Here is a 71,835-nt window from a genome sequence, read left to right on the forward strand (position 1 = left end):
TGGCTCAAAGTTTGATTTAGCATCCTCTGAATGTTCTCTGCAGAGACTTTATCATGGACATGGGAGTGTATTAAAAACTGATAACAGCCTCTATTTTTTATTTTTAAAACCCATAGAGTAATCTTTTTTTATTTATTTTATGGATTTATTATATTTATTTATCAGCTGACAGCTCTCTGCTCTCTGCATAAGTGATGTATATGAAAGCTTGACAGAAGAGGAGTGAAATGTTAGAAACACTATTGTTTCATATCTAATTTAACTATTAATATTTAAATATTTCTCTGTAAACCTCTGTTTTTCTGTCTGAAAATGATTTACGCTCATATGATCTAATAATGACATGAAACTTGCAAACACAAACTCAGACCTGGCGTGGGATTTGAGCGTACCCTACACTCACTTTCAGATTGATAAATGAGGGCCACTGTGTGTCATGGACTAGAGAAACCAGTTGTCCTCTGCCTGCTGAAGGGACAGCTCTCACTGAAAGATGGATGAAGGTTTTTTTTTTTCTTATTTTATTTATTTTAACTTTTTTTTTTTTTGGATTTATGTTGCAATAAAATAAAAGTACAATATAAAAACAACACAAATCTCAAACAAATGAAAAGGAGCAAAAAAGAGAAAAAGTCCCCTTCATTCATTCAATGCTAAACACATGATCAGATAAAAACAAAAATACTGTCTTCCAGCATGCCTTTCAGCTTTGCCTTCATTCTTTTTTGCAGAAAGAAGACAGGCAAAGCAATTCACAACTTAAATGCAAATTTACATCAAACAAAAGGAAAACCCAACAAAAAAAATCGTATCATGGTTGTCAGTAAATATTTTGGTGGTTTTATTCCTATTTATTGACTTATTTATTTATTTATTTCAAGTTGAAGGTTTAAGAATATCTTTCATCCCTGTATTTGTTTATGCATGTATTGTGAAGATACTGAATGATTTGGTTTCCTTAGAGTCCCTGTCCTGGTTGTTCCATAAAGAGAAACCTTTAACTGTAATACTGTGCTCCTTTAGAGTGGTTCTGGATCTTGATTTTTTAAATATTTCTAATCCTTTTAACTTGTAATGCTTTCTCCCTTTATAAATGTGTACTGAATGTTTGATGGTCAGAGCTTTTTATTAGCTTTTTGCATAAATTGTAGCATGTTAAAATCTATTATTAAGCTTCAGCAACTGTAACTTAATGAATACTGGGGTTTAAGGGAGCTCTGTATGGACTTCTGTTAATATTCCTTATTGCTCTTTTTTGTAAAATGAAGTTTGGCAGGATGGAAGTTTAACTTGCACTTCCTCATATATCAACACAGTAGGTCAAGTAAGGAACAATCAACCAGTTATATAGAAGTTGCAAAGCTCTGTTATCAAAATGTGGCGAGTGGAGGAGGTGAAAGAAACCAGCCTAAACAAGCACACACACACTCTCTCTAGAGTGGACGGGGTCTGAGTTTCCCTTAATTTACTTTTGATAATAGAGCCAGGCAACGCCACCCTTGGACTTGCACCCAGGGAAAGGGTTCACTTTCACTGATGATAGGCACACAGGTCAGTCCATAAAGAGGAACCAGAGACGTGGTTCACATTAGAAAGTCCACAGATACTTTCTTTTTCAAACAAGAACAGATTAAAAGGTTTAATTCATAAAAAGCACCCAAACACTCCAAAAGACAAGAAAACAATGGAAAAAGGGGACCTGGCAGGACTGGGCTCACCAGTGGGCTGGATTGGGATGTGACGGGGAAGGGAACACCCAGTAACTTGTGAAAAACACACACTGAACTGTGCAAAAACTCAAGAAGAACCACATCACACACGAGGAGGGGGAACACCACCACCAGGAACCCAGGACCACCACCACCAGACTCCAGTCCTATAAGGAGAGGGAGAGAAAATTAATTCAATTAACACAAACCAAAAACCCAACTAACCCACAAATAAATCAAAAATACATTTAAGGCCACCAAAGGTAACTGCTAAAGTAGCCTGAACACAACTACTACACTGGATAATAAAGAAATAACAGAAAACAGATAACTGAACCAAAATTACTTTACCACAAATAAACAGTCAATACCACATTACCCTTGGGGTACCCAAACCAACCCTCAGAAATAACTGTTATTCACAAAAGAAACAAACCAAAAGAAATAACTGTGTCCAAAATTCTAATATGACAACAAAAGAATTAAGGCACAAGGAAATGAGTGAATAAACCAAAAGGGGAAAAAGGAAATATCAAACCAGGAAGAAAAGGAGACCGAAACAAAATGACTCAAATCAGTGCTGAACCAAAATCCAAAAAAAGAAATCCAAATCAAATTAATTAACTCACTTTCACACACTTAAAACAAATAGGCCCAGTTATTCTGAGCCAAGTAAAGTTCGGCTGAGAGAGCACAAGTAAGGCTCAGACTCAGCAGGCTCAACGACAATTAAGTTTGGTTCTGGGCAGGATACACATATGACTCAGGCAGCCAAACCCAGGTGTACCATGGCCCAGCCGAGTCAAGGCAGAACATATAAAGCAAAGCAAAGTCCAGTAATACCAGGCGGCGTAAGGCGAAGCCACGTTAGGCAAAACAGCAGTGCTTCTTGGTGATCACTATAATGATCTGATCAGCTGATAATCACATGAAGTGAAGCTCACAAAGTGAGCTCCTGCTCAGCCCAAAGCAGAGTTGAGTGAGAGAGCAGGGCAACCCCACAAACTGCTTCAAGAGTGTCTAGCCAACACAGTCTCACTCCCAGCGTGTCAAAAACCGACGCTTGGTCAGGGCCCTTTGCCGTCAGAAGCTGACGCGAAAGTTCTCCCTCTGCGTCCTCATGAGACGCTGCGGGTCTTCAGTTTACTCCAATGTAAACCGACTGCGGCGTTTTAAGACGCTGTGAGCTTACATCCAATTGGTTAACGGGGGAACGAACATCCGGAAGAACTCTCCTGTCTGACAGTTTTCACGTTCGTCGCTATTTTACTATGTTATACGCGATATTTCTCTACAAAAAAAAACACATATTTGTCGTTGTTAATTGCTCAATAAGATGTGTCAATGTTTAAGTCCATCAGTTGTCTTTATGTTCCTTTCGATTTTGAGAAATAATGAATTCGATCTCACTTTTGGATGGCCGAAGATACTACACTACCCACAATCCCGTGGGTTGTTTCCATAGTGACGACGCCCAAAAGCTTTGCTTCACCAAATCTTTTTTAAACCAATCAAAAATGGAAGCATTTCAAAGATTTTGTCAGATATATTTGAAGTGAAGTGATTAAACGCGACTAATTATTGAAACGCTGTTAAAAAAATATCTGCACTTAGCTTCAGTCCGCCAAAAGTTTGGTGAGTCAGTCTCAAGCTTGGTGATTGGATGCGTAAGACGCAATGCCCTTTGGGAGTCGTAGTGTTCAAGGATCCTGCCAGTTAATGCTGCGTTATTCATGTCAAGAATTGTTTATTGATCACACAAAAGCCAGGTAAGTTGTAAACTCTCCCGATCATTTTAATGTCGATAACAAAACAGACATAACAAAAAAAATAATATGTCTTGTTGGACCATTTTCTGGAAGAGAGAGAGAAATTTAAAGAGAACTTTCTCTGCAACATTTCTTTTTTCGTTGCTAACTCATCTGTATAAACAACGTAGTAGCAGCTCAAATTAGCTTAACGTGGGGTGAAGGTAGCGCTATCAAAGTCAACTCAAATCGCACTGGTTTAATTTATTTCAGCTGCGTAATGATAAGTTCACATCCTGCAAAATAGATATTTCATACTGCACTGAACTTAACTACTATTGTTACATATACCGTTGCATACAAACCAGATTTTTGTAGAAAACACACCCTCACTGCTTGCTCTATGAGCTGTCCTTGACATGTAAATCATGTTTTTAACATAAGCGTTTACCTGTGACAGCACACATTGGCCCTTATTCACAGAATGATGTCAACTTTGACTGTACAAACCTTCAGTCTTTATTGGTGTTTGAATGTGTATTGAACCTGAATGTAGTCATCAGTTTTAAAGCACTGGAGGTTGATACACTTTTTAATGATTGTACATTTTTTCAAGTATTGACAATTTGTTATCTAAAATCATATTGCAATAGAAATATTGTGTTTGCATAAAATGTTGCTCTGTGCTATATTTGTCTGTTTGCAAATTGCATATCCAAATTGATACATATATCATGTGACAGCATACATAGTATCATAAATAATCCAATGTTCACTTTCTTTTTCAGAATGACGAAGCCAAAAATCAAGTGTTGCCCCTCCTGCCAGGCCCCAAATGCACTGCAGTGCAGAAGCTGCACTCAGTGCCTTTGTCCTCTGCCAGAAAATTAAAAATTAAAAAAAAAACAAAACAGGCTGAGCTCAAAGACTCCACCTGGTCGTCTTCTGTAAAGAAAAATCGAAACGCATGCAGGACAGTAAAGTCGGCCCAGATATCTGTAAGTTGTAGTCACTTTGATTTCACAAGGGGATTAGTTTCTCATACATTATATAATTATCTAATTTGTCTATCAGTCTTGTGTGGTGCATGTAATTTTAATCATTGATCTATATGCTGCATACATATTCACGTAATGACATAATGTAAGAATGATCAAAATATTTAGAAAAGAATAGAATTGAACTTTATTGTCATTGTAACAAGTACAACGAAATTGAAGTCACAGCAGCAATCAAGAAAACAAAAATAATAAAGTGTATAGAAAGTGCAAAAAGGTCCATAAGAAAATAGATGATGACAGCTTGTCCATCATTGTCCAGTCAGCCAGCCTCCACCTCCACAGGGTCCAGGACTGAGCCTCCCCAGCAGTCTGTTCAGTCTCTGTCTCCTAGATCCTGTCTGCTCACAGCAGGTAAGGCTTCTCCAATGTGGCGGTGGCGTCCGGTGTTTGCTCTGTCAGCCACGTCCGTGAACAGCACGATGCCACTCTGCCCTCTGGCAGCCCCTCTGCCGCTGGGCCAGCATGGCTAGCTCGTCCATCCCACGTTAGATCCCAGATAAATCCCACATTCCCAACAACAATGGATGGAAGGACAGGTCCACGTTGTCACCTCCGAGCTCACACCGGAGAACCAGCATGTTGTCCTCACCTCCTCCTCCTCACCTTGAGGGAAATCATCAAGCTTTACACCAGTTAGCATTGACATGCTACGGGCTGCTAACAGCTGATTTCACATGTAAACAATGCAGCCATGGTTACATGTAGGATCTCCAGACAAACACAGGAGAAAAAGTAGTAAAAATATCACTGAAGCCACAAAAAGTTTGGTGTCCATGACCAACAATGAACCAGATAAAGTAAAGAGCCACTCCAAATACAAAGATGACGAAAAAGAGACAAAACAATTACAAGAATCGGACAAAGAAGAGAGAGCTGCTTCAAAAGGCAGCCATAGCCAACAGGTGCCTAGCAACAATTTCATATTCACATTTTTAGTTTCATATTTATATTTTCAATTTTATTTTCATATTTTCAAAAAGCTTGGCTGTTATGAGGTGATCATGTAGTTATTCATTTAACTGGAACTAGCGTGTTTCACGTTAACTGCTAATGCTAATCATAATCCTCATTCTAATCCCTTTTGATGAAACAATTTGGAGCTAAAATACTGTATGTGGTTAATACCATCTATTACGCCTCAGACAGGATCCAGCCACTGCCCTTGAGGGCAGAAGAAATGTTTTCTCAGTTGACTACTTAATTGACTCCATTACAGTTCTTTAGTATGTTCATGGTAACAACACTTTCACTTTTTGGTGGTGGTTTGTAAAAGGAGGTGGAACGCTCCATAATGCGCACAAATGGCAAGCTAGAGCTTAACAGTCCCACATCACTGTGCTGGGGTCTAAGTTTCTGTATTAGATAAAATTAGTGCTGTCAGGCGATTAAAAAAATTAATCTAATTAATTACAGGATTTGTAATTAATTAATCTAATTAATCGCATTTTAATCTCATATCTGCTTAAGGTCCCAAAATAAAGAATTTGAATTCCAGGACATTAAAATTACATTAAAAGACATTTAAAAATAAGTTGGGAATATATACAACACATTTTTAGGTACACTGAGGCATAAGGAACAAATGAAAAAAGTATTATGGTTCTATCTTTACAAAATCTACACAGTCCTGCACCTAAGATAAGCTGATTTGATTTTTAGGACGTTTTTTGCTACTGTTCACATTTTTACTCGATGTGGACTCCATTTTCACTGCAATATGAACTTCTATACTTCTATGAGGTCAAGAGAACCAGGGCTAAAGGCTAAAAACTGTGAGGAACTATGTACAAAACACTTTATTCAAGTCTTGGATCAAAGAAAAGTGAAGTATTTTCAGTTTCACATGCTCTGAACACACAAACTGTTACTGATTGGTGCAGAGCAGCCCCAAGCTGAAACATGACACCAGGAAGATGGAAGCAAATTTTCAAAGAATTCTTTAGATTTAAATACAAGACCTTTTTCGATAATTCAGGACTTGTTTGATGCAGTAGAGAGTGTAAAATTACCTGTTTTTTACAGAATTGAGCTAGAGCAAACGGTTGATTTTCTGTAAATTTGTCCTACATGAAAAAAGTGGTGTTCTCGTCAGATTTTCAAATTTCCGACGGTCCGTGAATGTATCACATCTAGCAACATGCTTTGAACCGGGGGGAAGAGAGAGCGCCGTCAAAGGATAAGTTCAGTTCATACAGCTTTTACATTGTTTATAGAATGAAGTAGAACAAAATACTCACCAAGAAGGCTTTCCTGATCCAAGCAGTGTTTCGGGAGATATTTAGATCCAAAATCGTGCAGCGGACGTCCGTATAATGGGATCCATCTGGGCATAGACAGCGCCGCTCCTTAAAACTGCATTAATCGTCCAAAAACTCGTGTTTTTCACCAATATTCCATCATGGTCGGCTCCCAGATGTCCTCTGCTGCAGTCTGTGTCACTCCAGACAGCGCTGTGCGGCTGTAATGACCTCTGAACTGCAGTTTTAGGAGCGGTGCTGTCTATACCCTGATGAATCCCATTATACGGACGTCTGCTGCACGATTTTGGATCTAAATATCTCCCGAAGCACTCCTTGGATCAGATAAGCCTTCTGGGTGAGTATTTTGTTCTACTTCATTCTATAAACAATGTAAAAGCTGTATGAACCGAACTTATCCTTTAACAGCGCTCTCTTCCCTCGGCTCAAAGCATGTTGCTAGATGTGATACATTCAGGGACCGTCAGAAATTTGAAAATCTGACGAGAACACAACTTTTTTCATGTAGGACAAACGGTTTGTAAATGCTAGACATTTGAAAATGAGTGCGTCTTTGAACGCCTCGCGGGTTTGGGATCCAGATTAATTACGTTAATTTTTATGACGCGTTAATTTGCGGTGTAATTAATTAATCTAATTAACGCGTTAAAATGACAGCCCTAGATAAGATATAAAATATTATACTCCAGTAAACTGGAGGATAGTATAATCTAGAAAAAGATGAACACGTGCCTTTACTTCTGTTTTGTTGGTTTCTCGAGTTGAGGTATAATAACAGACTTAAATTTTTCTTCCCTTCAAAATCTGTCTTTCAGGTTTTGAAGCTGAATGCCTTGGACAAATATCCAGTCCTGTTTATGGCCCATCAAGGCAGGAACGGAGTATTTTATGGGGACATGGTCCATCACATTGGACCGACTGATGGGATCATTCAAGAATTTCTTCTGAAAATGAAGAAACTGCATGAGCACCTATTGAAAAGTAAGACTATGATTATTTATAATAAAACTATCTTATGATATGTTATACTTTGTTGTCCTATAGCGTAGTTGTTGGTGGACTCTGTGTCACGTTAGTGCCCATTAACAATGTGCTTGTCTAGTTTCTCATGCCCTGGTAATGGTCACTGCAGCTTTCTTGAGTATAGCTCAACCAGATTACCTTGTAAAAATCAAAGGGAGATATCGTGAAAACTTTAAGAAGCTTGTCACATGCAATCAGAGCTTATTTTTCAGTTCAATTTTAGCTATTTCATAAGTTGTGTTAAATGAATGCTGGTGATACTACATGTGTCATTAAATACTAAGTCACTTGAATGTTCTCCATACCTGAAACTTCACTATGTCATCCTCTGAATTATGACAGATTATTGCTGCACTGCAACCTATAGTGAATTCAGAAGTCAGTCACTAACACATTTTTTTAAATAATGAAAATGTTTACACATCTCATATTATTTTACTCAAACTGTCTGAAAATTGAAAGTTCTTAAGGTTCTAAGCAAGAAATCAGCCAAGTTTGGTGTTGATTGGAGGAGTGGTTCTCAAGATGAATAAATCAGTGTCAAAAAGTGAGAAAGACAGACCCCTGGCTTTACATCTAGCTCATTGCTACATTGCAACCTCTTTACTTCTAAGCCATTTTAGAGAGAACAACTTTTGCTGTTGCCTGAAACAAAAGATGTCAGGCAAGCATGTTATCTGAGTGGACACCGTGATAATGATACGCCCATACCTGAGTGATGCCAATGCTGTTAATAATCTCAGATCATTTACCATGTGTTCAGACTTACTCCCAGTCAAAATTCAGATGATTAGTATCACAAAAATGTGCAATGGTTCATCTCAGTGTGGTTGCATGATTTTTCATCTCTCTGTCTTATAAACTAAGGATGTAGTATGAGCACACACTGGGATGGATTATCTGTCTCAACAAGTTTAATGTGACTGCAGCTAATAGTTCATGATGCAGAATGCAGGTACAATTAGTTTTTATCCTTAACATAGGAATGAAAATGGTGTGACAGGAGAATATTTACATTTTTTTCTCCATTTTTGCAGGATTGTCTTCCCCAAGTGTCACCAGCCCACCGGCAGCAGTTCCTTGGCCCCCTGAGGACAGCAGCTGTCCAGCAGCTCAGCCTGTGACACTACAGTCAGGAGGAGATGAGGAAGAAATCATCCTGCACCTCATCCCAAATACCTCACCTTCTTCTCTTTCTAACTGTCACCCTACATCCTCTGTCCCCTCTGAACCTTCAACATCCTGCCTGCCAACTGAACTTCCATCCCCCCTCTCCTCTTACCCTCCTCCGTTCCCCCTCTCCTCTCATCATCCACCACTCTCCACCACTTCTGATGATTCCCCAGCCTCCACCTCTTCTCATCCTCTGTTCCCCCTCTCTTCTGATCCTCCCCCAGCCTCCACCTATTCTCTTCCTCCGTTTCCTCTCTCTACTCATTCTCCACAAACCTCCACCTCTTTTCCCCCTTCATTTCCCCTCTCTTCTTATCCTCCACCAGCCTCCACCTCTTCTCATCCTCAGTTTCCCCTCTCTACTCATCCTCCACCAGCCTCCACCTCTTCTCATCCTCCGTTTCCCCTCTCTACTAATCCTTCACCAACCTCCACCTCTTCTCATCCTCCATGCCCCCTTCCCTCTCTTCCTCCTCTGGCCTCCACATTGTCTCACCTTCCTTCATCCTCTCCCATGTCTCAGTCCCCCCCATATCCTGTGTCATCTTTGTGCCCTGTCCTCCCACCAAAACAAAGAAAAGCAAAGAAAAAGAAAGGTTAGATATCCCTTTATATTATTATGTAGGCATATAGTTCTTCTCAAATTGCTAGGCTAGCCCCATAAGATTCTTTTTTCTCTATTTTTAGAATGCCTAAGACGTAGGAAGCAGAGGGTGTTTAAGTATGAGGATGTTGTCCAATCGAAGCCTGGTAAATGTAAGTATGTTCTCCTTTGTTATGTTTGGCTTCATTGTGAAATACAATGTAAAAGCAAGGTTCTGGGTTGTATTTATTGGCCACTCTGTAACAATGTGTTGCAAAAGGAAATTAATTTGATATTCAGTTTATGGTTTCTAATACCAAACCATTGTGAAGTTTGAGGAGTATTACAGTCTGAGCAAAGAACATATTTTATAGTCTGGTGCTACAGCAGTGGATGCTTCTATATTTTATACTACATGGCAGCAGGGTGAACAGTCTATGGCTGGGTGTCTGCTTTCTTGTAGTATTCAGTTTCTGCACAGACATCTTTACTATCATCATTGATACTCTGTAGCTGGTACCAAAAATGGTCTGTGAAATATCAGTCACCCTCTGCATAAGCCTCCAGTCCTGGGCTTACATATAGTATGTCATGTTTACTGAGGGCTAAATTTATATTGAAGTCATATTTTTAAAAAGATTCTACTTTATGCTGTGATGTCTATGTTCTTGAGAAATTATTTGAATAGATAAAGAATTTCTACATAATACTTAGCTACTTAAAAGTGCACATATGTGTTATGGCTCTGTCTATGAAAGAAAACACCTTTCTCTTAACAAATTGCACCCTTTTTCTTATTGCTTGCCTTCCAGGGCAGAGAAGAAGTGAAAGTGAGGTGGGCACCATGCTCACAATGGTAAGTGCTCCGTAAGCGACCATGAACCGGTATGTTGAACTATCGACAAAAGATTTATGCTGTGATCCAGTGGTTGCTATCTCATTTGAAATTCACTACTAGAGCTTAATTATTAATGTGAAAGACAGGTTTACTAAGGAAATTATAGACATGAAATTTCTTGATATGTCAGAAGAAATTTTAGCCTCTGATCTTTATTTCCTGTGTTTATGTCTCTGTCTTTCCTATCCTGGCAGCGGCAAGACATGGGATGACACATGGGAACCGGCCGATCAGTTTAAGTTGTAAAAAAGTTCCACATTTAATGTTTTGTTCAGTTCAATTTGTATACTTTGTTCACTAATATGTTCACTTCATGAGGTAAATCTTAGTTTCAGCTATGGTAATTTATCCAGTTATTAGCAGCCTATTACACTTTATGCACAGCAATTTAACACAACAATGTTTTCACAGTGTGTGGCCCTGTTATGAGTTGTTGGATTATTAAATGTTGTTTTGGTGTCATAATGTTTTGTTGTTTTGTTTGCAAACAGTAAATATTTTGAAGGTGTCCAAGTTTGGGGCTCTGGGGGTTGTAACACTCAATAGTCATCTGACTGCCAAAAGTCAAGCTTTGGGGTGACCTGAGGAGCCGATGACTGCCTTCAATCATCTTGAACTCATGACAAGAGAAAGAACACAACATTAAGTGGCTATCATGGTCTTAGTGCACTTTATTAATCATGATCATTCCCTGAGCCTGGCTTGTAAATCAGCATGTACCTTCACACCCTGAAGTATCTTAACAATTATCCAACATTTACTGCATTAAATGTTTAGCCTTTTACTTGTTTGGCAGTTTGGCACTGAAATCCACAAAAACGAAGGAGAACATGGTGAACTTCAGGGGGACCAGTGCTAAGCCACCCCCTACATCAACGGCAAGTGTATGGAGAGGGTTCACACAGTCAGGTTCATGTGAATCCAGATCTGGAAAGACCTCTCCTGGACAGACAACATCTCATCATTCATTAAGACTCATAGGCTACATTTCCTGAGTCTACAGGAAGAACAATCTGGACAGGAGGCTGCTGGCCTCCTACCGCTCGTGCACAGAGAGCCTGCTGACATACTGCATCATCACCTGGTACAGGAGCTGCACTCAGGCAGACAGAGCGAGGCCTCAGAAGACTGTGGAAACAGCCCTGAAGATCATCGGCCCCTCAAAGGACATATACACTTCCAACTTTGTTGTACACTAAGCACACTGAGAGTGACAATAAAGAGCATTCTATTCTATTCCAGCTGGATAGTCTCAACTATGTGAAAGTGTAGGCAGCTTAAGTTAAGAAAAGTATCTCTTAATGAACATAAATACAATATATAGCAAAATAGCATCATAGTTCTGTCATCAGATCACATCACAGATTTTTTTTTTTTGATTGGGAAGAAATAAATAGATAAATATATAAAAAGTTCAAGTTCAGTACAAACTGGACGGCATGGTGGTGCAGCAGGTAGTGCATGTGCCTCACAGCAAGAGGGTTGCTGATTCAATCCCTGGGTCAGGCAGGACTCTTTTATGTAAAGTTTGCATGCTCTTCCTGTTCATGCATGGGTTCTCTCTGAGTACTCAGACTTTCTCCCACAGACCAATACATGCTCATTTGGTTAATTAGTGACTCCAAATTGCCCTTAGGTGAGTCTGATAGAAAATGGTTGTATGTCTCCCTATGTTGCCCAGCAATTGGCTGGCAACTGGTTCAGGGTGTACCCTAGTCTCACCCGATGACAGCTCAGATAGGCTCCAGCCCCCTGCGACCCCAAAAAAGGATAAGCAGTCTAGAACATGAATGAATAAAAATGAACTTTAATGTTATTCTACAGGTGCTTGGCCATCGATCTCTGACTGATCCGTCAGCAAATAATCAAAAAGAAGAGACCACAGCTCTGTAAAACACCTCTGATTGCCTCTCAATACAACACTAATTCTGAATGAAGGAGAACCCTGACCATCTCTGCATATCACTGACATTTGAAAGTAAATCTTTTATCGAGTTAATCAGAAATCAGAAGACACTTGGTCCATAACAGTAGCTTGTCACATGGATTAAGCTGTGAGTGTGTAAGTGTTAAATGTCTAGATGGCAGGCCGACCACAAAAAGCCTGGGTCCCTTTAAAATTCAACCTGCAAGAAAGATATTACTTAGTTCTTGAGAGATTATACCTCAAAACCTTTTAATCAGTTTACATTGCCAGAGGTACTGATAGTAGCTACCAACCTCCAGACACTTTTCACAAAGATCTGGGGTGTGATCTTTTTTGGTATGTAAGGAGTGTAAAAAAGACAATGAAGTGTTTTAAACACTGTCTATCTCAATCTAAGGCTGTCTCATTTTGGTCAGTACATAATTACAAAATAAATGCAAAAAAAAAAGTAAAAAAAAAAAAAAAAAAAAAAAAAAAGAGCTTAAAGTCTAATTTTATCAGTTGACTGTCAAGTCCCTTTCCGAACCCACTCATCTGCCGGCCTGCAGCCCTGAAATCTGAAAATTCAAAAATTGTCTGATATCTAAACCACATACATCGTTGGAAAGGTCTTGAAGTGGAGAGTAACATATGTCAGTATGAAGGCTCTACATGCTTCCTGCTTTGAAATACAAGCCCCTGACTGCTGACTTCTGAGGATATTCAAATGGTTATAACTCATCAACAGAAAGGGGTACAGACATGGTACAACGTGTTATGGAAACCTCTTGAGCCCTGCTATCACATGGATATAATCAACAGATAAGGGCACAATAAAAAAGGGTTAAATTAAAGTTCTCCTATTAAGAAATTTGATATGTGAAATCTGATTATATACATTGGTTTATCATCATCATATATGTCCGAGTGTACTACTTTTTCCAGTTTTAACAACTGCCACTTTTTGATAATCAAACACTAATATTTCATAAAGAAAAAAAACTACAACTCCCGCCAACCGCGCCATATTGCTTCATGCAAATCAATCCAAAGGTTGTAGTTCTAAATTTGAAGGGAGCATAGGGCCACCTTTAAAGTTCTTTCTTGATAATGTATTTAAAAAACTTCTTAGCCTAATTACTTACAGAAAAACCACTTGTGTGTTTTTATTTAAAAAAATTTTAATATGCTGTTCTATTGTTGATAATTTTTTTAATTTTCTAAAAATGTGAAACGGTCCTTTTACCACTTCCGGTTTCCGAAGTATGAAATGCACTTTCTGTTCTATAAATGTAGATACAGGGATTTATAAATTTAGGCCCATTGTCCACATTTTTTTGGATCGATGTGTAATTTCATTGCTTCCAATATTGAAAAAGATCTTAGGTTGCTCTGGAGGGATGTATTGTTTTGTTTCAATGATTTCAATAGGACCAAGGCTTAACACAGTGAAGCATTTATTTTTAATATTATCATTCTTTTAGCACAATTTTACATTTTTGTTAGAACACCAAAGCCTGCTAAGCAATGACATTTTCAAGGATTATCCAAGTTTTTATGAATTCACAAAGCCAAGTTTGCAAAAATAGTCTTTATTATCAAGAAGAAGCAAAACAAAATAAATGATGCAAATTGGTAAGTCACATCACAGCTGAAGACAACAAGACAACCAGACTGATGAAGTACTCAGAATCACAGCAAAAAATATGTCCTAAAGATTTTCAATAAAATCATACATAAAAATTGCATGAGGTTGAAATTTTGAATAATAAAATGCAAAACATTCAAACCTGCTAAAAAACATTCAGTGAAAATGAAAAATCCACAAACCAGCATCAGGTTGTGTTAGCTCCAAGTGCTCAGCTATATTCCACCGTGCTGCCGCAGCACCAAATTCCATCCAACTGAATTCCTGTATATTGTTGCTTTGATTGTAATGTCCATATGAAATGATACATGGATCTTTTAAGCATCTGATTTAGGTGAATAAGTTAAAAGCACTGAAGGCCCTTTGATTAGGCTTCCACAGTGCATCATCTGAACCTTCAGAATCACTATCAGAGTAATCAGCCTGATCATCTTGCAGGAAGTCGATGTCCTCTGCTCCAGACAAAACTTGCAGGTAGCAGCGTCTTGCATGAGTCATCATCTCTCTGATCTTCTGCTGCTTTTTTCCAATGACACTGTGCAGACCCTGTAACTCATCTTCATTTAGGTTCCATGGTGAATCTTAAATTAACATTAAGAGTTAAAAACAGTTTTAGTAATGTTATCAGCAGACTTTGATTTGCACATTCATGCAATGTGAAATTCAAATACATACTTTGAATCACTGCTCCAGAAACCAAGCAGGACTGTCCCTTTAGAGATTTACCACGAGCTGAAAGAGATTTCCAATGGTGGTTCATCTCCATGACAAGAATTTTTTTCTCCTCCTGAAGTCTCCTTACTGCCATGACAATGTCAAAGGCTTTTCTCTTGGTCCTGAGATCAACATAGGCTGTAAACATTAAGGGTAAAAGGGTATGGAAGTATAACTGTGCCATCAGGATTTGAACATGAATTTCTCACACTGAATTTTTTCAGCATCGAAATTGGACTTTGAATATTAAAAAACATCGAATTTCAAGCGCTGATTGGTTATTCTCCTCCTTTTATATTTGTCCATGTTGAAATAAATTCAGTGTAAAAAAATTCAACATCTCAAAAAATCCAGTCGAAAAAAAATCAGTGTTAAAAAGAATTCAACATCAAAAAAATATCTATGTCTCGAGAAATTCGGTGCCAGAAAATTCAGTGTCAGGAAATTCAGTGTCAAGAATAATCCAGTCTCAACATCCGGGTAACCAAGGAGAAGCAATCGATCCCTTGGTCAAGTCGTACAACGCTCAGCCAATCAGGTTACGCTCCACTGGTCATTTGACACCATGACAGGTCACCAAGGGTCAATTCGTTTTGCAAAGCAGAAGAGGTACCGTGAGAAGAGGAGCAGCGAACAGAAGGAGAAAAATACGGAGGAAGAGAACAAAAGAAGTTAAAAAAAAAACATACAAACAAACGAGACAAGAAGAAACCGGCTACTCAGCCATGTCGAGCAACGGAAGAGATATCGCTTCGGTGAGTATTACTGACATTAAAAGGCAACTCCGGTTTTTTGACACCTGGACCTTATTTAGCATGTCCACGACTCAATGCGAACTGGTGGTGCGCTTGTGGACAGTGTTCGCCTATGGCAACAGAAGAGGAGCGTGTTTGTGATAACGATGGATAGCGATGGATGACAAAATATAGCCGAAATGAGCGATTTTGCAGAGATTATGTGCCGCGCCGAAGCTCCCTTGCCATGGCCTCCGCGAAGTGCGGCTAAAATCGGTTGGATCTAAATAACTTCTGAAGGACTCCGAGCTGCACGATGTTTGTCTGAATGAGTATAGAGCATGCAAACACCTATAAATAAGGTCCAGGTGTCAAAAAACCCGAGTTGCTCTTTAAACACCGACATTTAAACTGTGATACACGGTTGCAGTATAACGTAATTTACATTAGTCAGTTTTCTTTTGGCCGCCGCCCTTGGGTGCATGGGGGTGGGGGAACAGCGGGCATATCTCCACGGACCTACCTGCTTTACGCAGCAGTCTGGTTGTGCACCGCTGTGAAGTTAGTTTTGCGTTGGGTCTTCGACGGTTAAGCAGTTGTTTGGATATAAGGACCAACAGGTGCCTGGGAAGATCCAACCTGAAACGAACTTCACCGAGGTGGGACATGACAGCCGTAAATGATTAATAATGTCCTGCAGAGGCCCAGATTCGCCTTTCATCCGGTGAATTTTAGATTGATTTTGTGATACAATAGTTTAGCATTCATTTTATATACCACTTTAGGGTTGCGCATGAGAAAGGACTCTTTCACGCAGATACCTGCTAGTTATAAATGTAGAGAGTGAGGATCAGAAGGTCACTGTCGAGTTGTTGTGTAATAATTGTCAATAGCCATCTAATTTTAAACTGTTCAAGTATCTGAAGCAATTACTATTACAAGTTGCACTCTCTAAATAGTAGAACTTATCATGGGTCTGCTTTTCTATGGGTAATTTTTTTAATTTAATTTTTTCTCTCCTAGGAGCAACTGCTTAATCATCTTTTGGAAAGGCTTCGCTCTCGATTGGAGAATATTCTGGGACGTATGCCTCTGGACCTAGACTTCTTGGAGTTTACTTGCACACAAGAACTTGTGTTTTTGAATGCTTTGTCAGGTCAATTGACTGTTTGTCCAGCTATTTTAAACGAACTGACACAGCTTCACAGTCTCATCAATTTAGAAAAGGAGGAAAGAGAGCAACATACTGACATACAAACATTTATATCCGGGAAGAGTGTTCATAACCAACGGTATGTTCAGTAATAGTGATACCAGATGCTAGGTTGCCACCTCTTTCATACTGTGCTGTGGTAGTATGTTGGCAGACAACTACTTACTGGGGAACTTTCATGTACAATTTTTTTTCACATATGCATAGGCTGTATTGACATGCAGTATGTATGAAACAAGTTCTAAATCTTAAGTGGGTTGTGCAAAAATACAAAATAAAGAAATTCATTGTTTGAAATATATTTGATATTTTAACATTTATTTTTTGTGCATCCATTGGGGATAAAAATATTTTAAACAAATTAAACAGATAATTAGAAACACTTTTTTGATTATTTTTTAAAAATGTATTTACATTTTCCAGAATTGAGCGGCTGTGGAGAGACCTGTGGACAGCTGTAACCTGCATCTACTATGATGTTCTCCACTACCTTGAAGAAGAGGGCTTCCTCAGCATCGCCAATGAAATGCACCTCTTCTGCTGCCACTTTGTGTTCCTCCCACGCCTGCAGGATGACCTCGATACTTTCCACAGTGGCTGGGACAACCATTCACTAAGAACAGAGGGCCACATGACTCCTAACCAGCTGTGGGAACTTGGTCGCACACATAATCCAGTTCCGGGACCAGACAGCATAGAGGTTATGCATATGTGTAATTAGAACAAATCATTTAATTAAAGATATTGAATCAGATCTGCTAAAAGCACAAAATATTTTGAAGTGTGTCCACTTTTACTTTATACAATCTAAAATGCTTTCTATTTGTAGGGCATGGATATCCCCAACATTGACTGGGAAGAAAGTGGACTTCCTTGTGATGATCACTTGAGTGTCATTGTTCCACACACTGCATGCCCACTGACTGATGAACAACTGACATCTTTGAGAGATGCAATCAACCCAAGAGCTGCATCCCAGTCTTTGGGCTGTGATATCTACATATCTGCAGTTCAATTTTGTGAGCAATTTCAAGATACCTAAATAAAATGATCAGGAAGACTTGTTTTGTGTTGAACCTTTAATGTACTGTCAGATCAATCTGAACAAGCTTGAAAACATAGATATAGTTCTCTTTCCTTTATCTCAGACATGTAGATTTTTCACCTACCTTGACATGTTTCGGCGGAAACTTCCGCCTTCCTCAGAAATGTCACCAGATGATAGGTGTGACGTGTTAAATCTGCTGGTGTTACCCTCCTGTCAAATTTTCTGACAGGAGGGTCACGCGTCCCGCTGTCTGTTCTCCTGTGCAGGACGCTGCTCCAGGTGTGTGAGAGCATGTATGCCCCCACCTCCCTGTTCATCATCCCTGGGCCCTGTTTCCTGATCTCAATGGCTTCCCTATTCGTAATTCAGGAAACGGGACCCAGGGACGATGCACAGGGAGGTGGGGGCATACATGCTCTCACACACCTGGAGCAGCGTCCTGCTCAGGGGAATGGACAGCGTGACCCCGTCAGAAAAATTAACAGGAGAGTCACACCTCCATAACACCAGCTGATTTAACACGTCATATCTATCATCTGTTGACACTTCTGAGGAAGGCGGAAGTTTCCGCCGAAACATGTCAAGGTACGTGAAGGATCTACATGTCTGAGATAAAAGAAAGAGAACTATATCTGTACAACTTCAAGACATAATGAACACCTAAGCTTGAAAACAACATTTAACTTCAGCCACTATGTCTGATAAGCATAAACTGAGGCCCAGATGTAGCTCACACAAGACCAAATCCAGTATGACAAGTGCAAATACAGGCCAGGATGTCATTTTTGAAAGATGGGTAGTCCTTATAATGCCCTGGAATGCGCAAGGTCTCAAAACAGGTAGATGATGTGGGGTATCTGCCCCCAATGATTTCCACAGAGAGACTCTGTGGTACGACCTCCCATCCGGTCCAGAATTTCACCAAGTTGGTGAGTTCAGCTGGTGTTGCTACGAAGTAGATTCAAATGGGTGATGATTAGTCATTAGAATAAATAGCCAACTATTGCACAAACAGCTTAACTTAACAGAAGATTAGACAAACTCTTAAGACGAGTAAACTTACCATTGGTTATGAACTGTCGCAGATAGCCTGACATGCGGCACTTAGTTTCGATGGAACAGTCTTCATCATCACTGTCATCCTCACGAGGCCATGTGATTCGCTGAAGAAGTACCTATGTTGAAAAAAAGAAAATAGAATGACTAAGACAATAATTTTGATTCTTAAATCAATACTCATTACACTCTTTGGTCAAACATAACTGGTTGATACCAATGATGTCAATTGTAAGTAATGTATAGGAATACATCAGTAACAAGAACAAGACAAAAATGGACAGTAATGGATGCCTACAAGGTATAAAAAACATTTTCTACAGCACTAAAAGATAATATTAAAATAAATTCAACCTCCGCGCAGACATTTCCTGCCACATCTTTAGGAAAGAGTAGGGCCACTGTGTCAGGTCTTTTGGTCATCAGTGTCCACAATGGTGTCTCTTTAAGACCTCGTCTCAGCTGTTTTATTTGCCGTGTCACACGTCCTATTACCTGTTAAAAGTAAAAAGAGAGTAAGAACAGAAACCATCAGGAAAAAGTGCAGTATTTTTTATTTTTTTATTTTACCAAAAAGTAACTCAAAAGACTCAAAAACAAATGTACAGTCTGTTTGGATAGACATTTATCAAACTAAGTTTCACTCACAGCATGGATCAACAGCTTCTCAAAAAGCCACCTCCTGTTGTTCTCAGTTAGGGAAGGGAGGTCCCATGCAAAGGCCAAGTCCTGGATGCTTTGTTTATCTTTATCAGACAGTATGGATCCCCCTTCAAGCTTTAAGACAATAAGGGATGTAAAATATCTTGTCAAGGACAATGGATACCAGAGATGGCAGTTAGTGATGGCATGTTGTGGGCTGATACAAATACTCTGCTGATATTAACACACATTCCTAATGGATACACAATAAAAGGGATATACGGATTCATTTTGGTGTTGGGAGTATATATTTGTATACATATGTGTTTTTGTTTTTTATAGGGCAGTTACTTTAGTGCATTAATTAGATTAATTACACCACAAATTAGTGCGTCATAAAAATGTATCGCAATTAATCATAGCACACAAACATTTTAATATTGGCCAGCAGGAGGACTCGTACATGGCAGTGGCACGTCACTTCACACATGCGTCTCTAGTCAAACAAAACAAAGCCCAGGTGACAACAGGAATGGCATATTTAAGACTTAGTCTTGTTTTATTATTGAATTGGTTTATCTATATTTTTACTACATTCTTTAATAATGCATCAGGCCTAACTGGTTTGCTGGATGTCCTCAACCTTTTTCTTATTTTGAATTTGATTTATGAAACACACTGAAAGTGAAATTTGAGTTGCCTGATTGAGCTAAGAATTTTCTGGACAAGTTGCCCTGACTTTTGTTTTATTTAATCACCAATAAAAATGTGGATTTATAAATCTTCACTTCTTAGTGTATTCATTTGATTAGTCATGCACAAAAATTTTATAATATCCTAGAATTCAAATTCTTTATTAGGGTACTTTAAGCAGATATGAGATTAAAATGTGATTAATTAGATTTATTAATAATAAATCCGCTAATTAATTAGATTATTTTTTTTAATCGTCTGACAGCACTAGTTTTTATATATGTTTATATGTGTATCCACAAAATGAAGAGTTTTATGCTCTACTGTTAAGTGTCTTGGGATAACACTTGTTATGAATTGGCGCTATACAAATAAAGATTGATCAAATAAAAAGGTATCCACATTGTACAACGTATTACCGAAAGACAGAAAACTGTTTTTTAATTAAACATACAAGCCTAATTGTTTCCCTGATGTCCAGGTCTGGACAGTCCTCCAATGTAACGGTGGCAGTGTCAGGACTCCCACCAAGCAGAATATGTACAAAAGCAGGGCTGAGTCCCTGAAGACTTGGGGTGCGTCTCAATGCGTTAACTTCGTGCTTCCTCCGTCCTATCTCCTCCACGACACCGGAAGTACTTTCCCAGTCGCCATTTTGAAGACTGTCCCAAAGCGATAATTGCGCTCAGAGGAGAGAGGAGAGAGGAGACTGATCGGAGGAGCTATGATCGAGGAGACACGAGAGCCGGCTTTGCGGGAGTCTTTTCACTGACCGACACGCCCCCATATGGAATATCACTCTCTGATTGGACGCTGCAGCAGCTCAGACTTCACATGAAACTTCACAAACACAACGGAGTTTAATGAGAGAAAAGACGAGCTGAAGACGGGCACAGAGGATCGTTCAGAAACTGATCATAAATCTGGTATTAAAGGGTTTGCTGTGAGTTTAGATCACAAAACACTGAACACAACCATCATCAAATCAATATAATCAGAGGATTAATACAAAAAACTGACTGATCAATAATATCTTCCTGAGACACAATAAGGTGGGTCATATTGATAGTAATATAACCCACTTTATCTGATCGTGAACTCTGAAGCTTCAGAGTTCACGATCAGATGGGCTCAAGATAAAGGATAAATAATTCATAAATAATCTCACAATTACGCATTTTACCGGAAAAGTGATCCGTGAGCTTCTAAACAGCACACAGAATAAACAGAGAGCAAGTTTTCTTTATGGTTACGTGTGTGTTTAACTGGTTAAAAGAACAGACAAATCTCTGTTACTGTTTCTGTTTGATCAGAGTTATTACAGCGCACGTGCCCAGACGCACAAACAGCTGTTAGAGCTGACTGACAGATGATCCAGAGGTGATCAGCTGATGCCGTCATCACTGAAACTCGTCGCTTCATGTGACGCTCCGAAGGAGAGGATGTCCCATTGCTCTATAAAACGAATCTCCTCCGTTCCTCTCTCCTCTCTTTATTTCCTCGCGTCTCTCCCATGCATCTCTGGTGGGAGGGACTAAGACGCAAGAGAACGACGCAAGTGGAGGAAGGAAGGATGGAACTTTGGAGCTTTGAGACGCACCCATGGTCCTCCATGAAGAAAGGAGTGGCCTATCATTCTCCCCGCCATCATGAACATCTCACTCTCCACTAGAAAGTGAGAAGCTGAGGGGACTTAATGCCCAGGCTCCCCCTCAAAAAGACGTGTAAGCTTTTTACCTGCTGTTAAGACATAAAAAACATTAATCAAGAACAATAAGAAGAAATAGGCCTTGTAGTATATTGGATTACCAGAAGTGCTATACTAAGTTTGGTCCATAGGTGGCACTGTAGCTTTGTGGTGTTGTTACTTTGTTGATGTTGAGACCACAGAATAAATGTGGCGATACACTGAAATGAACATGGCTCTGTCCGCATTTGTGTTTCCCCTGGGTGTGTATGAGAGTGATTCCTCAGAAACTGCATTTTATTTTGGTGATAGTCTGGCCAACATTAAGAGGAGCTTTTAGAAATTTGACAATGCTGAAAATGCTAAAAAAAAAATACATACCAAAATTTATGCAAAACCCTGACTTCAGTTTTTCTATGCATGTTGAGAAGAAAAAATGGGTTACGCCCTCTCCAATAGCAGTATCTCCTGTAAAACAATGTCAATTTTGGTAGCAAAAGCACAAGGTAAATAAGTGAGTTAGATTTTGACAATTGTAGCTTTTAACTGAAGCTACCTTCAAGTTTGCAATTGAGGGGTCGTCCCCATTCCACATTAGGCCGCTTGTAGAAGGAGATCAGTGCCATGTCCTGTTCTTCAAGGCTTTTTCTGATGTCCATGCTGAGAAGTAAGGGACTCTCTGTATCATGATTACGCAGAGAACTGCCAGCACACTGAGAAATGGCCTTGCTGGGGTCAGTGATGGTTAACCAGTCTAATATGAAAACAAAGGAAATAAGGTTGTTTCATTACCAATATTTGTTGTTGAGACAGCAAAAAGAATTCAAAATTTCAGATGTAACATTATATCTTCCTTAACTTTCCTATGCTACTGCTAAGCCTGAACAGCACCTACCATCTGTAATAGCTGTAGAAGATCTGGATGGTCCAGGCATTGCTTCTTGGTCTTCCTCAAATGTAACGCTTTCATGTGTCACCTCTTTCCCTGCCCTTCTACCCTCACAAAATTATTTTTGTTACAACTGTAGAATAGGCAGGACAAAGACTGAAAAGACAATGAGAATAAAAAGTACATAGATACCTTTCCACACACGAGGAAGTATGTACCTCAATGATATCAGTAGGAATCATCTTCGTGCAGACAGGACATTCCTGCACACCTGCTGATTAGAGGTTGAGAAGAGTGTTATTTTCAAAAAAGGGGTTTCTGTTTTTTCAATACCAATACTCACAAAAGCTGAACATTAAGAGTTCTTACACTGTCTCTCTTCAAGCCGACTGGTTTCCCCATTGGCCAGGTTATCGTCGCTACAGAAATCCATGACGTCACAAGATTTGATGTGCTCTGTCAGGAGTGGAAGGGGAACTTCTAATCCACACTTCTGACATGTGGCTTTTGGCATGTTGCTGAATGCTACATCAGTTAGTGGCAGGGGGTTTGTGCTGAGTTCTTCTTGGATTGGGGCAATGTAAAGGTTTTTACACCCACGACTTAAAGATTTCAGCATCACGCCAGTATAGCCAGTATCACTGGGAGTCACAAGATTGAGTTGTCGGCTCCCCCATCCACCTACAGATAGCAGGAGTGGAAGATTACATTACAATCAAAAGTTATTAGATAATCCAAACATTTAGTCAAAGCACCTAAATATGTCATCAGAACAGACCAGGCTGAAGAAGTAACCTAAAACAAACCAGGTGTTTTTTTTTTGTTTTGTTTTGTTTTTTCCCACTTCTGCCAAGGAAGTTATGCAATAATCAGCATCTGTTTGTTTGTTTCTCTGTTCGTTACATATCTAAAAAAAAAAAATGGACGGATTTCAATGAAATTTTCAGGAAATGTCAGGATTGGGACAAGAAACAAATGATTACATTTTGGGAGTGATCCTGATCACCGTCTGGATCCAGCATGATGAAAAATGCAATTTTTTTGAATAACCACTGAACTAAATTAGATATGATTATGAATCCACTTGCTAATGGTATGTTTTCATAGTCAATGATTTTAAATAGTTAGATGAAATAAAGGTAGGACTAACATTAATGGTGAAAATTACAATCTGAGTGAGGACTGTGGTGCTGGTGGAGGTCTGCGCTCTCTGACCTCAGCTCAGATATGCTTGATATTAAACATGCAGAGTTCAAAGTATAGAGGTTACTGTGAAGAATACATTTTAAGTATTTTGTTTTATGAAAAAGTACCAGTATCACACAAACTAGTGTTGGCCTACCTGAAGGTTTGTAGAGCAGCCACCCACCAGTAACTGACCCCAATTTTGGGAATAAAACTTTGAGGGCATCACATAACTGTAAGCAAAAAATGTATACACATATAATCTTTCCCAAAAATAGTGTCAAAACTTGAAATCATGAAGAGCATCAATAACACTGCATGGAATTCTAAAAAATCCATATAACTTCAAAACCTACAATACTAAGTTAACAATTGCATGTTTTTACCTCCTCATGTGTTGTGCTTTCATCTAGATGAGCAGTCCTACAGCCCAGTCCTGCATGCATATGGACTATTTGCTCCTCCTCTTTTGGAGTTTTTTCACATCGCTTTGGCAACAAATAGAAAGCCACATCCAGTGGCCTAGGCCTCCTGGCAGGAACAGGACTTGCTGTGGGAAATCGCCTTTTTCCCCTGCCCCTGGTGAAAATACCTGGAAAGGACCTACAGAAAACAAACAAACAAAAAACACTAACTACAACCATATGTGACATTATTAGAAGATTATGTATTATCAAGTCCTGCTATAACTTCGCTCATTTCATAATTACTTTAATATTAGCCTTAAGTGAGAAGTTTATGTTTTAAACTTAAACAAACTTTTCTTCACCTGGTCATTTCCATTTGAACTGGTTCTGTTCGTCTCTGTTCTCTGCAGAATTGTATCCAAGAAAATCTATTAATAATCAATACATCTAAAATGTATGAGTAGTATAAGCCATATGTACACAAAGTAAATTTCAATACTAAACCTCATTTGTTGATTTGTGACTCCAACACTTGCTGAACCCTGCTGACCTGATGAGTTGAGTAGTTGTAAAAGGCGGTTGGCTGACTGTAAAATATTATCAGCATGACTGCCCTGCAACAATGCAGAAAAAGCAAGAGGAGCATTAAAAATTGGCAGAACGAGAACATGAATACATTTTACAAAGTTACTCGTTACTGCACTATAATTATGGTGACCCTACTGTGGTTTCCAAAGGGTGAACACTTAAGATATGCGTCCTACATTATACAACAATTTGAAACAAGCTATAAAACTATTATCTAGATGGCGCCGCGGATGGTCGCCTCGGTACTGCGCTCTCTCGTACTTTGTGCGTTTTTGTGTTTTTTTAGTGCACTCTGCTCTCCTTCTCTGGTCACTTTCACCAGGGAAGAGCTCATAAACATTGGCCTGACATCTGGTACAATTTTTCCACCGGTTTTCACTGAACCAGGGAACTTTACAGATGTTTTGGTCGGAGGAGCAGCAGCTCTGTATGGAGTTTACAGAAGACGCCGGCGCGGGAAGCGAGCAGGCGCGCTCGTGAAACTGAGGCAGCGGGGATTACGCACTGCGCTCCCGTCTATCCACCTGGCCAACGTCCGCTCTCTGTCAAACAAGATGGATGAACTGCTGCTCCTCAACAGGAAAAACTCAGACTTTGGCAGATCCGCCGCCCTGTGTTTCACTGAAACTTGGCTCAGTGAACACATCCCCGACAGCGCTCTACATCTGCCCGGCTTCCAGCTCCTGCGAGCGGACCGCGTAACGGAGCTCTCAGGGAAGACGAGGGGAGGCGGAACATGCTTTTATATTAACGAAGGTTGGTGTACAGATGTCACAGTGTTGAAGAGGACATGTAGCCCCCAGTTGGAATCCTTTTTCATAAACTGTCGCCCGTTTTATTCACCGCGGGAGTTCTCCTCGTTTGTGCTGGTCAGTGTTTACATTCCACCTCAGGCGTGCGTAACAGAGGCGCAGCAGCAGCTCGCCGACCAGATCACAGACGTGGAGAGGAAGCATCCAGACTCCCTGCTCATCATTTTAGGGGATTTTAACAGAGCAAACCTCAGCCATTAACTCTGAAAATACAGACAGCACGTCACGTGTCCCACCAGGGACGCGAACATTCTCGACCATTGCTACACCACAATAAAGGACTCATATCGCTCTGTTTCCCGTGCAGCTTTAGGACTCTCTGATCACTGTCTGATCCACCTTATTCCTACCTACAGGCAGAAATTAAAATCTGCAAAGCCTGTAGTGAAGTCAGTGAAGAAGTGGACGGATGAGTCAAGGCAGGAGCTCCAGGCCTGTTTTGACTGCACAGATTGGAGCGTCTTTGAAGCTGCAGCCACAGACATTCATGGACTTACATCAGTTTTTGTGAGGACCTGTGTGTGCAAACCAAGACCTTTCACACATACAGCAACAATAAAACTTGGTTTACTGGGAAACTGAGGCAGCTTCGCCAGGCCAAGGAGGAGGCCTACAGAAGTGGGGACAGGCTCCTGTACAAGCAGGCCAGGAACACACTGACAAAGGAGATCAGAGCAGCTAAGAGGAGCTACTCTGAGAAGCTGAGAAGACAATTCTCAGCTAACGATCCTGTGTCGGTGTGGAGGGGCCTTCAGGAGGCCGTCAACTACAAGAGACCATCCCCCCACCCTGTGGAGAACCCTCATCTGGCTGAGGAGCTGAATCTGTTTTACACCAGGTTTGAAACAGACTCCTTCACACCCCCCACTCATCCCATCAACAAAAGACTACCTGCCCCCCTGGACAGCTCCCCCCCCTCTGCAACCCCACCCGCACTGACGATCCGTGAAGAGGATGTGTGCCAGCAGTTCCAGAGACAAAAGATCAAGAAGGCTCCAGGACCTGATGGTGTCTCCCCCTCATGTCTGAGGGCCTGCGCGGACCAGCTGGCCCCCATCTTCACCCGGATCTTCAACAGATCTCTGGAGCTGTGTGAGGTGCCCTCCTGCTTCAAACGCTCCACCATCATCCCAGTCCCAAAGAAACCCTCCATAACAGGACTGAATGACTACAGGCCCGTCGCCCTGACTTCTGTAGTCATGAAGTCTTTTGAACGCCTGGTGCTGAGTTACCTGAAGGACATCACAGGACCCCTACTGGACCCCCTGCAGTTTGCCTACCGGGCAAACAGGTCAGCTGAGGATGCAGTCAACATGGGACTGCATTACATCCTACAGCACCTGGACTCTGCAGGGACGTACGTGAGGATCCTGTTTGTGGACTTCAGCTCGGCATTCAACACCATCATCCCTGACATCCTCCACCACAAGCTCTCCCACCTCTCTGTGCCACCCCCCACCTGTCAGTGGATCTCCAGCTTCCTGACTGGCAGGACCCAGCAGGTGAGGCTGGGGTCCATCACATCCAGCACACGGACAGTCAACACCGGCGCCCCCCAGGGGTGTGTGCTCTCCCCACTGCTCTTCTCCCTCTACACTAATGACTGCACCTCAAGGGACCCCTCTGTGAAACTCCTGAAGTTTGCGGACGACACCACCATCATTGGTCTCATCCAGGATGGTGACGAGGCCGCTTACAGACAGGAGGTGGAACAGCTGGTCCTCTGGTGTGGTCAGAACCACCTGGAGCTGAACCCGCTCAAGACTGTGGAGATGACAGTGGACTTTAGGAGAAACCCCCCTCCTCCGCCCCTCCTCACCATTCTGAACAACACTGTGTCTACTGTGGACTCCTTCCGGTTCCTGGGATCCACCATCTCCCGGGATCTGAAGTGGACCTCCCACATAGACTCCATCAGGAAGAAGGCACAGCAGAGGTTGTACTTCCTCAGACAGCTCAGGAAGTTCAACCTGCCCCAGGACCTGCTCATCATCTTCTACACCTCCATCATTCAGTCTGTCCTGTGCTCCTCCATCTCGGTTTGGTTTTCCTCAGCCTCCAAACACGACAGGCACAGACTGCAACGAACTGTCAGGGCTGCAGAAAAAATCATCGGAGTCAGCCTGCCCTCCATCCAGGACTTGTACAGGTCCAGGACCAGGAAGCGGGCTGGCAACATCTCTGCAGACCCTTCACACCCCGGACACAAACTGTTTAAACTGCTCCCCTCTGGTCGGCGTTACAGAGCTCTGTGCGTCAAGACGTCCAGACACAGGAACAGTTTCTTCCCCCAGGCCGTCACTCTGATGAACACTTAACCTGCTTTAAAAAAACTCATATACCTCATGTACAGCCACAGTCTCTCTGTTTCTGTTTCTATTGCACATCCATCTTCCATTCCCTGTTGCAAGTTGCACATTTTTTTATGACATTTATTCAGTGCACTATTTTTCCTAACTTAAATTGTGTATATATTTTTGTATTTACTCTGTGCAGAGTTCTTTATTTAATATTGTAATAATTATTATTCTTTTTCTACTACTTAAACTCTATTTTTCTACTCTTGTAATTCTATCCACATTTGTACTGAGAGAGTGCAGTTTAAACCGGAGTCAAGTTCCTTGTATTCTTGAAAATACTTGGCCAATAAAGGTGATTCTGATTCTGATTCTGATTCTGATTCTGAAAACAATATTATGTATTTCTTTGGGAAAAGACACTAATTCAGGGTTATTAGACATGCTTAACTATGCCCAAAATTATCTTCATTCAACTCTCAGCAGAAGAAACATCACATGGTATGATATTTCAGTAAAAAACACTTCTGTGTCAGATAAACAACACGATAAACCAGTCCTGTTAAGTGAGAACGAACTCGAATCTGCGAGGCTCAGGAGGCTAACACACACCGGGTCTACGAGGTGAGCTACCGCAGCGGCCCCACACCACGGCGAAGAAGTTTTAGCAGGCCGAGATTTTCATTACTTGCCAGATAACCCAGCGATTGTTTACAACAATCAGATAACGACATCGTTGTTCCTCAAATCAAAAACGTTCATCCGTGTTGCCCCAAAACACAATGTACGTACCGTTAGCAAGCTGCTGACGCAGTTTTGGCGAACGCCACGTAATAAAAGTTGAGTATTGTTATCGTTCAAAATAGCCGGTTAACGTGCAGCATGTTAAGTCATAGCTATAATGCAATTTTCAAAACACAAATGACAAATAGCATAAACAGGCTTACCAAAGCCGCATCATTGGAGTTGGTCGACATAGTTCACTCGAAACTGTCATGGTGTCATAAGACCAGTGGAGCGCAACCTGATTGGCTGAGCGTTGTACGACTTGACCAAGGGATCGATTGCTTCCCCTTGGTTACCCGGATGTTGAGACTGGATTATTTTTGACACTGAATTTCCTGACACTGAATTTTCTGGCACCGAAATTCTCGAGACATAGATATTTCTTTATGTTGAATTCTTTTTAACACTAATTTTTTTTCGACTGGATTTTTTGAGATGTTGATTTTTTTTACACTGAATTTATTTCAACATGGACAAATATAAAAGGGGGAGAATAACCAATCAGCGCTTAAAATTCGATGTTTTTTAATATTCAAAGTCCAATTTCGATGCTGAAAAAATTCAGAGTTAGAAATTCATGTTCAAATCCTGATGGCACAGTTATACTTCCATAAAAAGGTCAATTCATAATGAGGAATTCAAAGGCTTCACAAAGTTTTATGGCTTTACAGAACAATTTAAGGCAATGTAGGTATTCTGTACTTGTTACATTTACTGAAGGTAGTCAACTTATTAGTGTACACACCACTCTGTGGTCGTTGCCATGGCCAAGCTGTCTCCTGAGACAGAATGGTCTCCAAACACAGAGTTCCTGTACTTGGTCCCATTTTGTTGTATTTTTCAACCACAGAACTCAGGATCCCCTTCTCCTCCCTGATTTTGCGGCGGATCCTGGCACGACCTTTGTTGCTGTCTGTATCTTTGTAGAGACGCTGGGAACGTTTCCTGATACTTGCCACCAGCAACTCAATCCTGCTTGCCAAGGCATCCGCATCAGTCAAGGTGTTGGTCTTTGCTGTAGAGAGGGTATATTTGTTTTGCACTTCAGTGACTTACAATATCAGTGCAATTCAATCTTAATTTTATTTAATTCTCGAATGGCATTATAAGTTAATGGCTTGCAAAACTGAGTGTTCCATGCTTGCTCTCAAATGAAAGCCTACAGAGACCATACCTTATTTTAAGAGATTAAACCGGATGTCATGTGTCAACATAACATTATTGTGTATTTCAACATGAACAGGTATCAATTACAAAGTATCAGACTAAACCCTGAAAGCTTCATGAACAGTTTTCTTACTTTCTGCCCACTCCTTCACATCGCTGATCCACTCTTCCAATTGGCTCTCAGTCACTGCCAACTGGGCTTTCATGGACTCCAGGTTCTGCAGCTGGTTTTCCAGAGCTTTTGAGGTCTACAGTCACAAACAATCACAGGTAATAAAAATAATGAAATAAACACTCAGTTCACATCCCCAACTATTCCTATCAAATAATATTTCATACTTGAAAGGACAAATAATACTTATGTAATAATAAAGGATATAACGTTATTACTTTCAGATTGCGGGACAGTGAGGTGGCCAGGTTGTGAAACTTTTGCTGATTCCAGCGCATGGCCATGTGTGTCAGCATGTCTGTGCGTCCTGTAACAGAAAATGTGTTACCTCTATCCTGTACCATTTGGTATACCTGAGTTTCTACGGTTTTCACCTCACCTCCTTTTGACATATGTTTGGTGGTCACTGCTATCCGCGAGAGGAAGGCATTGCACTGTTCCACCTCCTCGTCAAGTGTCAACCCAGCCCCCTCCTGATATGCCCCACTCCATTTCACCTTTTTAAAATATATTCCAAAAACAATGCCAATTATAACTTCTCAGTGCTGATATTGAGATGTAGACAGTCATTTTGTCTGATGCTAATTGTTACTTACTTCACACTTGAAGTCATGGGCTTTGGCATGAAACACTGAGAGGAAGGGCTTCATGTTTAAAAGATACTGGAGCTCTGGGCAGCTTTTTGTGACTCTTTGGAGGTAGGGCCAGTACTTGCAGGTCACATCCATGCAAAAAAATGTTATTTGCCTATTTTCTAGCTTATTTTGTAAGTACAGGGGATAGGCAAAAATTTCTCCTCTGTACATATTGAGGGCACACAGGAGCACTCCATGCCAACAGACTGCAAGTTCCAGTCCCTCCTCATCTAGCTTGCTGGCAGATCTTTGGGAGGTCTCTCTGGCTGCTGACCACTCCCCTCCACAAATACCTCTCCCAGAGACCTACAATATGAAAATTTATTCATTAAAACGGTCGAAAGACGGACCTCAAAAAACACTTCCATAAAACACAATTGTATTCCTGAACATATATAATTACAGTCTGCAATATTACATGTTTGGTTGTGCTCTGTATGTAGTCGACAAATTTTGAGACGTCTTCATCCTTTGCTATGAAGACGCCTTCAAAGATGGCCTGTTCCTCAGATCTAAATAAAACAAAGGGACAGGTGATGATATCTCACACTCTCGGGTTAAAAGACTTACATTGTTATTAATTTAAACACTGTGAAGTTATATATATACTTTGAAGTACCTAGCTGCATTTTTGAAGCAGTAATGCTTGCGGTTTCCATCAACAGAAACTGCAAGCATGTCCGGGCTGCAAGCAGGACAGGCGAAGGGCTCCTCCTTGCAGATGCTGTTGACCTCAAATTGAACAGCCTCCCACTCAAAAAAACTCTTTAAAAAGCTATCAGCTGAGATCTGTCCACTCTATCATAAAAAAAAACATCAACAGGGAAATTACAAACAATGATACTAAAACAAATGCATTTTAAGGACACCAGTTTTCAACAAAGATATACAAATAAATAACATGGGACAAAGACCTTCAATACTCACACGGCCAAAGCGGACAGTTCGCCGATCCAGCATTCTTAAAAATGCCTGACAGGACAGTCCTGGTGCAACCATTTTACTTTCTTCAAATGAAATAAAAGTAACAATGGCAAAAATGGTGGAGAAGTGAAGGGTAGCTGGCCAGTAGTCACTTCGAAGAAGGTCATCAACTCCAGCAATCCAACTGACCTGGCCTGTTTCACATACCAACTCAGGCATGCTGAGCTCATGGCGTCCTGGAAAAAAAAAAATGGAAATCCACTGTAATGTTAACTGCCCTAGATAATCATTTTTTCCCTCTAACGCAGAATGCATCACTCGATGTTCATGTGATTTTTTTTCCTTCTAACAATGTATGGCAACATGTGGGAGTTGTTGAGAAGAGACAGATCTTATTAAACAAACATTTCAATCAGGACCAAAGTTCATTACATTCTTACCATTCATTGTGATCACTGCCACAGTCTTCCCTGGTTTGACACTTAATGACGGTGTTTGACAATCACAGACTTTGTCAGGGATTTCCATGGGTACAAAACGCACTGAAAAGCACAAGAAAACACCATATGAATGACATGAGAGAAGAATTAATTACTATATTGCGTTGTGACAAATTTCTGACCCAATTCAACTACAGTTTACCTACATGACAAAAATGTGACATGAAGCACATGACTGAAAAGTATTAAAGTCACCCAGAAGAAGCTGCAATTGAACCCTAAAGTGCTCAACAAATCCAGTAAGAAAATATATTTTTGAAACTTACAAACCAGAACATACCACATGGGCAAAGGGTGTTACACTTTATAAAAGTTGTTGGAGGCAAAGGCTGGAAGAATCCTGCTGTACAGGCATCTCTGTTGTGAAGCACATGTCTGGTGTGCATGCTGACATCACATTCAGAGCAGAAGAAGGGGGATGGCTGGCAATCACGACATCGGACAACAGCTGAATTCCTTCCACACTGTTGGCAGACACGGTTTGCTGCATTTTCTTGTGCTATGGTTGTGTTCACAAGACGTGGTCTCTCTGCCCTCCAACTCTCTGAAAAGAGAGTTTTCTTGTGCTCCAGTTTGATAAAGCCAGAAGAGAAGCTCTTGGGGTTGGCTCATCCACCTCATCTCCAGTGGTATCACTGAGGGATTGCTGCAGATCTTGTAAGAACCCCTCTATTAAAATGGTACAAAAAAATAACAAAGATCTTTTCAATTTTAAAATGTACCATATGAAGTAGCTTTGAATGGTGTAACTGTCCATTATTCAATTCTATTTGTATTTGTGATGTAATACAAAGATGTATTATAAATTGCAGTTCTATCAGAAACAAGTACATATTACTCAACTTTATGCTGTGGGATAATGGAGAATAAATTAAGTAAATACCAAGTGTCTCTGGAGAAATGGCTGGGGCAAATACAATCTCAGGAGCATCAGCAGGAGGATCAGTCTTCCGAGTCAGCCGGGCTACACTCGAAAAAAATATAGAGAAAAAAAATTGTGACATTATAATGATTGTTTTTTTTTTTCAAAATCTCAGGCTGTATAAAAAGAAAAAGATCTTAAACATTGTGAAACATTTGATATGAAAGCAACAATGCTACCCCATTTAGGTCTAAAGCCAAGACATTTCGCAAGACTTCAAGACAATGTAATAAATCTGACAGCAGTGCTAACTTTTGTAAGCTCATACAGAACTTAATACTCCCTTTGACACAGAAGTCAAAGTGGCCTTATTGTGTCTCTTTCAAAAATGATCCAAGACCAGTGATACTGCATTTATTTTGCAAGTTAAAATCAGGATTTTTTTTTAATATTAATAATGTAAAAACAATACTGACCTTGATTAGACTGATTCCTTATTGATCTTGGCCGTCCATGAATTAAGTCTCCTTCACAGGTTCTCTTTCTCCACTTCACTGTAGGTCTTGGTGCTTCTGGTGCTGCTGCAGCTTGTTCTCTCTGCAGCTCCCTGAGCAAGTCATCTGCACTTGCTAAATCACCACTGACCTGTGACTGATCAGTCAGGCTATCCACAGCCATAAGCAATTCCTGAAGTTCAGAATCACTCATGGTGACTGTGCAGATACAAACGAAGAACAGAACACAACACAAGGATACGGACAAGGGACAAAAAGTAAGACAGAACACGATCACAGAAACAAACTTGGAAACAATAGACTTATGGACAGGTAAGACAAATATAAACAGAAATAGAGTCAGACACAGGCTAACAGGTGAGACAAGTCAACAGCAAGGACAAGTTAACAAGAGAGACAGACAGGGCTCTTAAAAGTGCCTTTGGGTTGTTGTGGATTTTTCAAACCAAAATATATGAGATGACAAATTTGAAGGATCTGTTGAGGGGAAATAACAGACACAAGTTACCAAAAACTAAACAACCTGCATCAGCCACTTGTGTTTATTACTGGCTACTGACCAACTATCTTGAGATGGTGTTACGCAGTGAATAAAAATATATCATTTATGGAGATTAGCCTATATACTTCCTCAGAGCAATTTTATTAGTATAAATTAAAGGTAATATTTTGAAGGGGTTTGCCTAAAGCAGGATAGTTTGTAAAATAATGCCTGCATGATCGGCAAGTACATTTTTGGAAACGTTCAAAACAACATTCAAAATAAAATCATTACATGATTGACTCATAAAACACTCATAAAGTCTGTTTTATCTTCATGAAATTAAAAAGTAAACTATTACCTACAAACAACTGAATAGACAGATACTGAAATTAATGTTTTAAATTTCCTCAGTCATTTAATACTTACAGGAAGCAGGGGAGAAATGGGGACAGCGGGAGGTGAGCTTTTTTTCTCGTAGGATCCATCCGGGTATTTCATAAATATTCATGCTGCGACTTGATCCAATTTGTCCGTTGGGTAATACGTGCAATAGCAACAGCCAATCATGAAAGCATCTGCCTATAAGAAGACGTAACAGTATGAGATTCCCGCATCTATCCTACAAAAAAAAAATACGTAAGCGGGAAGCACCCGCAATCGTCGCTGGTCGTAGGCTATGTAGGCTATACCATGGCGTCATAACACGTCCCTAAAACATTTATTGAAACAAACTATTTAAGAAAGCGTTTCAATGATAAGTAAATTCACTTCACATCAACATTTTAAATTATTTTTAAATAAATAGTTTTAAAAAGATTTGGTGAAGCAAAGCTTTTGGGTGTCGTCACTATGGAAACAACCCATGGGATTGTGGGTAGTGTAGTACCTTCGGCCATCCAAAAGTGAGATCGAATTCATTATTTCTCTGAATCGAAAGGAACATAAAGACAACTGATGGACTTAAACATTGACACATCTTATTGAGCAATTAACAATGACAAATATATGTTTTTTTGTAGAGAAATATCGCGTATAACATAGTAAAATAGCGACGAACGTGGAAACTGTCAGACAGGATAGTACTTCCGGATGTTCTTTCCCCCGTTAACCAATCAGATGTGAGCTCACAGCGTTGTAAAACGCCACAGTTGGTTTACATTGGAGTGAACTGGAGACCCGCAGCGTCTCATGAGGACGCAGAGGGAGAACTTTTGCGTCAGCTTCTGACGCCAAAGGGCCCTGACCAAGCGTCGGTTTTTGACACGCTGGGAGTGAGACTGTGTTGCAAAAGCATGCTCAACAGCTATATTGCCTGTAGGTGTAAGTATGAGCGTGAAAGGTTTTCTGTCTATGTGTCAGCCCTGTGGTTGGCTGGCGACCAGTCCAGGGTGTACCCCGCCTCTCCCCCAATGACAGCTGGGAAAGGCTCCAGCCACCCTCAACCCTGAACAGGATAAGCAGTTTAGAAAATGAAAAAATAACTCCTATCTTATCCCTGATTGGTGGAATTGGTAGTATTACAACTCTCCCCATGTTACAACCATACCTGGTCTCCCCTATTCTAAAAACCAAAACCTGAGTCAGGATCAGGAATCTTTGTTATGGTTGTTATTTGTGTTAGTTCAAAAGATGGTGTCAAACTGCACTGCGCTGTTCCAGATGTGAACTATGCAAACGTAAATATAACTTAAGAATAACCTCCGTTCCTGAGGGTGAAGGTAACTCTAATACCCCGGCCACACCAAATGTGAATTTGCGAATTTAAACGTGCGTCATGCCTGTAATGCGTTGCATGAACACCAGGGTCTCAACGCTGGACTATTTTGACAGTGCAGGCAGAATAGAGAGCCCGCTCACTTATAGACCAAGAGCCCAAATGAGCATCTGAAAAACAATCAGCTATGGTTTCAAAAGCATGACAGGAGAGTGTGTGAAAGCCTTGGAGATCACAATCAAGGCCTGCTGCCTCTTCCTGTCTCCTCAGCGACTTTCACCCAAGCCTGAAAAGTTCTTTCTTTTTGTAAACAACGATGCTACCACGTCGTTACTGAAAAATGTAGTTAAATTACTAACTAGATGCTATTTGATGTTACTGCCCAACACTGTACCTCTCAAATGTCTGAATCCGTTTTTATCAAGTTACAATGAATGTTGTCTCTGTCCTGTTCTGCTGGAGCTACAGGTGACACGGAGATGCAGCGTGCTCATCTCATGGCTCTACTGATCCCAGATCTGCATGGTCACTGTTTTTCCAGTGATCAGAAATCAGCTCTCTGCAGCCTCAGTCCGACCATATTGTGGTAGTTAAAAGTGTAAAACTGACTCTAGATCAGTCAGTCAGCCATCACCATTGATTGACAGCATTTCTCTTGTTTCTTGTGTTAACGAACTTGGCCAACTACCTATCAGATCTGAGGTGGCCAAAGGGGTGGCCAATGAGTTTTTAGGGGTGGCACCAGGCCACTCCCTAAAATCACCACTGCTCAAAGACTCCATGAAACCCATAGAAATCCTCAGGTCAACACCCAACAGAAATTGTTTGATTTTAATGAATTTGTGTTTGCTAGGTTGTTTTTGTTTATTTTCCCTGCTGTTGAACCTTCAACTTTATTTTCCAAATATCCATTCATTCTATCAATCTGCCCTTCACGGTGATGAATTTTCAGCCCGAAGAAGCCCATGGAGTCTAATGTTGAGGCCTCGTGCCTGCAGTAAACAACACTCTCAGCATACTACTGGAGAATTAATCAAATGTGTCACTTTTCTAAAAGTCTTTCATCTGGAATCCTAAAAAAAGAAGCTCCACTTTCTACCTTCCTCAGATTCATCTATACATCCCTCTTTCATGTTAAAGCCTCTTAGTCATTACAGACAAACAGTGTGGATAGGTGGGTAGTAAACCTACATTCCTCCAAACTTCACTCTTCATTTGGAAAACCAGCAGTGCTGCAGACTGACCACATCAAAACACTCCACTGGCTTCAGCATCACAGAGCATTCTTTATGTGCAGATGATGTTGGATTGCTCAGCGTCTTTGACCTCTCTACAAAGATGACTGGAGTAAGCAAACTTCTCATTAAAAATAACATCCAGTAAAGCTCAGACTTCTCATAATGAACCCATCCTTACTTTAACTTAACAAGATGCATCAGAGAATATATCTCATAATGCAGTACAAACATTTTTGCTTCAATGTTTAAGGGTGCACTATGGGGAATATTTAGGTGTATCAAGTGGTGCGATTCTTGACTGAAGGGCTACTTTGCTTGCCCCTTTAGAAAATGAAGTGATGGTAGCAGGAGGTACTGCATACTGCTTTTGAGGGTATTGAGTAGTGCGACTTGTTTTCTTGGGTCTGTTTTTTAGCCTCACTGGTCTTCAGATTCAGAAAGTGGGACTGAGATTAATAGCAAAATTTCTTCCGTGAGCCTATAAGTATTTTATAGGTATGCTTATATATTTTGTTGATGTGAAAAGATTCACTGGTGTTTTGGGGTGGGTATTGATAAGGGTCAATTAGAAATGGTTCAATCCATCAACATCATCAGCGTCGGTGGCGCAGCTGGAGAATGCGCTTGGTTGGTAATCGGAAGGTTGCAGGTTCAAGCCCAGCTCTGGGCGACACATGGCGATGTGTCCTTGGGCAGGACACTTAACCCCTACTTGCTCCCACTGCTGCGCCAGTGGTGTGTGAATGGGTATGAAAGGGCGTGACTGTGTTAGATGTACTGATGGATAGCTGTCATAGTAAAGATTGGATCCATCAGTGTGTGAATGTGAGAGCAAATGGGTGTGGATGGGTAAGTGTGACCTGTGGTGTACAGCAACTTTGAGTGGTCCATGACTAGAAAAGCGCTATATAAGCTCAAGTCCATTTACCATTTAATTTTAAACATTCCCTTGTTGATTCTTTACATCACCCTGGAGGAGCCAGCCTTACATTGGCTATTCTGCCCCAGCTATCTTAGCTTAGCAGATGACAGTTTCTAAGAAAACTCTGATTCAGGATTTTCTACTTGAAGTTTGACTAAAGAACTGAACACAAAAAGAAATTTACATTACCCTCTGACACCTGATTCCTTTTCAACATATTCAACATGTTGCATCTAATAAAAAGCAAATACAAAAAAGCAGTACAGAAAACACAGTGCTTACTTAGTATTTGCTTTAGCTTTGTGATCTTGTTGCTCGTATACAGGAAATTGCAATGATATTCTAGCACCAGTAAGCATATATCAATGATAGAAGTGATGACATGGACCTGTCCATGTCATCAACGATGTTCCATCCATCGTTCTTTAGAATGTAAGATCTATCTCCAATAAGATGGAAGAGCTAGCCATGCTAACCCAGCAACAGAGGGAAAACCAGAGGGCGGAGTAGCATCATGCTTTTCACAGACATGGCTAACAGAGCTAACATCAGACACCAACGCCATGTTGGAAGAGCTTCACCTACTGTAAGCAGACAGGATACAGAAGACAGAGATGGAGCATGACTGAAGAAGCTCAGTCCTGGACCCTGTGGAGGTGGAGGCTGGCTGACTGGAGAATGATGGACACGCTGTCATCACTTTTTCTTATGGACCTTTTTGCACTTTCTACACACTTTCTTACTTTTGTTTTCTTGATTGCTGCTGTGACTTCAATTTCATTGTACTCGTTACAATGACAATAAAGTTCTATTCTATTCTATTCTATTCTATTCTATTCTATTCTATTCTATGTTTTAATACTTCATCTATCACAGGCACTGTCCAAGACATTGTGGTTTGAATTTGCCCTCTTTCACTGGCTCAGTCAGTCTCCTCCAACTGCACTCTCTCCTGTTCTGAAGAAAGAGTGCTGTCGTGTACACGCGCAGCGCGTATGCGCATCACACATCAAAGACAGACAGAGCTTAACAAAGGCAAGCGTTTCACTATTTTAGAGTCAGCCTTCTCACTATAAGATTCACGCTGCTCTAAACTCTCCTTATTGGAGAGGATGCTGCGTTAGAGCAGAGCTAGGTTAGTTTAACTCACGACATGCCATGTCAACACCAAAAAAGAAAGAAAGAAAACAGTTGAGGCTCTGATCAACTCTGCATCAACAAGTGCGGCATAGTTATCTGTCTCTGTCTCTGAGGTGTCCTGCAGCGTCTTTGGATCAAACCAACTAAGAGAGAGAGTGGTGGATGTTTTTTCAGTTTTCAATATAACGCCCAAGTACGGGTCTTGATTGACTTGGAAAAATATTAGAGCTCACTGAAATATACTTAAAGTTGGGGGACAATCAGGAGAAACCACAAGCCAGCAGACCAGCGGGGAAAAGGGTTAAAAAAAAAAAAATAGGAGAGTGCCTCTATATTCAGGAGTGTTGGCAGCCTGCCAGCACTCTCGATTGGTAAAAGTGAGTTCATGTATGATGCAGATTGACAAAGACGAAAAGACATTTTCTCTATCATTTAAGGATTCAATAATTGTTTTTGTTTTCTTATTTGACCTATAAACCACAATTTCACTTAACCCAATATAAATATTTACAGAGTGCTTTATTCTTCTGATTATCAGTATCAGCTATTCAAAACAATTCATTTTACAATGAAAGAAAGTTGATGGCTCTCTGACACAATTTAGGTGTCTCATGTGGCTCCTGGTTAAGTGTGTCAGCCCCCCCCCCCCCCCCCCCCCCCCCCCCCCCCCACTGTAAGAGGGCTTGAGATTGAACCATTCATTACAACCACCAGAGGTCTACACCCAACTCTACGTATATATAAGGGTAAAAATTAGTTGCTGCTCACCTGACACACTTATTCAGGATCTAAACAGTCACAGAAAAATTTTGATATTATCAAATGTATTTGTGCCACTTGCCACTTTAGTCTATTTTCATAGTTAGCTTTGTGATCTGAATTTATATTTAATCACAGTATGTTTAGAGAGTATGTGACCAAATCAAAGGGTGACACATGCAGGTCAAGTCTTATGCTTGTTAACACTGATTGACATTCCCTTCAGCTAGCTTCTGCAGGCTGTTTTCAATCAAGATAAGTCATGTCTAATCTGAACATGGGCTGGTGCATGTTTCATTGCTTGTAGACATATACTTTCTGCTTAGAGAAGAAGAAACAATGTAGTGTAAAATCTATAAATAATCTTTGTACAACTCCATTCAAAGTGAAAAGCTACAAAAAGGATTTCTTTCCTGCCTTAAAAAAACTTGTGGTAATACATGATAAGTGAGCTCTTTAATGCTGCATGAGTGGGAACACATCCAAAACTAAGGGTCATCCATTGACTGTCTTGCATACAATCCCACTCACCTTCTCCATTTCTTCCAATTACATTAGAGAAGTTATATTCGGTAATTTGGTTGGAACAACAAATTATTTTAGGCTATGCTAAAAATGCAACTTGAAATGCCAACTGAGCTCGAAAGACAGAGGGGAAGTTGTGCCATCTGCTCAGGCAGAGGAGACCTCGCTGACCTATAATCACAGAGGTGCATGTATGCAGTTATACTGTATATTTAGCTTGTCTTCTCTGTCCTGATAGCTGGTCACTTGTGGTTAAACCAAACTCATGCAACAGTGACATGAAGTTAAGGAGAAGCTAAAAAGTAACAGCAAGAAACAAACATGCATTTATACATAGTTGCTAAATGAAAAACAACCATCCTATTAACCAAAAAAAGCAGATTAAACAAAAGGGGCCACTTACTAATCACAAGTATTGATGGAATGCTTTCTTTTGGAGACAAACATCACTTTCACTTCATAAGTTCATTTCCATGTCTTAAGACACTGGTATTCTCAATATCTGTTTACAATGAGAGGAATCCTCTTTAAAAAGCTGCTAAGACAAGTTACACAACAGAAAAGACATGACAGGGCTTACCTTTCTCTTTCAGTATGTCGTGATGAATGCCACAGTGAGGAGAGAGTGGATAGAGTGAAGCTCTAACTTGGTGGTGACAGTCCTCCCTCTGGTTGGCAGAAGGAGTGGTGGGAGTGTCAGGAAGCCCGCACAAATTGTGGCTATAGCTTCACCACAGAATAGGACACTGAGTGACTGAGTGGAGACACACACTCACTCACTCACTCACTCACTCACACACACACACACACACACACACACACACACACACACACACACACACACACACACACACATAAAAGTATGAACAGCACACATGCACATACTTCATTGCTTGTTTTTATGAGTGCCTGTAATTTCGGGTTTTATCTAACACCTGCAGTCCATTTGGTAGTAGACTGAAGCATGTACATCGGGAGAGTTTTAAACGTTTTTCTTTTGTTTTGGTCTGGTTTGAGTTCTTTTGGTCATGTTTTGGCATATAGAGACACAGCAATTCCATGTTAGACTGCAATATTTATGTTGCTATTATCTAGTATTTAATAAAGGCATCATGGGTGAAATGTCACCAACAGGAGAGCTGTGGTTTAACAGCGAGCACGTGTTCTCATGCTAAAGTATAGGGGTTAAATCAAATTACACATTGCAGTGCCCTGTGGTGACAGACCCAAGACCATCTGCTGCATGTGTGGGATCCCTTTGATTATCTCTGTATGAAACGAGTTTACAATTACCAACTCAAAAGTAATCAAAGTAACATCTATGCACAGCACTCATTTCTTGATGTTTTAGAATAACTCTGTTAAAGGAATGCTTTTGTTGGATGAAGTGTCTTTTTTTGCCCTCTACTCAGGCATGTCCAAAGTCAGGCTTGAAATTCCATTTCATCTTGCAATGTATTAATTATGTCACTGCTACCAATCATGTTTTAAATCATGTTTACATTTACATTTTATGTCAGAGTCACAAACCAAACCAAAGTCTATCTGTAAGATCTCACTAAACTCCATCTGGAATGTGCAAAGGCTGCTGGTCTGAAGCTAAAGCTCTGTACATTCAGCAGAACTCAACAACTCTTCAGCTGATGTCTTTAAAAATTTGGATTCATCGGGATGTGAAAATGTGAGACTTAAAAAAAACACATCAGAAAACACAAGCAGATTAAAGTTAGAAATGGGGCAGAAAAAAAATGTTCAGAATGAAGAAATCAGAAATACAGGTACATCTCAAAAAAATAAAATATCATGAAAAAGTTCAATATTTTCTATCACTTATTTCAGAATGTGAAGCCCATATATTACATAGATTCATTACAGATACAGTAAAAAATTTCAAACATTTATTCCTTGAAATTTTGATAGTTGTGTCTTATAGATAATGAAAACCAAAATTGCAGTGTCTTAGAACATTAGAATATTGTGAAAAAGTTCTCCTGTAAAGTCATGGTGTCACACCCTAATCAACTAATTAACTCAAAACACATGCAAAGGTATCCTGAGTGCATCAAGAGCCACTTCACACAGACAAATTTTAGAAATGGGCTTCAAATGTTGTATTCTTCGTGTCAAGCCACTCCCAGCTCTGATCCTCTGTTTCACTGACTGACTGTTTTCAAAATGATTACTTCATCCTGAGGTTACCCGGGTCTCATATTCTTCATGATAAAAGAGCAATGTTTGAAGGATCGAGCTTCAAATTCAATCTACAAGTGCGGTGGTTCTGAACCTGTTGATGGAGGCCCATAAGTAGGTCTCAAGGCTGTTTTTAGTGGACAGAATCAGAGACGTCTGAAGCATCTTACCTGGGCTTAGGAGAAAAAGGGCTGGACTGTTGCTCAGTGGTCCAAAGCCCTCTTTTCAGATGTAAGCAAATTTCCCATTTCATTTGGAAATCAAGGTCCCAGGGTCTGGAGAAGGAGTGGAGATGCACAGAATCCATGTTGTGAAGTCCAGTGTGAAGTTTCCACAGTTAGAGATGATTTGCAGAGCCATGTCATCTGCTGGTGTTGGTCCACTGTGTTTTCTGAAGTGACAGCACAGCCATCTACCAGGAAATTTTAGAGCACTTCATGCTTCCTTTTGCTGACCAGCTTTATGGAGATGCCGATTTCATTTTCCAGCAGGATTTGGCACCTGCCCACTCTGCCAAAGGTACCAAAAGCTGGTTGGACCATGGTGTTACTGTGCTTGATTGGCCAGCAAACTCAATTATTGTCAAGAGGAAGATGAGAGACACCAGACTCAACAATGCAGATGACCTGAAGGCTGCTATCAAAGCAACTTGGGCTTCCATTACACCTGAGCAGTGCCACACACTAATTGCTCCCACGCCGCATTGATGCGGTAATTCATGCAAAAGGAGGCCCAACCAAGTACTGAGTGCATGGAAATGAACATACTTTTCAGTAGCCTGACATTTTGTTTAAAATATCTTTTTTTATTAATCTTAAGTAATATTCTAATATCCTGATACACTTTTGTTAAGTGTCTTGAAATAACATTTGTTATGATTTGGCGCTATATAAATAAAGATTGATTGATTGATTGACTTTAAGTTTTCATTATCTATAAGCCACAATTACCAAAATTTCAAGCAATAAATGTTTGAAATGTTTCACGCTATCTGTAATAAGTCTGTATACTGTATGGGTTACACATTCTGAAATGAGTGATGAAATGTATTTAACTTTTTCAAGATATTCTAATTTTTTGAGATGTACCTGTATTTTGGTCTAGAAGTCTTGTTTGAGGTCGGAATAGTATGAACATGAAAATCAATCCTGATCAAATCCAGATCCTGATCATGACATAAAAACATCCTGATTTGTATTGCTCATATTGCCCCCTAATGGAAAATGTGTTCCTGGTTCAGAAGCAGAGTTTACCGATGTATAAGCAATCACGTAATACTGCAGAAAACTGACCACTGATCATCTGGGATCAGAGACACCTGAGGGACAGGTGAGCTTTGATGTCATTAGTCTGTGAGATGGAACAAGGAGGTTTGAGTTCACTGAGGGACTGATTTTACAGAAATCACTCAAAGAAAGAGTTCACACAAAGCATTCAGATTATACTTTCAGGGTGAAACAATACATCAGCAAAAGCTGCCTGACCTTGTCCTTTTTCAAAAGTAAGTTTGGGCACATTTGCTCTGGCTCATAGCTGCCCACATCTATAAATAGTTTGAACTAGATACGTAAGTAATACTTAATGTTTCTATTTACATTACATATATATATATTATAATTCAACATAACTAATAATTAAATACCCAATTGCAAAACCAAATTCAATTTGTAATAGCTGTTCTCTTTTCTAATAATTCAACTCCATGAATAGAACTGCATCTAAGAGGACACATAGGAAAGTCAGGTGTTGTCCCAAGCACACCTAATGCAACTAACCAAGCACTTTATCGTAAGCATCAGATGGGACTTGATGTAGGCTCCTCCTGGTTAGCTTATGCATAACAAAATAAATGATAAAGCTTTCTGTAGGGGTGAGATTTAAAAGCTGGGGCATTTTAGGGGATAAATAATCCTTAAAAGAAGAGTGATATTTATTCCAACACAGAGTAGACTGACAGAGATGACAGAGCAATAGACATTGAACACTGAAGTATCGTTGCCCTCTAGTGGAGCACAGAGTAAAACACTACCCCCGAACTTAACTGACTTTTATATTGGATTTGTTGCTTCTTTTCTGGACTCAAAATGTAAATGGAAGAATCTGGCAAAAGCAGCAATGATCATTCAAAAAAAAAAAAAAAGTGCTCCTTTATGATGGACCAAGATGAGGGCAATTGTCAATAGTGTTCCGTTTATTAAGCTGAGGAATGTGTGTCTCCTTTTCATGCTGCAGATCATCTGAAAGTAATTCTCTGGGTGATTATGCCTTGTGTTGTCTAAAATAAGTGATTGGCAGTGCAATCTGCCACACTAGGTTAATTTCAGCGATTATCATTATCCTTTTGGGTCAAATAAAAAACCCACACTTTTTTCAAGAAAAATACTCATGGTCCCTGAAGATAAGATAAGATAAGATAAGATAAGATAAGATAAGATAAGATAAGATAAGATAAGATAACTGTGATGACCCCTACTGGTCGTCTTTGACTAACAGTTGTTACTGTGTCTTTCAAGGTGCTGGGGTGATTTGGAGCACCTGGGCTCATTGCTCTACCCAGCATAAAAGGGGGCATTTCTTGCTCTTCCCCCCTTCCTTTTTCTCTTCTGTTCTGCCTAGGCCAGGAGCTGGAGTTACCCGTTGTTTTAGTTTGGATTTTGTTAACGCACTCTTCAACACCGCATACACTCTAATGCCTTCACACACACCCACATGTACACCACTGACATTACTGATTTCATACACCCAATACTTTTTGGTATAGTTTAGTTTTCTGTTTGTATTTTGAAATGAATTAATCGTCACTTTTCGTAAATTCCTGTGTGTAATACTGTCAGTGATTTAAGTTATCACAGCGTTAGAGATTAGATTAACAAAAATGCAAGGCAGGGAAAAATTGATGATCTAGTTGGGAACTCCCATCAATCAGAAAATGCACAGAAAAGGTTTGAGGGGCTTGAAGAGAAAACCAAACGCTGCTGCTGTGCCACCGTTCAAACAATAAAGTAGAGGTGAACACATGAGATCCTGTGCAGCGCGCACATCAAACAAGACATACCAAAATCACACCTGTACCGTTAATTTCATAAATTGGGTTTGGTGGGTGTTGTATCTTTAATTCAATATTGTTCAGCCTGAATACAAGGATGACATTTTTTGCAGTGATTTCTCTTGTAGTCACATGCTGCCATCTTGTGGTCACAATGTAAAGGTTTGTTTTCTATTCACGTTTTAGTTCCAAGTACCTTAAAGACAGTACAACTTGCTGATATTGTATTATGAAGCAAATGAAAATATTGTGAGCGTTGATTAGTAAGTTTCTCACTAAAAAGCAACAACCCCTTTATGTTTTTAGAAGCCATAGCTGAGTTTCTACTCTACAGAGTGAACTAGCACATCAACTCAACAGCAACAACTCATTCAAAAAGTATTACTTAAAGCTATGTGATATGAGCTTAAAAGGGATAATGTGTTAAATACTTAGCACAACAAAGAGAACATTACAGTTTAATGCATAGAAGTCTTTGTAGAGCAAAAAAAAAAAAACACCACGACATGATTCAATTTATGATTTAAGATACTGAAGATATCTTTATCGCTTCTGTCAGCTTTTTGTGGGTACCTCAGGAGTTTGATGTTTAATTTTGAAAGCTTTTTGGAGCAAGTAGAGAGCACAAATGTGGCATTGATCACAACACAGAGCATATCAGTGTGCTGGATGCACTGATAAAAAAGCACTGTGTTGAATGAATTGAATGAATGAATACATTTTTGAAGACAGGCCGACAGTGATCAGTCGCATAATGAATCATAAAACACATTTAGAGTGATACTCTGGAATGGAACAAGTTGGGTCCTATCACAAGGTTTAGGGCAGAAATTACCCCTACAGCAGTGTTTTTGTGCAGCAGAAGCCCAGAGCACTCGCACCAAACACCCCCTCCCTGCTCGTCAGCCGGTTTCCTATGCATTCAGACGGGGCCATATTTTACTTCAACAAAAACACAAATAAACAGACTCACACCGAAAAAATCTCTCGGTCTGCATTCACGCTTTATTTAGGGAATTTTCAGCGCATTACTTTCACACAAAAACACAGCTAAATAAGGCACTAGTTCTCATCATGTTGTAAAACGGCGCTACCTCAGCTGCAGAGCCACAGCTGGCTACGAGATGCTCGCCGCTTAGTGTATCAGTCCGCGTGCAGCGTGCCAGAAATAAACAAATGCAGGTAGTCTGCCAGGATGAAGAGACACGGTGACAACTAGAGCCCTATTTAGCTGTGTTTTTGCGTGACAGTAACACGCTGAAAATTCTCTAAATAAAGCGTGAATGCAGACCGATATCAGATTTTTTCGGTGGGAGTCCATTTATTTGTGTTTTTGTTGAAGTAAAATATGCAGCAGAGACGTTCATCAACTGCGGAAATGTCTGAAGATCCTGCACAGCAAATTCAGAAGTGTTGATTCAACTCCTAGGGAGTTAAAACCAACACTTTAAAAGTGTCTATAATTGGTCCACACTACATACCATGTCTTAAGCAATCTTAAGATGTGAATGCCTTCAAGACAAAGGAAGCATGTCTTAAGACATTCAATGTCTTGAAGACACTGAGTGTCTTCAGACATCTTAAGACATTCAATGTCTTGAAGACACTGAGTGTCTCAAGATGTCTTAAGACACTCAATGTCTCATGTCTTAAGACATCTTGAGACACTCAGTGTCTTCAAGACACAAATTGGTCCAGGTGCATCTCATGTTCTGCTCTGACATGTCTTAAGACGTCTTCAAAGTTTTGTCTTAAGATGCCTTAAGACGTCTTGACATACAAACATGTCTTGAGACGTCTTGATCTCGTTATCAAGACATCTTAAGACGTCCTAAGACATATTGATGGCTGGGTATGCATCACCCTCATTACCTCTTGTGTGTCTTATGCGTCTCACTGTCTTGTTGCCAGTTTGTTGTACTTTACAGTCTTTATCCCAGCCTTCACTCACAGTCGCAGTCAGGGTGCGTCTCAGCGATAATTTCATGCCGCCTCTCTCTTCTCTCCTCTGAGGCACCGGAAGTACTTTGAGTCGCCATTTTTAAGGCTGCCCCAAAGCGGAGGGGAGAGGAGGGAGGAGACTTATTGGAGGAGCCATCATCGAGAAAACAGGAGAGCTGGCTTTGCGGAAGTCTTTTCAGTGACAAACATGCCCCCATATGGAATATCACTCTCTGATTGAACGCTGCAGCAGTTCAGACTTCTCTACATGAAACTTCACAAACACAACAGAGTTTGATGAGGAAAAAAAAAGAGCTGAAAACAGGCACTGAGGATCGTTCCGAAACTGATCATAAAGCTGGTAATAAAATGTTGTAAGTTTAAAGCACAAAATACTGAACACAACCATCATTGAATCAACATGACGGATGATTAATACTGAATACTAAAATTTAGTAAATAACATCTTCCTGCGACACAATAAACTTGGTTTTATTAATACGTTTCAGAGTTCACGATCAGATGTGATCTAGGTAAAGGATAAATAATTCACAAATCTAACAATTACACATTTTACCGGTAAAGTGATCCTCGAGCTTCTTAACTGCACACAGAATAAACAGAGAGCAGGTTTTTTTCATGGCAATGTGTTTCTTAAACTGGTTTCAGGAACAGACAAAGCTCTGTTACTGTTTATGTTTTATCAGAGTTGTTACAGCACACATGTGCAGACACACAAACAGCTGTTAGAGCTGAACGACGGATGATCCAGAGGTGATCAGCTGATGCCATCATCAATGAAACACGTTGCTTCATGTGACGCTCTGGAAGAGAGGATGTCCCATTGCTCTAAAAACGAATCTCCTCCATCCTCGCTCCTCTCTTCATATCCTCGCCTCTCTCAGTGCATCTCTGGTGGGAGGGACTAAGATGCAATTGAACGACGCAAATGGAGGAAGGAAGGATGGAACTTTATTGCTTTGAAACGCACCTCGAGTTTTGCAGTGTTCTGATCCTTGCCTGCCTTTTTTGACCTTACTTTTAGCCCCATGTCTGCCTGTTTCTTCTGCCTGTTTTGGACCGCCTTTTGTAATAATAATAATAATAATAATAATAATAATAAATTTTATTTATATAGCGCTCTTCAGGAACTCAAAGACACTTAACAACTGTTAAAATCAATACAAGCAATGAACAGAAGTCAAACAGAAGTCAAACAGAAGTCAAACAAAACAAAACAAAACAAAACAAAACAAAAAAACAGTACAATCACAAGTTAAAAGCTAATCTAAAATGGTGATTTTTTAACAGAGATTTAAAATAAAGAGAAGTCGGAGCAGTTTTGGATTTGTGTGGGGAGAGAGTTCAAGGGAGTGGGGGCAGCTATGGAAAATGCTCCGTCTCCCCAGGTTCGGGGCTTGGTTCTGTGAGGGGGAGACATGAGGTTGGTGTGTGAGGAACGGAGGTTATGGGAGGGAATGTGGTGGTGGAGGAGGTCAGTGAGGTAGGAGGGGACCTGTGGTGGAGGGCTTTATGGGCGAGGAGGAGAATTTTAAACTGTATGCGGAAGGTGACAGGAAGCCAATGGAGATGTTGGAGGACGGGGGTGATGTGGTCACGGGAGCGGGTGCAGGTGAGGAGGCGTAAAGAAGGCTCTTTGTGTAGCGAACTCTGCCTGGACTCTGATTATACTCTTTTTTGCCCACTGTTTTGTGTCTTGCATTTGTGTTTGTATTTCTGTGCTCAAGTTCTTAACACTTAAGTGAGCATAGCCCTGAATAAAAACAGCAGTAAAAGGCAACATACACATCTATGCAACAGTAATATTAAAACAAAATACTATAAAATGTTTTGTTTCATGGTTTCCTCACATATTGTACATACTATTTATGTACTATTGTACTATCGTACTATTGTATGTACTATTGCAACCCCTTCCCTGTCTCTTTCTCTTTTAGGACATGCTCTTGAATCACTTACTGGACAGGCTGTCCATAATACTTTCAAGTCTCCTTGACCGAGCCCCACTGGACCTATGTGGGTCTTACATGAGTACGAATTTCTATGACTCCGGTAAAATAAAGTATCGATCCAGTGATATTGACACACAGAGACCCGTATTTGTCCATGACTCCGCATCTTTTTTGAAAACGGGTCTACAGGTGCATATCTGTGTATTCGTCTTCATGCTGTACTTGGTATAAACCGATAAGTCCGGAAAAGACGGTGACCTCATAGTACCCCTCCTACTCCCCGCCCCCCAACCCACGATGTCACACACAACAACAACAACGATGGCGACAGGCGGACTGATTCTGGAGCCTGTACTACGAAGCTGGAATAGCTCTTAGAGAGACAACTTCCAGGATAAGTTTCGGGTTTTCCGTACTACGACTGTGGATTATCCAGACACGTTGCCCCGGTAACTGATGCTGAACGCCAAACCTGGGCTGTTTCCCAAAGCCAAGGTACCTTGCCTTGCCTTGGTCTGATGTGGGCGTGGGGTGGGCGTGGGCAGGCATCCACATCATCAGTCGCTGCCCAAGTGCTGTTCCAATGTTCATGTCCTCCGGAGGCATATGTCCTCCGTTTGGTTAGCATGTGGCTAATTGACCAAGGATACACAGGTTTATCCTTCGCTGCCTTGCCATGGCTATAAATACCCAACATGCAACGCGTGAATCTACAAAAAAGGAAAAAAAAAATGGAAGGAAAAGACGCACCAGCGGAGGCGCGTGGTAAATTCCAAATTAAATGTAAGTAACAAAATACACCTCTGAAAATAACAACTTATACCATGTCCACCACTTAACTCTTTTGTGTGTCACTCACATAACTATAATTACTGAGAAGCTGCACCTGCAGAGTGTCAATGATGTGACAATAAAAAAGCAGAAAGTGTAGAAAAGTGGCAAGTTATGACAATATTTGAAGCCGTCTGAGCTCCTCCCACAATATGCCTTTGTAGGCTGTTCCATTAGCATCTCCTTTTGAGCAGAGGCAGGACACTTGCCTTGGATTGGAAGGAAGTGGCTTCGGAGGCACCGCCTACCAAGGCAAGGCAAGGCAAGGTACCTGGGCTTTGGGAAACAGCCCTGGTCCAGAGCAGGTTAAGTTCCAGGATAAGAGCTCACAGGGTGTGACAGACCGCCCGCTGACCAATTGGTTCTCTCGGGCGGGCATGAAAGACCACTCAGTCACCAATTTGCTCAGCCGGAGTGAAGTCCTCCGGTGCGGGACCGCCCCCTGTCTTTTTGGCCCACCATTTTTTCTTATGGGCTGTGAGCAAACGATATCTTACTGATTATCATAACTGAGACATTGTCAGGGAAAAGTAGAAGTGTGTGCAAATGGAATCTTTCATGACATGAAACTAAATGAAAAATACCAAAGAGAAATTCAGGAAATTCATACTGACCACTTGGAAGGATGCTTTTATATCTATTTTTTATGGGCTCCCACGTCATTTTTTCCCCCACTGCTATTGCATCTGCAATACAAATTGCCTATAATGAGCGTTTTCCTTGGAATTTGTAGGAAAGTTGACTCTTTCTAATTATGAGGTCGGATATGATGCTGATCACACACACACTGACTGACAACATTAATGAATAAGGACCTAACTGCCCGTGTCGTCACGTGATGAGTTAGGTCTATTAATATCAGCATTTTGGAAATTTACGCATTCACAGAGTCGGTGATTTTTTGCAGCAATCCCTCCAGCCTGGATAATACTGCAGTACTCCTCGTATTTTTTGCAGGATTATTAGCTGCTCCTCAGCCTTAAAGTAGGCTGCTCTCTTCTCCATTGTGGAAAATGCTCTGGGGCCGCTAACCACGCCCATTTAATGTGTGCGCGCACAGCTCCCAGCCAGATTTACTTATTGAGTTGATAACGAGCTTTGTAGTACAGCAGATCTGGATAACGGAGATCCGGTGAAGTTCAGCGAGTTGTCACAGAGTTATCCTGGATGACTTAATCCAGCTTCGTAGTACAGGCCCCTGATATTGTTCCAGCAGCTACAAATATTGCTTCCACTATTATATCAACATTTTCTCAGAGAGCATGAACAACACCAGCTATGGCAACAACAACAAGTGCTCATGCAGAGACGCAGCATGTTACGCGTGCATGAGCACTTGTTGACGTGGAATCCGCCTCGGAGCAGAACCAGACAACCCGACGACAGTTTTGCGTTATGTAAATGCACAAGCCTATGCACAATACGATGTGTAAACAGTGATACATGTTTTGATGCCGACTCCAAGATGATACGGGGCCGCCCTCCTGTGAGGAGGGCCCTAGACTATCAAGAGTTAATTTTATTCAGTGCATTGTCAAGCCAGCTTGACACCGCACGAGCTGTTAATCATGCACTTACAGCTTTGCATCACCTAGTGACTGGTCAGAATAACAAGGAGACCTGTGCAACTGTTGTCCTGGAGAGGCAAACTGGGGGGTGCCCCAGAGTTGTGCTCAATGACGACGACCGGTATGTAACTCAGCTTCTCAACATGGGCCTGTCAGTTCAGTGCATTGCAAAGCTTGTCAGGGTTTCTCAGCGGACTCTGCGCAGGCGTATGAATGATTGGGGGTTGTCTGTAAGGGCTCTGTATAGTGAGCTTACTGACGTTGAACTTGACAACCTGGTGTCAGCCCTCCACTCTACTAACCCACATGCAGGATATAGCATGATGCTGGGACTGCTGCGGGCACAGGGGCACAGAGTGCAGTGGCAGAGGGTCCGTGCAACAATGCACAGGGTTGACACTGCAGAATGTAGTATTGAGAATGTCAGAGTTGCGGTGTGTTGTGCAGAGAGCATACTCTGTCCCAGGCCCCAGATCATTGATGCACATTGACACAAACCACAAACTCATAAGGTAATCATGATTTTTAACTCCTCACCTCTTGATAGATTTTCCAACAATGTGAAAAACAGTAATAGATGATAATGCCTTTTTGTCCCCTCTTATTTAAAGTACAATATAGTACTTTTTGGAGGGATTGATGGATTCTCAAGAAAGACATTGACTATTGAATGACAAAAGCCTCATTTTTCCTTATGTACTTGTCAAATCCAGAATGTAAAACCTACTTATATATGCTTTAAATCATTTGAAGATCAGTTGATTCATGTTTTATCCATGATAAGAGATCTTATTTCTTGAAACTGCCCTCAAAGGGTTACTTTTTTTTTTTTTTGTTAAATGCTTGCAGGGCAGTATTGGAATGGAAATTTAAGCAAAAAAGTAGAAAAAATATTGATCTGATGTGTTTTTAGAGCAGTTAAAAGTATAGTAGTATTTTTTTCATTTATCTATATTTAGGCCATTTTAAGTAATAAAAGCATTCAAAACATTTTCTACCATTTTTAAGAAATAATTGATGTAATAGAGGGTTAAAAATCAATGACGCTACTAATCTTTGACATATTGAAGACTATAATGCCATGTAAAAAAAAATTCTGTCTCTGATCATATTTCATATTGAAAAATATGTCATTTGATGCTGCACCCTTACCATAATCCATCCAATATTTCTTTTAATGGCCATTAACAGGTTAAATGTTTTTTTTTTTTGTTTTTGTTTTTGTTTTTTTTTCAATGCTTGGTGATTTTGAAAAAAGCAGAAATGGATTAAGAGATCAGAGAAAGAAAAAAAAAAGTAGAAAAAAAATTGATCTGATATGTTTTTAGAGCAATTAAAAGTATAGTGACTTGAAAACAGCCATCACAGTACATGCCTAACTTCTTGAAAAAAAAAAATGATATTACAAATTAAATGAAAGATGATTAAAAATCAATGATACTTCTAACCTTTGACATATCTAAGACTATAATGCCACGTAAAAAAAAAAATTGTCTCTGGTCATGTTTTTTTTTAATTGAAAAATAGGTCATTCGATGCTACCCTTCCCATAATCTGTGCAATATTTCTTCAAATGGCCATTAAAAGGTTAAATTTATTATTCATTTTCCAATGCTTGGTAGTTCTGAGCAGGGCAGAAGAGAATTAAGATATATAAGTGAAGATAAAGTAAAGAAAAAAATCGATTTGATACATCCATAACAGTACGAGTATACGGTAAATTTGTCCACAGTGATCTTTTTACATTTTGAAGAATTTGAAATCGTATTTGCATAAATTATGTAAATTAAGCTTTCTGCCCAAAATGTATTCAAGTTGCTGCAATACAAGAAAAGTTATGGTCAAATAACTGAGATTATTTTTAATGTATTTTTTGGGCATTCTGTGCCTTTATTGATAGGAGAGAGACAGTGGATAGGCTTGTTAAAGGGGGTGAGAGAGTAGGGGAAGACACTCTGCAAACTGGTCACAGGCAGGATTTGAACCTGGACCAGCAGAAGTTTGTAAGTGCCTGGTTGCTAACCACTGTAACGTAGGTCAGGCTGGGACCTGGTTTCGCAGCTCTGACCTGGTCTCCAAATTAAACCCCCCCCCCCCTAAGGAAGGAGAGGTAATACAGCAAGTTTTGAAAAAACAGACCTCTGCGCTAAAGTGGTTTTCTCCCGAAGTCTGCCTCATCCCTTCTCTGATGTTTGCAAGACTGTAAAACATTAAGACATCGCTGTCAATTCAAAGACTTTTCGTTGACACCTGACGGACTTGTGAAACTGTACAGACATCCTGCTCTTGGAGAGACCTCCCAGCCTCCATCTCGTATTTTGTGACCCTCGACCTTTCTCTCTGGGAACAAGAGAGAAGGAATGCCAAGGGGAAGATCTGCTTCCCTCCTTCTCCTAAAAACAAAGACTCTTTGATTAACACAGTTGAGAACAGCACAAAAATAATGTTTTTACACAAAGACTTACATGTACATCTTCACCTTTGCAAACATGTACTGTGTAATGAAAATCATTGATAATGTGTGTGTGTGAAAACTGCTGTCTTGGAAACATATCCCATTGTAACATCTTGATTTTTATTTTATTGGGTTCTTAAAGAGGAAAACCTGTCATGTTTAGTCTTGATGTGAAGCTTAAATCATAAGAAATGTGATTTTGACTATTACATGTGGGAATCTCTTTACAGTTTAAAGTTATAGTTAGTTAATAATCTCTGGGACAATCTGATCCACGTGCAGAAAGATGAGACGTGGAGGGGCGTCAGCATTAAGTGACCTTACTGACTCGGCGGGAAAAGCTGAGTAAAACTCCACTCCAGGACAAGAACATTGGCTCTTTCTCTTCATCCTTCTTCGCGAAGGCTCGGCTCTCTCTTTTAATCCTTCCTCCTGAAGGCTCTCTCTCTTCATCCTTCTACACGAAGGCTCTCTCTCTTCATCCTTCTACACGAAGGCTCTCTTCCTTCCTCCTTCTTCGCGAAGGCTCTTTCTTCATCCTTCATCCAGAAGGCTCTTCTCCTTCTGCACCTGAATCTTCACACGTACACAACTCAGCACCTGCTCCAGACTCTCCAGGCTGAGACTGAGTCACCTCAGCCCGACTGCGTCATCTATTGGTGCCTGGGTCTCTACCTCATGTGCTGACGTCAGGAGACGAGCGCTGCTCACTGCTTTCCCTGCAGTGGTTCTCTGCCAAAGTTTCAACCCGACGCCCGGCATCATCGCCGCTGTTCCAGCCGCTACTGTCGTTGTTAGAATCGACTCTACGGACTCAACTCATTGGACATCACCTCCGTGACGCTCAGATGACCTGCAGTAGGCCTCTAGCCTGTCCATCACCCCTCAACGGACATCCGCAGACATCTGCAGCGGGACCCAGTCACCTCTGTCGCCGCCTCCGCTCTCACAATCGGCCTCAGAACTTGCGTAAGACTATCTTGCATTTATTGGTATATCGTGGTCAATGCCCCAGAGATCTTGGGTGGGTTAGTGAGATTTATGTGGGTTGGTTTATGTCCTTTTATTCCATTTATTCCATTATTTATGATCAGTTTCACTTTCCATTCATCAATGTATTTATCCTTTTATATCTTTTACCTGTTCATTTATTCATGCACATATTTCTTCTTTTAGTTAATAAATAAACTTTTCATATATAAAGAAATTGGTTTCTGTCTTTGTGTGGTTGAAATTAACGACGTCTGTACACCGTTCAAAAGAATTCACAATTGATGTAGCGTCCTTTTGTTATTGAGACTTGATAATTAATAATTCTATGAATTATTAAATGACAAATTCTTACAGTAAACCTTTCTAGAGTTTCCCTGTTTTCTCCAAAACTGGGTGGTGCCCCGACTTAAATTTAAACTCACATATTGTAAGTTTAGATGTCTTTTGAAAGTTAGCTATACTTTGGCTCCAGTGGAATGCTGTTAATAATTAATTAGTCATTATCAGTGGCGTGGTGTGGGGATTTTTTTTTTTTGAGGAAGCCAAGTGAGACAAAGCCTCTAATCTGTATGATATTTAGGGAGTGGGGTACATAAAATACTTTGTTGCAGCTTGTATATCGCTTTTTCATGTAATGGAATGACCTGTTAGAGCACCCAGAGAGCGCTCATTTTACTTACTTTGAACACCGACACACACCTTTCACTCCCCCACCCTCAGTCACTCATTCACACGCGTACATTGTCCTCTTGACTTAGCTTAAATGTATTATTAATTTACTCAACCGCCCACTCAAACGCACAACCGGCCGCTTCATGCACACTGCTAATGTGCTAACCTCGCTGATTTCATTCAGTGGCTTGATGATGATGATGATGATTCTGTCATTTGATTGGTTTGAGGCCAAAGACAGGGTGGCTTCCCTTGACACGGTCTTGGCCAATCACAGGTGAGTAGTGACCGCAGCCTCATCTGATTGGTTATTTTTTTTTTTTTTTTCACCAAGGGACGCCAACTCTGCTTGGCTTCCTTGCAGGCAACAGTGTGCAGTATCATATTTTCACCACTTATTCACAGCATAACATTTAGGAGGGCGCTGTTTTACACATTGTAAAATGCTCAATAAGTAGAGGAGAGAAATAAGGAGGAGATGACAGTGACGAAACACAGAAGAATTATCGAAACTGTTATAAAGGAGTATTTTCATTAAAACACAGCTACAGTCTGAAAAAAGTGATGAAGCATGGCTTCCCATGGCTTTTACGGTTGCTAGGCGCTACCCGAGTAGCTGCCTGTTGCAGCAGCTCTCTCGTCTTTGTCCGTTTCTTGTAATTTTTTCGTCTCTTTTTCGTCATCTTTGTATTTGGAGTGGATCATCACTTTGTATGGTTCATTGTCGGTCACGGACACCAAACTTTTTGTGGCTTCGGCGGTATTTTTTACTACTTTTCTCCTGTGTTTGTCTGGAGATCCTACATGTAACCATGGCTGCATTGTTTACATGCGCAATTAGCTGTTAGCAGCAGTGGCGGCCCGTGATAAAAATTACCGAGGAAGCCAGCTTGGACAACGAATTTAATTCAGTATTCACCTGTTATTTCCATGCAAACAATGTAGCCTACTGTTACAGTACTTTTATTCTACCCACTTCTCATTCATTCCAGTGAAAAAAAAGAGGACAGCATGTGTGAGAGACAGTAAGCCTGCGGGGGCGGACGTTCTGGAGAATACCTGAACCGAACTGATCTCTGGAAACGGCTTTTGTTGGCGGCAGAAACGACTTCGTCTTTACAGCGCACTTTTCTTGAAAACGGCACAGAAAATAGTTGGACAGGAAAATGTGCGGCTTCGTGTGGATGTAGCCTGAGTTTGACTGACTTATTGACTGTTTTGTTGACATTCCCTTTAGCGCAGCTCCATCTAGTGTATGCATAACGCAACCCCAGCCACTACTATAGCTTCTAATCTATGCGCCCTATAATGCGGTGCGCCCAATATATGAAAACAGTTGTCAAATAGGCCAGTCATCGAAGGTGCGTCCTATTTCCGAAGCGCCTTGTAGTGCGGAAAATACGGTACATTATGCATAAGAAAAAATGTGACAACTCTGTCATCAAAAAGGCCACGGCGGGCCATGGTGCTGTCCACGGTGCTGAAGCTGGACAGGTACAGGGGCATGGCAGCCCATTTGTCACAAGATGCATACATTTTTTTAATGTAACTCACCGCTACTTGAAGAGCAATGGCATTCTTCTATCCTTCATCGTGGCAAACCGAGTAGTGATTCTGTCATATAGCTCCCCGCGGGACTTGAGGTCTTGTGTGACAGAAGACTCCATGGAGATCTTGGCCAAATGTCCCAGTCTGTCTTGTCCACAGCTGTTTCTCAAGTAGGTTTTGATCCTTTTCAAGCAGGAAAAGGACCTCTCTGCAGACGTGCTTGACACAGGTATGGTGAGCATCAGCCTCAGTAGTTTGCAAACTTCGGGCAAGGCAGAGGTCAGTTCATCTTTAATGAGCATCTTCAGGAGCTCAGCTGGTGGCTTGTGAAAGAGGGTATCTGCATAGATGACTTGCAGCTCATTTCTCAGTCTCAGTTCATCAAAAACTGGGTAGGTTTTAACCAACTGAGAGATCTCAACCCCTGGGAATCCTGCAGGCTGGGAATACGTCTTAAATGACGCATTATCCAGGACACAAAAAAAACTTAGACACTTCATGTCCTCAAACCTGTGTGTCATGTGCTGCACAATACCATCAAGCAGCTGGAAAAAGAGGCGTCGGTAGGCATCCACAGGCCCTGTGTCCTCATGTTCCCCATCCGGAGTGACTCCCAGCTCAAAATCTGCCCAGGCCCGGCAGCGCTGCTTGCGTCGCAGCTGGTTTGGCATCCCAACAGCCTGTACTGTCTCCTCGTACAGCTGATTGAAGGTTTCGGTGCTCCGGGTTGCTTTTAAAGCAGTCAAAGTGCCATTGACTCTTTCCTCACATTTTCTAATGGCCAACGCTCTGCTCTGAAGCACCTGGAAAAGGGGCTCAGTCAGACCAAAAATCGTCTTGAAAACCCCAAGCATGAACATGAAATCAAAGTCATCCAGCTTCTGTCTCAATGCCGAGCTCTGTGCTATTGCATCCTTGTCCCAACCAGGTTCAGCTGTGATCCGATCCAATGCAGTGATCAGTGATCCTCGGCCCTCATGCACTGCGTGCCCTGCGCGGCTTTTAAAGTTCCACCGAGTGGTGCTGCCGCCGAGCACGCGGATGCTGTCCACTTCTTTGAGCAGTGCTGTGCGCTTAGGTGAGCGGCTGAAGAAGTTGTGGAAGGAGTCGAGAGAAGCAAAAAACAGTCTTGATTCCCGAATATTGCTTGTCCCCTGAGCCAAAACTAAATTAAGTTTGTGTGCATAGCAATGAACAAACAATGCGTGCCGACATTTTACTTTTACGAGCGCCTGAACGCCTCCTCTCTGGCCACTCATACAGCTGGCGCCATCATAAGTTTGACAAATCAGCTTTGTCTCGGGATTGTAGCTGCCAATTGTTTTCATCACCACTGCAGCAATGGTTTCAGCATCTCTCTCCAGACTAATATCATGGAAACCAAGAAACCTCTCACATATGATGCCGCTCTCGTTTACATAGCGGACTATGACTGTCAGCTGGCACCTGCACGATATGTCAGTGGTATCATCCACCTCAATGGCTATGAATGGAGCAGCATTTATTTCTTTATCAATTTCTTCCTGGATGACATGAGCAGTGCTTTCGATGATGTCATTCTGAATTGTCTTTGATGTGCCGGTAAATGCGGTTGCTGATGATAAATGCTCCGCCATGGTGGTGTCAAATTCAGCAAAAGTCTGCACAAGCTCCATGAAGTTTCCCCTGTTGCCGGAGCTGCTGGTCGATTCACTGTGGCCCCGGAATGCCTGCTCCTGGCCTCCGAGATATAATACAGCAGCAATCAACCTCTTCAAAATGGCACGGTTTTTCTCCACCTGTTGGTTGTGCCTCGTTACGCTTATTGCAGCCGCTTGATCCAGTGCTTCATCAATCCGTACTCGTCCGAAAAGTTTAAGTTTGAGCTCAGATGTTATACGGCCTCTGGACTTTGAATGCCTCTCCATGGCCCTCGCGAGGTTGGCCAGATCCACGAATCCTGTGGTGCTCCAGGGGTTGTTCAAGGAGCCTGATCTGTCAAACAGCAGACATGGCCAGCAGAAAAGCCGGTTAAGCCTGGCACTCCCTGTTAGCCACTCGTTTCTAGCATAGTTAGCTTCACAAAAAGAGCGGACTTTTCCATCGGCTCTGCCCTTCGTTAAGTGGAGCATTGGAGTCGGCCTACCGTCCCGCTTGACCTTTAGTTGAACCTCAAAAGGAAGTTTTTTGAAGTCATTTTTTACAAAAAAATCAAGATCTTTGTCACCATCCATAGCTGAACTTTCTGTGTGGGCTAACACTGACACTCACACTGGCGCCGGCACAGTTGAATCAGTGTGTTTATTTTTTCGTAACGGTGTGTTATTGGCTGGAAGCCAGATTCGATCTGGCCTCCCTCATATCTTTTTTAATGATGCATCAACCAGTAAGCGATGAGCCTTGCTTCAACCTGATTGGCTAATACAGGCTGTTTTTTTTTCTAAGGGAGGCAAAGTGAAGCGGGCCTCCGTGCTGACTGACAGGGCAGAGGGCATGAGACACGTAGTGTAATACACAATGAGAGCTTGACAGGAGGGCGCTGTTTTGCTTCTCACGCTAAGCCAAAGCAGAGGTGCGCCAATGTAGTGTTTTGACAAGGAAATGACAATATAAAATACATTGTGGTTAAGCTTGTTTATAGGCTATTTTTTTTCTTTCTTGTTATATTTTTTGGGGAAGCCAGGCTTCCCTTGGCCTCCGTGAAAAACCGCCACTGGTTAGCAGCCTGTAGCATGTCAATGCTAACTAGTGTAGGGCTTGATGATTTCCCTCGAGCTGAGGAGGAGGCGGTGAGGACGAAATGCTGGTTCTCGGATGTGAGCTGGGAGGTGACGACGTGGACCTGTCCTTCCATCCATCGTTGTTGGGAACGTGGAATCTCGCTCCGGGGGGTGGATGAGCTAGCTGTGCCAATCCAGCGGCATCATGCTGTTCACGGACGTGGCTGACGGAGCAGACATCGGACGCCGCGACACATCGGAGGAGCTTCGCCTGCTGTGAGCAGACAGGATCCAGGAGACAGAGACTGAACAGACTGCTGGGGAGGCTCAGTCCTGGACCCTGTGGAGGTGGAGACTGGCTGGGCTGGAGAGTGGTGGACGAGTGGTGGACGAGTGGTGGACGGGATGTCGTCATCTAATTTCTTATGGACATTTTTGCACTTTCTATACTCTTTCTTACTTATGTTTTCTTAAATGCTGCGGTGACTCCTGAATTTCCCCTCGGGGATAAATAAAGTATTTTTCTATTTCTATTCTTTCTTCTATTCTATTCCCTTGGCCTCCGGGAGAAAACGCCACTGGTCATTATTTGACACCAATTCACGCTACACCACTCAGCCAAACCAGCACCCCAAATAACAGAAAATTTTACTCAAAGTGGCTGTTTTCAACCCAAACAGTCCACAAGGGTCAAACAAAGAAAATGGTGCTTTTCCGCCAAAACAAGGTTTCAAAGTTCTTGTTTGTTTCACTGAGGATATGATTTTGTCTGCCTTGTTTAGGGTTGTCTTGATTGTAATAACTAGAATGTTAATTTCAGTGAAAATGGTAACAGGCAGCTATTTAACCCTAGCATTTCAAGTGAAAGTGATTAGTGTTGACATAACATAACACAGGATCACATTGTTCTTTAACTGTAAAAAAAATTAATCATCATTAATTTTGAAATTAGAAAGAAGAGACGACACTCCAGAAGAGGTCAACTGAAATCGTGACTTTTTAATAATGACCTCAGAATCCTGTCGTTGTTGAGTCAAATGAACCCTTTAACACAGCTTGCCTACAAAAGTCCAAAACCACTGTCATTTGTTGAGATGCAGCTCTCCAACTGAAAAAAAAGATCTCCATAAGAGCAGATATGACCAGGCAACCTGAGGGTGCGGAAGCATGTGGATGAAGTTGGATGCTGTCCTCGGACAACCTCCACCTTCATGTCAGTCATGGGTATTTCCCATCCAACCTAGAACTTAAAAAGCTGCTTCATTTTTTCTTGGGATGCTGAAAGTACACAGAAGCAAAGCACAACACAGATATGTCAGATAAGATCGGAAACTGAGACAATCAATAGAACAATAAAAATTAAGCTACAGCTTTAGGGGATAGTATGGCTCTTCTGATGTCAGTTGTATAAGGTGCTTGTGCCTTGCACCTGGAGAAGGAGGGAGAAAGGTGGTCTTTGTATTTGTAAGACATGCCACTATTCAATGCAGCACTATGCTCCACCCTGCATACACTTTGCACTATTTCACTAAACAGTGGGCAAGCTGAAGTCCCTTATTTACATCTCATCAGAAGAGCTCAACTCTGTCCTTAAAATCAATAAAAAAAAACTATTTAAAAGGCACACTTCAAAGCAGATGGGTTTTGAATGCAGCATACCTGTTCTCACAAATTAATGCAGGTACCCAATTGTTCTATGTTTGCAATCAAGTGGCTACCCATCATCTGTGTCATCCCCCAACTCTGCATCCTCTGGCCATCTGATATGGTCAAGAAAGATCTAAGGAAGAAAACAGAGCGATCGTGGTAACTTTACAAAAGGTGTGTCATCACTTGCAGCCATTCTTGTTAATGTTAGTGTGCTTGTTGGTTTCTGTCAACACAGGAAGATCCCATGCCAGTGCTAAGTCAATTATGGCTGCTCTCTGATCCTCTGTGAGTGTACTGTGTTTGCTGCATTCTCCTCCTTTCTTGTCTGAGCCTTGATCCTCATAGAGCTTTTGAAGAAAGACAAGAAAAAGCAAGATCACTCTCAAATAGTAAGTTAAGATGTATTAGATAGAACTATAGTGTAGTCAAGTATTATCAAACATGCAAATGTTAGCTTGTGTATTGGAAGCATCACACTTAATATAATTTTGATTTCAAAAATCAGAGCAATGTGGTATATACTTTGATTTGGGGACATTTACATACTTGTGCTAAATTACCTTGTAAACATTTTTCAACATAACACTAAGCTTAAACACAACTCTGTTGTCTATCAGGATGTGAAAAAGAACTTTAACATTTAACATTAATCAAAAAGTGGTAAGAACAAAGAAAACTGTACCACCAAAAGTATGAATTTCTCCTGTATAGACTTACAGGTTTTAGAGTCTCCCTGACATCCATGTCTGCCACATCTTCAAGGGTAATTGTAGCCGTCTGTGGATCATCACCTAACAGCACATGAAGCACTGCTGGACTGAACCCAGGCAGACGAGAGCCACCGTGTAGAAGAGAATGACCAATCATCCTTCCTGCCACAACAAACATTTCACTCTAAACCAGCACTTGAGAGGTTGATGGGATTAGATGGTCAGCTTGGCCCTCAAACAGCAGAGCCCCAGTTGCATTTCCTATGAAGGTAAATATTGAGCATTAAGGGTGTTACAAAAATGACATTTCAGTTATTACATCTGTCAGACAGTTCAGCAGATAATAAAGAAATACACAAAATTCATTCATTTTCTGAACCGCTTATCCTGTTCAGGGTCTCAGGAGGCTGGAGTCTATCCCAGCTTTCATTGGGCAAGCAGGGTACACCCTGGACTGTTCGCCAGTCAATCACAGGACTGACACAGACAGGTACACAGCCTTTCACACACACACACTCGCACCTACAAGTTTTTCTCTACAATTTAGTGTTCAATTAACCCTGATGAGCATGTATTTGGACTGTGGGAGGAAGCAGCAGTGCCCAGAGAGAACCTACGCATGCACAGGAAGAACATGCAAACCACACAGAAAGGCCCACCTGCCAAGCTGGAAATCGAACCCGCAACCTTCTTGCTGTGAGGCTGCAGCACTAACTGTTGCGCCATCCGAAATACACAAAATACTACATAAAAAGTTCACGTGTATTGTGCATTTACACAGGATTTGGTTTTGTTGGTTTATTTCTTGAGGATATACTATGAGTCTAGGTTGAGAGAAAACTCAACAAGTCATGCAAAGTCAAAATGTGGCCTACAGCAATTTACAAATTTTATGTCAACGCCCATAATAGATTCACATACCACTGTAAAAAAGAGGAAACTACATTGGTGCTGCCAAATTGTACAGGCCTACATCACATTCTACAGACTGAAAAAAAAATATTTGTTTGAGAATAATTCATTTGAATAATTCATTTGAATTATTCTCATCTCTTAAAATAAAAAGTTTTTTTCCCAGAACTATTAATGTTTAGATGGGGAAAAAAACCATTTCTTTAAGAGCTTTGAAAAACATTAAGAATGTTGTCTCAACTTATGTAAAAATCCATGGTCCAGGAGTTGCATTAAGCAAACGTGTTCTTTTTCTTATATCACTTTGTACAACACATTTGTCTTGAGGACTTACCTAGATCAACTTGGAAACCATGATGCAATTTGTGCATTACCATACTGAAGAAGTGACGATTTACACCATCTCCAATAGCCACATCTCCTGGAGACACAAGTAATAGTACATAAATGCAAAGAGTGACCTCCTGTATTGTACCAAACTTGACTGTTCTTTTTCTATCCACTTTATTGTGTGAGGTACCAATGCATAGTCAGTGTACCACATGCAGTGGATAGAGGTGTTCAAATCAAGGTTTTGAGAAGTAAATAGAAGTCCCACCAAAGAATCAATGGATCTACTGTCCTGAGAGTGGGTGTGAGAGTGAGTGGTTGTTCGTCTCTGAGTTTGCCCTCTATGACAAAATGGAGACCTGTCAAGGTCACTCATCAAAAGTCAGCTGGGATCAGCCCTGGCCTCTCACTGGGGACATCAGAGATAAGTGAGTAAGATGATGGATGAAAACACTATTACAATAATATGTCAGCTGCTGTACTGGAATTTCTGTGTGCTTCTTTTCTAAACTGGGGGTGTGCCAACAGCCAACAATAATGGATAAGGACAGGATGAATATCTCATCCAACCACCTTCAACAAATCAGAACTTTCTCATCAAAGGATTAATGGAAAAGTGAAGGGCAGTTTGTGATTCAGTATTGGGCATAACGTACATCCAGAAGCTGTTTCATATGCAAATGATATTTAAATAAAAAGCATTGTTTATATACATTTCAAGCTCCAAATTAACCCAAAAGTATGCTTCTCTGGTCTTAAGATAGAAGAGAGAAAGAAAGTGAAAAACCAACATGCTTACAGACTTTTAAAACAACACAGTACATCTTTTTTGGTCAGGTATCAGTACCTTGTAGCTTTGCTTGAAAGGGTCTTGCCCAGTCAATCCTGGGAGCTTTGTAAAAGCTCAAAATTCTCCCTTCTTGCTCCTCTAGGTCTTCCCCTATGTCTATCTTGATCTTGAGGGTGGGCTCATCTTCACTGCTCTGAATTAATGTCCTTTTGTAATGGTCCGCTGCTAGTTCTGGATCAGCAATCGCTTCCCATGCTGAAAATTCAAAAGTAGTTTACAAGGTACCTGAAACAAAGTGGGCAGTATACCTTGCATACTCTATGCACTGTAGTAAATACTGAACAAACCAAATATTAGAGTCTTTATAGCAATTTTTAAGGTGCAGATCTATGATTTAAGAGAACATTCCTAACAATGCAAATCTTTCATTTTATTATACTATAATTCCAACTACCTTGAACATTACATTCCATGGGTGTGGGCTCCAGTGGGTTATCCGCTTGTGAAGAATTGCAGATAATCCCAGGAAATCTAAACATTAAAAAAATTCAAATAAATAAACGAAAACACACAAGGACAAGCAAAAATATACACCTCATTTTGATATTTGAAACAACAAGTATTGCTACTACCAATAAGTTTTTGCAGGACCCCCATGGCAACTGCAAACTCATAGGTATCCAATTTATGTCTGCTATACCTTTCCCCATAGACATTATACACGTAGACGCCTCATTGACTGGCGATGCCTATTGGAGCTGACATAGCTGCCGGCCGCCATCTTGGATGGGTCTCACACACTGCCCCAGCACGTTCATTATACTGAGAAAGGTGTAGAATGCACAACTATTATGAGCATAACTCAGCGAATTTTTACCCGATTTTCACATGAAAACGTTAGTTATACTGACATAAAACGATAAATGGTCAATAAAACAAAATTATTGTGAAGTCTTACTTGTGAATGGTAATCCCACATGATCTACTCTCAAAATTGCGCTGGTTATAGCAACCGTAGGTGGCACAAAATACCGGCATAATTAATCACTTTGCGCTCAATCCATTTGTGTCTGCTGCTGGAATGTAGTGAGGAGACCCATCCAATATGGCGGCGACACGCTACGCGGTTCAGTACGTAATGAAGTGTCTATGTATATATGTCTATGCCTTTCCCCACATGAACTTGCATGGAATGCCAGGCTCTCAGCTGGGAATTACTCATATTGGACAGGAGTCCTAAGGGCACATCCTTATACGGGGATACACACACAGTGGTTATTGAACTACAAAGAACTTACAAAGAATGAAATAAAACTTTGTTTTTAATATCAGTTTTGGTAATATGTCACTGATTTTGCCTTAAAGTGGCATATGAGTGGCATCTTACCAAACCAGCATCCTGCTCTGATGTTTGGTCCTCAGTGGCATCACTCCTCTTGTTAGTAGAATATAAAAAATATGAAAAAAAATACTTTTCCGGCAGTTACATTGTCAACCAAGGTACAGTATTCAATCCTGTGATGGTTAAAAAATTAACAAATGTGCCAGGGTAGATTAGCTAATTTAGTTATAACAGGGTTCCTACAGCTCAACCCAGGTTAAATTCAAGACTTCGTAAGACTTTTTTAAGGTCGTTTGAAATAAAATTTAAGACCAAGTCAACAACGAACAACAATTGAAACAAAGAAAACAAATAAAAACATCACATGAATTACCTGGCAATTTTAACCCAATGTTTGTTTTTTAATAAAACATCACTTTTTACCTTCTTTTTAACCCCATGTTTACAAATGTATGCCTATTTTCACATGTCTTTTGAAATTTAATATCAAATTTAATTCCCAATTTTGCTGCCATAATCATTTTTCCTAAGCCACTTTTGGACCAATTTTGCCATTTTTTGCGATTTTATACCTACTTTGCATCTATTTATTAACCTTTTTCTACTTTCATACCATTTTTACCCATTTTTTACAATTTCATGCCTATTAACCTCAATATAAACACTTTTTTCCCACTTTTGGACCATTGTTTTACATTTTTTAAACCCAATTTTAGAACTTTATGCCTATTTTGCAGCAATTCATCTTTTTTGGCCACTGTCAGAGCCATTTTTGCAATTTTTACATGGTTTTTGAAATTTAATTAAAAAAATTTAATTCCCAATACTGCTGCCACAATCAATTTTCTCAGGCCACTTTTGGATTTTTTTTGTCAATTTTTCCCCATTTATTTCTATCTCCTGGCACTGTAGGTAGAACCAATACATGCGTCTGCTCTAAAAGATCCTGGTGCAACCACATCACCGTTTTGTTAGTTCTGCTATTGTGATCATGCGATGTTGCTGTGAGAGTAAACCGGTGAATTATTTTAGAAAAATAGATAAATGTTAGTAAATATTTTTTAGTTCAATCCAACATAAATCTTACTGATGTGTTCAAAATTTTAAGACTTTTGAAAATTGGATTTAAGACATTTTAATGCCAATTAAGGCTTTACTTTTAAAATAATGAGTTTAATGCCTTTTAAGACTTTTCAAGGATCCGCGGGAACCCTATATAAATCATTCATAATCAAACTTACATGTTCCTGACAGGACTGAATGTGAACTGGAATAAGTGGAAGGGGAATCAACATTCCACAGGTGATACGAGTATTTTTTGGCATCCTCTGAAACTCAGCTGCATCGAATGGCAGTAGACTGGTTGTTAGTTTGTCTTGCAGTGGGACAATGTAAAGGATGTTCTTTCCATTGTTTGATGAGCTCTTCAGAATTTTAGCAGTATACCCCTCAGACCCCTGAGGCAATGGAGTGTTTTTTTCTTTGACCACTACCTCCTATAGATTAGATTAGACAAGACAAGACAAGACAAGACAAGACAAGTATAAGTTGCAAGACACTTCACCCATGTTGCCTGTGTACAAATGTGACTGAATGTCTGGCAGTGATTGGAGAGACCATAGACCCAGTATGGCAGCCTCAGAGCAGCTGTAGCAACAAATGTATAGCTTACCAACACCACTGTGATAATGTGAGAGTGAATGAATAATGTATTCAGTATAAGAGAAAGGTTTTACAAAAATACAATGCATTATCAATATTATTGTTATTATGAGTACTAGTCACATAATATAAACTAAAACTCTACATAAGTGACAGGAGAAACTCACTAAGAGCTTTTTCAAGCAGCCAGCCAACACGCAAATCTCACATTTTGGGATATTCTTCTAGCAGCACCCTGCATATCTGGAATAAGATATTGTGGCTGAACATATAAAGTAAAGTAACTTGGCTGATAGGAAATTCAGCCTGGCTGTTATATGCCCTATGCACTATATAAAAAGTGGATAACGCATGATTAAAAAATTTACAGTAGGAATATGTTTGTACATCAGAATACAATCAGCCCATCTTTGTCTCTCCTCATGAAATATCTGCACAACCATCTTTTCAGTGCCGTATGATCTTGTTATTTGTCAGTCTTTGAGGCTCACCTCTGTGTGATCTGCATCATCTGCAATATTTATAGTCCTTCTTCCAAGACCTGCCTGGAGAAGCACTGTTTCGTCATGGGGTGTTCTGTCTGTGTTGGCAGGCTGCAGGTAGAACTGCAGCTCCATTCACCACCCTCGTCTGCACATCTGCTGGTCTTTTTTTGCGTTTTTGTCCCCTTGAATACATTGCTGGGAAACATCTTGAGTAAAAGTTTGACAATAATCAATAAGTGAAATTTGAAAAATAAAATGATTGATTTCTTCAATAAATGTAATTTTAAGATGCATTGCACCATATTGTTGTATTTGTAAAATTCTGTGTTAAGGCTTTGTTATGCCCTGTCCAGCTCTTAATAACCATATTATCTCCATAGGAAGTAATTAATAAGCATCCTCCACTGACATACAGATGTTCAATAGCACTTAGCCTTGAACACTAGTAGGCAAAAACTTGAGGCATGGATACATTCAACCTGTGGACTTTTTCCCCCAATTTATTTCACAGACACAGTTATAAGGAGTTAATTATGTAAACTTATTCATCACAGCAATTTTGATCTAATAGGGGAGACTGGGGACAGTTGCAACACTTTTTATATTACTCTCAGTTACTCAGAGAATATTTGGACTAGTCTCACCAAATCTTTACATATTAAACCTACATCTGTCTGCCAAATGGCCATACCATTTAAAGATGGCTACTTATAACATATTAATCAGAATATTTATTTGAATAGAGGAATTCAGACGTTGCAACTGACCCCAAACCTGGGGACAGTTGCAACACAGATCAGGGACGGTTGCAACATATAAAAAAACATTAACTTTTCACTAATTATCCTCAGGGTTTTGTCTAAATAGGACAAATACTAATGTGGGCTCAAATTCAATTTTCTTTTTTGTACAGCTTTAAGGTATTTAATTAGTTTTGTTTTGTTTTAAACCTTGAGTCAATGTGCAGATATTACTGAAGCTATAAAAACTCAATATTGCATTTTTGGGACAAAAAGAATGGAATAACTTGCAATATTATGTTTTGATGCCGTGCTTGCAAGATTCTTTTTTTTCTTGTGGAACCTGAACAATGTGGTGTGGCATATGTCAAAGGCCTTGGTCACTGCCCTCACTGATTTGCCCTCAACTGTAATAATATCTAAGGCTTGTTCCAAAATACTGAGGGGAACCCCTCTGTTAGTGACTCTCTTCCTCACTCTTTGCATACTGAAAATAAACAGAATACAATTTCTCTATTTAGATGATTCATTCACTCTATGACAAGTTTATATGACACATACAACATACAACAATAACTAAGTGCTAATTTTTGCTTTACAAGTTATTTGGGAAATTATTATGTTTATCATTAGTGTTACTTTCTTCATATGATCGCCTGTTCTGTTCATCATGAGCAATAAAATATATTAATTTTGCCTATTTTGAACTAAAAATGTTAAAAAAATATGGTTGTGTGGTCTTTTCTAATATGACTAACCTAATAGCATGGGGACAGTTGCAACAGTTGCAACTGTCCCCATGGTACCAGTCATGACAAAACACCATGTGCTAGCTAGCCACATTGACATTGACACATGCTCACCATGTCATTTAATAGTCAACAAACAGTGATTCAAACTAGATAGGTTTGGATTCATTCATACATAAGGTCAGGACAGTATGACTAAACAGCTCATGAAAAAAAGCTATTTTCATACCTCCAAAACAACTTTACTTGAGAAAAGCAGGACCAGATGCTCAATATGGCCTCTCTCTTCTTGGTGGGTAGAGGGTCTAACTGAGCATGTGCAGTGTGAGTGTCATCACTCTAGCATGTTTCTGATTAGAGAAATAAGGCTTGTTGCAACCGTCCCTTGTTGCAACTGTCCCCAATCTCCCCTAATAAAAGTGTGTATCTGAGAATTTCTTCACAGCTTAAGATAAAACAACAATAACATGATTTAAATATAGTGGACACTTGCCGTTACATCTCCTGATGGACACTGGTTGGTCTTCCAGTCCTGGGAGTGACAAGCCCAGAGGTGAAGGGCTGAGCTTGTGCACTGTTAATTGTGCTCAGAAGTGCACGTACTGCAGCCTCAATTTCAGTGGTACTCTAGAAAGATAAGGGTTTTGTATATTATTTGATACTTAATATTACAATATACAGTACATTTAACTTGCATAACTCATAATGTGGTTGTTTGGGTTTTGAGTTTTCTCGTGGTTGTGGGTTTCTTATGAGCTTTAATTATGGTATGGCATTTTTATTTTTATTGATAGGTCAGTTGGTCTTAAAAATCTGTTGATTATGCCCAGATAAGTCCTGAGATACTTCGATATGACTGGCTAACAAAACCTTTAGCTATTATCGTCTCAGAACATTGGCCATGATAATGTACTCACCTGAGAGGACCCACCCTGCTGTCATTTTCTACATGGTAAAATAGAAAAAAAAATGTGAGGCATGGTTCATGCTAGCAAAGAGGCTCAATATATCCAGGGGTGTTTTTAACGGGAACGGGAGGCTAATTTATATGAACTTGTTTGTTAGCTTGCTAAGTTTATAGCAAACACAAGAAGCTAATCCTTTCAAGGCGGTCATGTTTAGCTATTTACATTGCTCACTGAGCGACCAGTGTGCATACTTATCCTGTAAGTTAAAAGTACTATGGTTTGCAATACCTTAAATCACTTGATGCTGGCGGCGAAGGGTCTTGTTGGTAGATTCACTCCATGTCCACGCGCAAGCGCTCTGACCTGCCAGGGTGGCCCCGCTCTGATTGGCCAAGGTGGGCCGTGCTCTGATTGGTCATAGTAGCAGCCATTCTCCAACAGACCCCGCCTCTGTATCCTGCAAGTGCTCAAATTACTTTTGCATCAAAGATCTCAGACAAACCGGAGCAAAAGTGAGAGTGCAGAAATTGCTGTATGAGCACTCGCAACAGTGGATTTGTGCACTTGCAAAAAAATAAATCTGAAGACCTGTAATTGTTGAAATGTATTTGCAGAAAAAAAATATCTTCAGGTATGCAAAAAAAAATTCTTCAACTACACAACTCTTAAAGCACTTTTATTTGTGAATGCAATTTTTTTTGTTACACATACGCAAATTTCTGGGTATCTTTTACTGAGACTTCAGATTTGTTTTGCACCAAAGATCTCAGAAAAACAGGAGCAAAAGTGAGAGTGCAGAAATTGCGATTTGAGCACTCGCAACAGTGGATTTGTGCACTTGCAAAAAATAAATCTGAAGACCTGTAACTGTTGAAACGTATTTGCAAAACAAAAATATCTTCAGGTATGCAAAAAAATACAACTACAATACAATTCAACTACACAACTCCTAAAGCACTTTTATTTGTGAATGCAGATTTATAGTTACACATACTCAAATTTATGGTCATCTTTCTCTGTGACTTTGAAGTCGTTTTGCACCAAATATACCTTCATATGGATGACAGAGAAAGCCAAAATGTGTCATAAACAGTAACACTAACCACAGCATGAACAGTGATTTTTTTGTCACATAATACCAAGGATGGCAGAGTTCCACATGAACCTGCAGCGTCTTGTACGTCGTGTTTGTGCCAAAAACGCTTTGCAAAAAATGAAAAATCATTCCAAAATCACACTTAAACACATCTTTTTCGATTGTTTTCTCCTGGATTTGAATGCAACACAAGAAAAAGCCTTGGGAGGGCAGAGATAGCAGAAATTTGA

The 71,835-nt window shown here is 40.5% G+C and overlaps 4 protein-coding genes and 1 long non-coding RNA gene across 8 annotated transcripts; 2 read left to right on the plus strand and 3 right to left on the minus strand.

Annotated features, from left to right (window-relative positions):
- Positions 1-6,889: 6,889 nt before the first annotated feature.
- On the plus strand, positions 6,890-10,890 carry LOC141786530 (uncharacterized). 3 transcript variants are annotated; one of them, XM_074665141.1, is made up of 6 exons: positions 6,890-7,113; positions 7,592-7,757; positions 8,837-9,568; positions 9,660-9,728; positions 10,368-10,411; positions 10,648-10,890. In XM_074665141.1, exons 2-6 carry the CDS (start codon positions 7,634-7,636, stop codon positions 10,663-10,665), a joined length of 987 nt encoding a protein of 328 aa, XP_074521242.1. In that variant the 5' UTR covers positions 6,890-7,113; positions 7,592-7,633; the 3' UTR covers positions 10,666-10,890. The 3 variants fall into 3 exon arrangements, with proteins under 3 accessions (XP_074521242.1, XP_074521240.1, XP_074521243.1); XM_074665139.1 differs by lacking the exon at positions 6,890-7,113 and adding an exon at positions 7,170-7,292; XM_074665142.1 differs by lacking the exon at positions 6,890-7,113 and adding an exon at positions 7,207-7,280.
- Positions 10,891-15,328: 4,438 nt separating this feature from the next.
- Positions 15,329-17,684, plus strand: LOC141786532 (uncharacterized). 2 transcript variants are annotated; one of them, XR_012597814.1, is made up of 4 exons: positions 15,329-15,476; positions 16,479-16,747; positions 17,092-17,368; positions 17,498-17,684. XR_012597814.1 is itself a non-coding variant. In XM_074665143.1 (4 exons), exons 1-4 carry the CDS (start codon positions 15,447-15,449, stop codon positions 17,518-17,520), a joined length of 612 nt encoding a protein of 203 aa, XP_074521244.1. In that variant the 5' UTR covers positions 15,329-15,446; the 3' UTR covers positions 17,521-17,684. The 2 variants fall into 2 exon arrangements, 1 of the variants encoding a protein (XP_074521244.1); XM_074665143.1 differs by having other exon boundaries at positions 17,092-17,381.
- A 386-nt stretch (positions 17,685-18,070) lies between these two features.
- Positions 18,071-22,942, minus strand: LOC141786528 (uncharacterized). Its single transcript, XM_074665137.1, has 7 exons — positions 22,876-22,942; positions 22,351-22,548; positions 19,421-19,549; positions 19,127-19,267; positions 18,780-18,891; positions 18,451-18,664; positions 18,071-18,155 (listed from the first exon to the last, which is right to left on the minus strand). The coding sequence occupies exons 2-7, from the start codon at positions 22,387-22,389 to the stop codon at positions 18,071-18,073; spliced, it is 720 nt and encodes a 239-aa protein (XP_074521238.1). The 5' UTR covers positions 22,390-22,548; positions 22,876-22,942.
- Positions 22,943-32,095: 9,153 nt separating this feature from the next.
- LOC141786523 (uncharacterized) lies at positions 32,096-33,084 on the minus strand. The gene is made up of 3 exons (XR_012597811.1): positions 33,040-33,084; positions 32,437-32,825; positions 32,096-32,198 (listed from the first exon to the last, which is right to left on the minus strand). It is a non-coding gene; the product is annotated as an uncharacterized LOC141786523 (long non-coding RNA).
- Positions 33,085-57,540: 24,456 nt separating this feature from the next.
- Positions 57,541-59,643, minus strand: LOC141786529 (zinc finger MYM-type protein 1-like). The gene has a single exon (XM_074665138.1). The coding sequence runs from the start codon at positions 59,641-59,643 to the stop codon at positions 57,541-57,543; it is 2,103 nt and encodes a 700-aa protein (XP_074521239.1).
- Positions 59,644-71,835: the final 12,192 nt, after the last annotated feature.

The sequence above is a fragment of the Halichoeres trimaculatus genome, unplaced genomic scaffold, assembly GCF_033239565.1.
Source record: "Halichoeres trimaculatus isolate MK-OKI-2021-1 unplaced genomic scaffold, fHalTri1.1 fHalTri1_scaffold_38, whole genome shotgun sequence".
Classification (NCBI taxonomy): domain Eukaryota; kingdom Metazoa; phylum Chordata; class Actinopteri; order Labriformes; family Labridae; genus Halichoeres; species Halichoeres trimaculatus.

Excerpts from the sequence above, each read along its gene's own strand:
- LOC141786532 (XM_074665143.1), top strand. The coding sequence starts at position 15,447 with ATGTCGAGCAACGGAAGAGATATCGCTTCG. Across the intron at positions 15,477-16,478 it reads ACGGAAGAGATATCGCTTCG|GAGCAACTGCTTAATCATCT; the intron begins GTGAGTATTACT and ends TTTCTCTCCTAG. Across the intron at positions 17,382-17,497 it reads CATAGAGGTTATGCATATGT|GGCATGGATATCCCCAACAT; the intron begins GTAATTAGAACA and ends TTCTATTTGTAG.
- LOC141786530 (XM_074665141.1), top strand. The coding sequence starts at position 7,634 with ATGGCCCATCAAGGCAGGAACGGAGTATTTTATGGGGACATGGTCCAT. Across the intron at positions 9,569-9,659 it reads AAAAGCAAAGAAAAAGAAAG|AATGCCTAAGACGTAGGAAG; the intron begins GTTAGATATCCC and ends CTCTATTTTTAG. Across the intron at positions 9,729-10,367 it reads CCAATCGAAGCCTGGTAAAT|GGCAGAGAAGAAGTGAAAGT; the intron begins GTAAGTATGTTC and ends CTTGCCTTCCAG.
- LOC141786528 (XM_074665137.1), bottom strand. The coding sequence starts at position 22,389 with ATGTGGAATGGGGACGACCCCTCAATTGCAAACTTGAAG. Across the intron at positions 18,665-18,779 it reads GCGACAGTTCATAACCAATG|CAACACCAGCTGAACTCACC; the intron begins GTAAGTTTACTC and ends TCTACTTCGTAG. Across the intron at positions 18,156-18,450 it reads CATACTGGATTTGGTCTTGT|GACGCTGCTCCAGGTGTGTG; the intron begins GTGAGCTACATC and ends TCCCCTGAGCAG.
- LOC141786529 (XM_074665138.1), bottom strand. The coding sequence starts at position 59,643 with ATGCTCCACTTAACGAAGGGCAGAGCCGATGGAAAAGTCCGCTCTTTT.